Source organism: Nicotiana tomentosiformis, chromosome 8 (genome assembly GCF_000390325.3).
Source record: "Nicotiana tomentosiformis chromosome 8, ASM39032v3, whole genome shotgun sequence".
NCBI lineage: Eukaryota > Viridiplantae > Streptophyta > Magnoliopsida > Solanales > Solanaceae > Nicotiana > Nicotiana tomentosiformis.
The window spans coordinates 102,158,005-102,230,093 of NC_090819.1; the positions used below are offsets into that span (position 1 = coordinate 102,158,005).

The window sequence follows — 72,089 nt, forward strand, 5'->3', positions numbered from 1 at the left end:
AATTTTTCCCTAGCTCTCCCGAAAAGCACTTCTTCCTCTGGGGCGGCCGGCGAGTTTCGTGGCCTAAAGGTAAATTTTATGAGGAGCCTTAATTTTTTTTTAAAAAAAAATTATTTATTTATTTGAAATTTATTTTTCTAGCCTTTCTTAGATACAAAGTTATTAATAAATTTTTATAATCAATAACTCCTAATAAGTCTTTCTTAACTGATAATATAACTAATCTATTTAACCTTTCTTGAGACATTATTGATCTTATATAAGATTTTATCAATTTAATTTTGAAAATTTATTTTCTCTAAAGCGGCGGTAACAAGAGTTATTAACATTATTCCATAAGTAGTATAGGCATTGGAAAAAGAATCAAATCTTTTAGTTGACCGAGTGTATCAATTAAACTGTTATCTTCTAATTGTACTATTTTTCTTAATAATTTTAATTCCAAAAATAAATCTAAATCATCAATATCGAATTGATTATTATGCTTTAGTGATCTTAATGTTTACCGCTAAATAGAAAACCAAAATAATTTTCATATGCTTCGAATTATTCAAATCTATTTTGAAGTGAAAAAAATAGTCTTGTCTACTATGTATAAAGTAATCGACTCCAAAGGACTTTTCGAAATATTTTGAGATTTTATTATCAACACGCTCATCAAATTGTTATTTCCTATATATCATACGTTTCTTACGAAATTCGGGTTCGATATTCATTTCAAGTATAATTTTCGTGACAGAAATTATAGCAGTTACAAATCCTTCTTCTCTATACTTGTCAAAGAAAGAAATCAAAAAAAATTCACTTCACGGAACCTTTTTTAAACTTATACATAGCATGTTAGGTGTAACAAAAAATAGGACTTAGAGCATTTGCTTTACTTGCTTTATGGAAGGATCGCCCTTCCTTTGAGAAAAACGACTATTTTATTTCCTAAATGAAACAACGCATTTCTTTTTCCCCTTAAATAACTGTTGTATTTTCTGAAAGAAGAAACCAAGGGCCTTTTTTTAGTACACGCAGAACCAGTTACTCAAAAGTCGTAACAGAATATCACCAATTTCTTTAAATGGAAATAAAAACAAACTAAACCAGTAGCAAACCACTGTACAAAGATAAGAAGATAATCAGAGCGAAATAGGCAACACATACTAATAGAATTTAAAAATAAAAAAAAATACAAGATAATAAGATAACAGGAGCGAAGAAGACAACATGTAGTAATAGAAAATAAGAATAAGAAAATATAAGAATAATACTAATATTATTGGTATAGACAAGAAATGCACTCGACTACCTACTAACCCTCAACCCTAATTCTCAACCATCACAATCTCCTATCATGGGTCATGTCATTAGTAAGTTTGAGTTGCAACATGTCCTTTCTAATTACCTCTCCCCGAAACTTCTTTGGCCTACCTCTACCTTTACTTAGACCCGTATATCAAGGCCTACCTCTCACACCTCATTCTTCACATGTTAAACCCATCTTAGCCTCACTTCCCACACCTTATCATTCACGGGGGCCATTCCACCTTGTCCTGTATATCTTCGTTACTAATCTCATCTCTCTTGGTACGCCTACAAATCCATCCCAACACCCTAATTCATGCTACTTTCAGTTTTTGGACATGAAATTTCTTTACTAGCCAACACTCTATATATAACTTACCTTTGAGTTTTGGTGGACTATTCTTATCACACAAAATACCGAATGCGAGCCTCCGTTTGATCCATCATACTCCAATACAATGTGCGACATATTCATCAATATCCTTATTACATTGGATTACTCACTCAAGATACTTAAAATTTCACCTCCTGGGGATGACTTGTGAATCAAGCCACATGTCCACGTGTGCTTTATTAGTCACGTCATTTATTGCAAATCAAATATTCTATTTTGTTCCTGCTTATCGTGGGATCTTTTGACTCCAGAGTCTATATCTGAATCTGCAATCTCGCATTAATATCGTCTCGCGTCTTGTCAATCAGTACTATATCATTTATAAATAACATACACCATAGAACTTTCTTTAGATGTGTCGCATCAGAATGTCCATTGCCAAGATAAATAAAAATGAAGTACAAAAAAATAAAATAAGAAACATATATGATGAAATAGAAGAAATATAAATTAACTATTATAGGCGGCCTTTGCTTCGAGAAATTGTATAATGAGTTCTCTAAACAAACATATAGCCTGTTTGGCCAACTTTTTTCAAGTATAATTTTTTTTTTTTTGAAAAGTTGAAGTGTTTTGCTAGTTTTTAGAAGGAAAAAAATACTTTTGAGTAAGAAACAAGTTTTGGAGAAGCTGAAAAAGTAGCTTTCTCTATAAGCACTTTTTTGAAAAACATTTAGAGAATTATACAATTTGAAGCACTTTTTTATAGTTTGATCAAACATTAATTGTTGTTTATAAGTGCTTTTCAAATTAATTAGCCAAACACAAATAATTTTTTTACTAAAAGTATTTTTGTTAAAAATATTTTTAATAAAAAAATAATTCTCGAAATAAGCTGATTTTGAAAAACTTAGCCAAATAGGGTAATAATCACATAGTGGAGTATATTTTTCGGGGGAAAAACATCTTCTAATTTCATTTGAAGGAAACGTCAAATTTGAACTAGTTTTAGTGTTCTACTAGTCATCCGACAAGGCGCTCTCGTCAAACGTCACAGCTGGCTCAGTAGAGCATCTTTCGGTCCAAGAGCCGCGCCTCCCTTTACGGCCCACGATGGCAGGCTCCGTAAATTTCACCTAACTTTACGTCCCTTTTCTTAACCCCAAAACTGTCCAAATTTTGAAACTTCACCTCTCTCGTTCCCTCTGAGTCCCATTTTGTAGTGAAGTGCAGAGTTTTGCTAAATTACAAAAGAAAGACAAAAATAGGTAACGTCTACTCCTAGTTTTTTGACACGTCATCAGTTTCTTAACAAGTAAGGTTTTCATTACACTTCTCTTATTAGTTGACGTGTCACACACGAAAATATATTCCTCCACCTAATTTTTTAGCATTAATTGATGTTGAACAAATTGTTTTTATAATTATAAACTAGGAGATTAATTATTCGTTTAAAACGAAAAGGAAGACTCGTTTTCTCACAAATTTTTAAATGGGGTGTGAAGATGATTGGGAATGTCTACAAAAATGTATTTTTTTCTTCATTCCAAGTAGCAAGTGATGCTCTCTATGTGCCATTTTGACCCTTAGTGATTAACAGAAATCAAATGCAAAGACACATAACACACTGCCATTGAGAAAATGAAATTATATCAGACGTAAAAATTATAATTATTTAGTTATTCAAGCAAATAACTCTTTGACATGCTATTGTTTAATCATCTAACTCGGCAAGCACATAAATAATTAATTAGTATGGAGGATTATATATTAGCAAAGATAATTTAATTAAAACACAATAATTGAAATCGAGTTATTCGGTTTCTTAAAACTTATAATGTGTAATATATATTGCGAAAAAGGGTTGAATAAACTCTTGTACTATGAGAAAAGACTTAAATATACTCTTCGTTATACGTTAAGTCCCAATATAACCTGCTGTTATATTATTGGTTCAAATATAACATTCTTCCGTTAAGTTTGTCCAAGGTAGATATCCAATTCTACGTGTCACTTATATTTGAAGAGGTGGCATGCCACCTCAGCGCCCCTAACCTATTTTACATCTTCCTTCTATTAATTTTTTCTCATCCACCACCATTGCTACCATGAACAATATTGTATTTAAAATTTTAATCTTTTATATATATTTATTTCTCTACTCATCACTCGCATTTGATTCAATACAATTTGAAACTTCTCGAATTTCAGGTAAAGTTCTCTTTCTCGAGAAACTAGATAATCTTTTTATCTACTGCTAGTGTGCTTGATATTGGGGTGATCAATTGAAGTATTTTTTTGCAGATCCAGGTACTCAAATCATTTACAGATTGTCTAAGTTGGCTAGCTGAAAATTCAATATTGTTCATAGTGGCGGTTATAGTGGCAATGGTAGTGGAGGAAAAGAAAATTTTAGTGGTAGAAAAACAAATAGAGGGGAGGGGTAAAATGGGTTAGGGGCACTGAGGTGGCATGCCACGTGACATCCACCTCATCAAATGTCAGTGCCACATAAGATTGGATGTCTAACTTGGACAAATTTAATAAAAGAGTAATATATTTGAACTAATAATATTAAGACAAAGATATATTTAGAACCAAAGTATTACGAAAGATATGATTAAACCTTTCCCGTATAGTTCGAGAGAGATTATTACAAAGAAGAAGCATCTAATTCTAACGGTTAACTATCAATTTTGTAGTAAATGGAACAAAATTAAAACTTGGAACAATTCCATCCAAATTAAGAAAGTTTTCAAAAATTCTACCTCAATTTGTCTATCACGAGCTCTAAGTTCCCCAGTTAGTAAATATACTCTTAAGAAAACCCCAAGGCAACAGAAGGCCAAAAATTTGGACTGTGTCAGATGCTCCATTTTTGGTTTTAGGGCGGGAAGCTGATAAAATCAATATTTTCTTCTCTCTTGACATCGTCCCTTTTTTTTTTTTTTTAAACTTTCTCTCTCTAGGGTTTTTCCAATTGCTGATGCTACTTCAAATTCCAAATCCAAAAAATCCCCAAATTTTCACACAGAATAGTTGATAGTTGATATTTTATGCCGCTTTAGCTAATCCAAAATCCAAAAAATGACACTGCGAAAGGGCTCTAAAGTATGGGTCGAAGACAAAACTTCCGCTTGGGTTGCAGCCGGAGTGACTGATTTTATCGGTAAACAAGTTCAAGTAGTTACTGATTCTGGCAAGAAAGTGAGAAAACACTTCCAACTTTTAAATTTTTCTCTGTTAATTTTGGACCAATTTGTTGGTCATATGGGTTGATTGCGAAATGTTAATTAATATTTGTAGTTATTGGCTTTACCGGAGAAGTTGTACCCAAGGGATGAAGAGGCAGACCATGGAGGAGTTGATGACATGACCAAATTGACTTATTTGAATGAACCTGGTGTTTTAGACAATCTTCAGAGAAGATATGCTCTTAATGAAATTTATGTTAGTTCTCAATTTTACATTTCTTGATAATTTCTCTTTATAAATTAAGAAAAAGCTTGAATCCTTCTATTGATAGAGCTTTCATGTATAGTGTTAGTGATGCCTCTTCTAGCTTTACCTACCAGTTAAAGAAAGATGCTTTGGGCGTGGAGCAGGGTTACAAGCTGATTGTATAGTGGTTGGTTGGAGGAGGAAGGAAAACATAATGCATCATAATTTAATTTTTGGATCTTTATCTTATTTCTTGAAGTAGTGTTATTCTTACTAGTGTCTATCTGGAGTACTAAGAAAAGTAAAATAAAGCTGCTAAAATGGTTCTGCATTCGATCCACTTAGGGTTTTAGGAATAAGTCAATGAAATTCCATTATCAACCTGGGCCATATTTGCTCAATTCTTTGCTTTACTTTGGTTCTGGTAGATAAATAGTATATCTACCTTGTTCTGGATGTTACTTTGTTATTCTACTCAAATGGGTCCTCTGGCTTAATTGATACACTTTATTGAGTTTATTCACTTGTAGCAGTTGATATTTTCCCCCAGACTGCTGCAATGTGTTTGCTATATTTGCTTAAAGTATATCCTTGAAAATATTTTGGTGAGGAACGAATTGAAGCTATATCTTGTGCGCGCCTTCTAGACAGGGATAGATCTAGGATTTCAAGAAGATTGGTGCACTATTACGAATAAATAGATCCCGGATTTAAATTTCATGGGTTCAACCTTTAGGTTCTTATTGTTGAATCCATTGCACTTTAAAACTATAGGTTAAATTTTTTTCTGGTGTCTTAATAATTTTTTTTTTTGATTTGCACCGGGTGTCCGAGTCTCTTTGAGCCCCGACTAATCCCGGGGGTGCACAAGCCCTCGGCAAGGAGTTTCCCGCAAGTGCACCACGGTTAATTTAGGTTTTACCCAGTTTGATGGCCCTCAGAAATTGTTTGCACCCAGTGGGTTTCGAACTTGAGAAAATGTCTTAATAATTTTTTTCATATATATATATATATATATATCTATCTATACTCCCTGTTCAAATGTTGTGATCAGTAAAACCCATTGACTATATACTATGTCCTCCACTGCTGCTAGTTTTAATATAGAAATTTGGTTTAATTAAACAAACTTTTACAGCGACAAATGGAGAATATGGATTTCAATGTGTTGGAATTTAAACTTTTGAAAGAATAAACCAAACAAAGAAAAAAAGAAGAAAAAAGTACTTAACTAAAATGAAGAAGGGATACCAGCCTTGCCATCCCCATGGGTGGGTCCAATTCTAGAAAAAAATAGAGGAAAAAAACAAGAAGACAAACATGTGATTTTATTCCCCAAACTCACTTATAAAGGTGCACCCCGTAATTGCACCATATGACTCTTTGAGTTTGGATGCATACACTTGTATTTAAGTAATTTTCAAGATGTAACATAGTCTAGGAAGAGGAGCATGGTGAATGTGAACCCATGCCCCTCCACATAGATCCACCACTGATTATAGAATGTCTCATTGATTTTGACATATGGTGTGCTAACCAAAATTTTGAACCAAAAGCTATTGGCATATAACAATGTGCTTAAAATCAGTAGCTTTAGTTAAGAATCGTTGTTCTTGCCTGGGGGGTTTCACTAGTTGCAGTTCTTGCCTATTTTAGGTTAAATAGCCATTTTTTCATATGCTCTAACACCGTCATCCTACTTGTGCATTGTGATATAATTGATTTTCCCCCTTTTTCCCTTTAATAGACGTACACAGGAAGCATCTTAATTGCTGTCAATCCATTTACTAAACTTCCTCATCTGTACAACGTGCACATGATGGAGCAATATAAGGGAGCTCCATTCGGTGAGCTTAGCCCGCATGTGTTTGCTGTGGCTGATGCATCATACAGGTTGGGTGACTGGTCATTTGAGGATCTAGTGAGGTTTGCCAAAAGTGGACCAAATGGTGATCTATTTTTGCTCAAATTTCTTTGTTAGGGCTATGATGTCTGAGAACCAAAGCCAATCTATATTGGTTAGTGGCGAAAGTGGAGCAGGGAAAACTGAGACAACAAAATTGATAATGCAATACCTTACCTATGTTGGTGGTCGTGCTGCTGATGATGACAGAACAGTTGAACAACAGGTTCTCGAGGTAACTTGCTGGCTGTTGCTTAATGGTTTTAGAGGCAAAACATCTCATGGTGGTTCTGTCCGTAACTTTAACGAATTTCCATTATTGGGTCTAGATTGTTATATTCTCAGAAGGGTGTCTTCTCTACTTTTTGTATACTTCTTGTATGCAGGAGCTTTTTTTCTCCCTTTTGATTAATACAATTTACCTTATCAAAAAAAAAATTCTCAGAAGGGTGTCATTTGTTTTCGGCATGTCGACATAGGAATAGCATCTCCCTGGATGGGACTGATTGCTTAGTGATCTATTAGCTTCATTAGAATGTATTTTTCAATTTCTTCAACTTTTTCTTTGTTGGTGAGAGCAACTTTCTTTTAATTAGTCAGGTACGGTTATTATTTACTGCAAGCACCAAGAAAGTGCAGCTTTAGATAGGATTTGAAGTACAGATAACATGCTTCCTTATGAGCTATGATGGAAGCTAGCTACAGTTTCTTCTCCCACTTCACAAATATGACATCTATTTTATAGTAAAATTCTCCTCTTCATTAGGTTATCCTGTGTGAGTAAATTCCATTGATTGCAATCCACCCAAAGCGTGCCACCTTAGGGGATGCCGCGGTTTCACAGATTGCATTCTAAAGTCACTCCTCCATTTTTGTTGAAAATAAAGTTTTATAGCTAGATTTTGGCAGTAAAAGTACCTCTACTGTCAGTTATCCACTCTTAACATGTCTTTGCATTCACTATTCTGTCCCTTCTCCTCCAAACAAGTCTCTTCTTAGTATTATATATACCATACTTTCTCAGATCTGCATGCGCTACAGTTTCATCCAGTAGCACCACCAAGTTATTTATATTGCGGTATTTCTCTCACCTTGAATCACTCGAAAAGCTTGATTTATGCCAGTTTCCATCTGTGAATTTTGTGAAAGGCTTGAATTCTGGCTAAAGGCTTAATTTATAGTTACACAGAAACCATATTCATGGGGGGTTTGTGCCACTTTAGCACTTAAATTACCAAAAATCACATACTTTGCAAAGACCACTCCCCTCCAAAGAGCACCCATCTTCTCCATTACATCTCCAATGCCATTTATATAATAAGCTTCTACATCCCGAAAGCCACTTATATAATAAACTTCTACTGAAGAATCAGATTACTTAGTCCTAACCTCTAACTTACCATCTTTTTTAGTTCTAGACACTTCTCCCATTTCATAAGGCGGAATATCTTTTCTTGGCAGTTGTGTTCCCACAGGGAAAAATCTTCCTCAACATATGCAGCTGCTTTTCCATTTCTTTTAAAAATGTAATGAAAATTTTATTAAAGAGCACTAGAGAGTGCAATGGATAAGTAGTACAAACCCAGCAGTATGTATCTTACGACACTCGCTACGTGTGAAAAGAATTAAGGAAGTTAACCATCCTGTCTACTTACATTTGCATTTTTGCACCAAAAGGTTAAGAGAGTTAAACATCTATGCTTTAAGATACACAGATTTTCTTTTTTTCCTTTATAGTATCTTTGATTTCTCTCCGTCCACACACACAAAAAAAAACATATAGCCTCTAGTGTAGTGGTCCACAACTTTTTATCATCTTTTTGTAGTCTTCTTCTATTCCATCAAAGTAGTAGGTCTTTAGGAGATTTGCACCATTTAACTTAAGCAAATTCATAGACATGTGCCGGATCTGATTTGTGATTCAGCTGTGGATGAATAAGTGCTTTGCCTAGCCTTTTCCTTCCAAAAAAAAAATGGGGTGCTTTGTCTCTTCATAATTTTCTCCAGACATTACACATCTGTTGCAAAGAGTCATACCTCTTGCACCAGAGCCTCTCTAGCTACTAACCATGAAAAGCACTCTACTTTGTAGGCTGCTTTTCCACCTTCTTTGGAAGTGGAAACAGTGACATAGCATAAGTAGGTGAGATATCAAGTACACTATTTATTAGAGTTACCTTACCTCCAAAAGATAAATAATGCTGTTTCCAAAAATCTTATTTTTTCCTCAAACTTCTCAATAACCCCTTGCAACAGTGATAAAGCTTTGCTTCGCCCCTACGGGAAGACTCAGATAGGTCCGTGGGCAGAAGGCTAATTTGTAGCACGAAACCTCTGCTAGTTGCTGCACGCTTTCCACCTCATTCATGGGATATATGTAATTTATTTCCAGGATGATGCGCAACTCTAAAACAACTTCAAAGGCTATTAGGATTATTTTCAGAAAATTTAACTATATCACATCAGCATCACGAGAACCATTGTGTCATCTTCATACAAAATGTAAGAGATACTGCCTGGATCTGAGCTATTTGCATCCTGAAACCTTTTAGCCATCCTCTCCAGCTGTTGTATCTATCGTTCTGCTCAAGACTACCCTAACCAATATGAACAAGAAGGGAGATAGAGGTTTCCTCAATTGAGTCCTCTTTATGCTTGGAAAAATTGAGTTGGCTCCTCATATATATTAGAAATGATAATAGTGGAGATGCAATATTTTATCCATCCTTTTAAATACGTTAAGAATATGAAAATGAAGCAAGATACTATGCCTTGTAAATATGAAAAATCCCGAATCCCTATAACTGTGGAATTCAGAGATTTATGGGTTGCAATGACATGCTCTTCTTTTTCTTGGGATTACTTGTAAACTTGTAAACATTATCCGTCTTCATTGGCTTGCGGGAATAATAAGTTTCATTCTCAAAATCTTCTCTTTTCTTCTTCTTTACATCTTATCAGAGTCGAGTGTGAGTCCATCCTCTGGTTTCTCATTAAAGAAACAAAACAAAACAAAACACTGAAACAGAGCCAATATTTTGCGAAGAACAGATATTGGTTCTTCAATTCGCAACTTCCAGTCGAGGTCCACTATATCCTCTCAGTAATATCGAAAGCATGTAGACATCTACCTCAATTACAAGTGTTGACCTCAGAAGAGTCTCGTGTACCTCACATGTGGAACCAGAGCCCTTTCTTTAATTGTACATGCGCTGGCATGTGCAGCGATTTCAGTAGACCACTATCACTCCATCCAGTTTGCCCTTTCATGACGCTTGTTCCTAGCCTAACACCAGTGTCTGAATCTCACTCTATTGGGTTTAACTAACTCAGCAGTTCTTAAGGATATGATATTCACTTAAAAAACCATTCAGATGTTCAAGCTTCAGATCGAGCTGCGTGGATTAAATAGATGCACAAATTTTATAATCCATTTCTTTGTCAAGACTTCTATGCATCTTAACTGCACTGGAGGTGGCATCTCCATAAACTTATTGGATGGCTGTTCAGTCCAACAGTTTGCTAAATGCACCTAGGAAAGAAAAACTAATAAGGTCAAAACATTTCACATTGTGATGAGGGATGTCATACGAGAGGAACCTGTAAATCTGCATGCAACAATGAATGTTCCTGTCATGAAGCTAATGTGGCTCAGACTGGGAGGGATAGCATCCTTCCTTTTCCAGATGTAAAGGACTAATCATCTTATTCCATTACCTTACGAAGCATCAACATTCTTCTTGCACGTGAATTGACAGCATTCTTTCTCCATCAAATCAGCAAATGACACACTAAAGCTCAATAAATAAACTGTACTGTTCTTACTGTCATTCTCATGTCATTGGAACAGTTAGTTTCTAGCCTAGTGTTTTTTCATCATCTAAATCAAGATGTAGTGCCAATTTTGTTAAGATTGCTAATGCAATTCTAATTGCTTGGAGATCATCCTCTATGGTTCTTTATCTTTTCAGTGTTTTCTATTTACTGTAGTGAGATTCTTTTTCCCTTTTTTTTCTTCTTTTTGTTAGTCAGTGAAATTCTTTCATTGATGATTGAATTTGGTTGATTTTTTTTTTTGCAGTTAAAAAGGTTCAGATTACTAACTCTTAATCCTTTTTCATTTTTGGTCTAGTCTAACCCGTTGCTGGAGGCCTTTGGCAATGCACGCACTATTAGGAACGACAATTCAAGGTGTGTTTTTGACTACTAATGTTGGCATTGCTCACATGTATCATTTGATGCAATCAGTGATTTTCAGCGGCGAAGCTGGTTTCTTTGTCTTCTGTAAAAGCATAGTTTTCTCCTTTATATGGAATCTTTCTTTGTCTTGTCTTTCACCATTTTACAATGAAATTTGTTATTTCAAATTTGTTGGAATTGTTGAACTTGTACTTATTCATTAAAGTGATAGCAGAACATGGGGCAACCATTCTTGAGGTCAATTGAATTATGATTAATACCTCTAATCCTTGTTTCTCGCAGTCGTTTTGGCAAGTTTGTTGAGATCCAATTTGATGCAAGTGGTAGAATATCTGGTGCTGCAATTAGGACTTATCTTCTGGAGAGATCTCGCGTTGTTCAGATAACAGATCCTGAGAGGAATTATCACTGCTTTTATCAATTATGTGCATCTGGAATGGTATTTTCTTCCCTCCATGTGCTTGGTTATGACGTTTAATTCATGAAATTCTTCATGTTTTCATTTTCAAAAAAAAAATTCTTAATTTTAAGTGAAATGTGTGTTCTGATATTCTTTTCCTTATGTGTATATTAACTTCTATGTGGTGACAACATTGATGTGTATGCTGTAGTTTAGGTTGTTCTAAGTGGCTAGTTGATGCGATTTTACTATCACAGTAAAAGTTTAAGGTTATTTCTTTTTTATGTTCTTACTTCTTCAGGATGCTGAGAAGTACAAGCTGGGTCATCCGAGTGATTTTCACTACTTGAACCAGAGCAAAACCTATGAGCTAGATGGAGTTAGCAATGCTGAGGAGTATATCAAGACAAGGAGAGCTATGGATATTGTTGGAATCACTCAGGAGGAACAGGTTTTGCAGCTGTGGTTTATTATCCTAATCAATATTTCTGTGTTTAGTAGCATAATTATTCTACTTCATTAATTATTGCATTGCATTGTCCTTTCAATAACAGGAAGCAATATTTCGTACCTTGGCAGCAATTCTACACATAGGAAACATAGAATTCTCTCCGGGCAAAGAACATGACTCATCAGTTATAAAAGATGAAAAGTCCAGGTTTCATCTGCTGATGGCTGCTAAGCTTTTTACGTAAGTGTTTTTTTGAAGATCTTTCTTCTTCTTTTGTTTTTCTGATTGGTGGATGATTATCATGTCCTTTGCTCTGCATAAATCAACAAGAAAATTGAACTTTTGATCATCTACTTGTATGGCTTCTTCCTTCCACGCCCCCCTTCCCCCCCCCAAAAAAAAAGGTAGGAATACTGGTCCGTCGGCTTTTGGTTCGTACAATATGTAGTGGGGACTTCGTAGTTGTTGCTGTACACTCTATATGTCTTGCTGTAACATGTAGTTCACAATTCTTTATAATGGAATATCTCATCTACAAAAGTTATTGCAATAGTTCTTCATTTGTTTCTTGCTTTTCAATGTTCTGTCTTGGCATTTTTCCTGATTTTGGCATGAAGAAAAAAATTATTCAGGAAAGTATAGCAGTTTTCATGTCGTCATATAGGATAAGACTAATTCACGTTTGTTATTATACTTTTGCTTGACATAAAATTTTCAGTCAATTTTGGTTAAAAAAAAATGTAGCTTAAGGTTTACGTGTAAAATAAAACTCAAAACTCTCAAAAGAAGCAGAGATAACCAGTGTTTTGGGTTTAATGGTATTTGTATTGCCTTGAAGTATTGCTGACTTCTGTTTATCTTTACCTTCTTTATATTTCTTGTCTTGGGAGACTTCCCAGTATCCTTATTATTTGAAACAAAATAAAAAATTCAAGATCTGTCATATTTGCTTTATAAGGATTTAGGGTGGTAATTTACCTGTTTTATTTAGCGTCTTCACAGTCCAACTGATCCCCAATTACTCCTTTTTAAAGGTGTGATGACCAGCTGTTAGTGACCACACTTTGTACAAGATCAATTCAAACTCACGAAGGCATCATCATTAAGGCTCTTGATTGTAGTGCTGCTGTTGCAGGACGTGATACGTTAGCAAAGACTGTTTATGCCCAATTATTTGATTGGTTGGTAATCTAGAATTCGTTTACAGTATCCAATAGTCAATGTTCTATTAACATTAGTTGTTTCTGTAAGAGTATTGTACCATCGCTTTCAGGTTAGTTGAAAAGATTAATAGATCTGTTGGGCAAGATCCTGATTCCCAGATACAAATTGGAGTTTTGGATATATATGGATTTGAATGCTTTAAGCAGAACAGGTTAGTTACATGTTATCTTTTTTGCCTTTTATTTTCTTTCAAAAATCATGTAATATAAGGAAGATAATAGGTTGCTATGTTTACATAAATGTGGAAAATAAAGGTTATTGGAAGTCCTTCTAGAATCAGATTTGTAAATAATAGACACCCAGAAGCAGTTGATCAATTATTTTTGGCTCAAGTCTGAATTTTTGACATTGCATCCTCTTTACTGCAGTTGTAATGGAATTTCCAGCCTTCTGTAATTGTGCAACTTCAACTTAAAATTACTCATTTGGTAAAAAAAAAAAAAAAGAATTTAAAAACTCAAGATTGTAGGCATATGCTCCTACTGGTTTTGCTAGCTGGTAAAAGGTCATGCCCTTAATTTTGGAAAAAAATGTAATGAAATATGAAAGGCAGTCTTATGTTGAGCTTGGGTGATGTTTAGCACCTAAAAGCAATGGTCTATATTTTAGATGTGAGCTCACAAGCCTTTTATTTTTGTGCTATTCATGCTTTACTGAAAGCTTAATTGAAACTTAAGAAGTATATGCTTGCTGGCAATTATTGAAATTGTTTCACAAATAATGTTTTAGAGTGGTATGAGAGTTGGCTATGAAAAATTTGTTTAATTAGTCTAGTTTTACATAAGGAGTTTTAGCCTAAACTGGAGACAAAAGGTTGAGAAATTATTGGATGTTCATAAACGGTAAAGTCTTGGAGTTATTGTGGAAATAGCTTATTGCTTTAGCCTTTGGGTATTGTCTTCCCGTTTTGGTCCACAATATAGTGGGCTGTTTGTTAAGTTGGTTCTTTTCACGAGCTAGGAGTTTGAAACAAATATTAGCCTATCATGTGCAGGCAGTATGTGCTTAAAGTAGGAATATTTTTTGTATTTTGCCTTAAAACTCAGATGGGCAAGTCCTTCCCCTTCATCTTAGACTCTATGGACTAAATGTTTGATTGACCCAAAAAAAGAGGAGAAAAAACAAATTTCTGGTGTCCTTACTAGCTTGAAAAATTGTTGGTGAAAAATCAATGCTTTTGATTATTTATCAGTATTTTTAGAATCCACAAAATCATGGTCCTATTTGAAGAATCAAGGAACCAAAGGAGAATTTTGGCTAAATGGTGTTATGAATTTTTGAAGCTGAGGGGGGAAGCCTGGGAATAAGGAACTCAGAAATTTGAGCCATAGAGGTTGAAGCGTTGACTTACTATTTGTTCTCTCTTTCACTAAGGATGAGCTTTATCCTTGCTGAGGAGTGATGAACAAGACGAGTGGTTATGGTGGGCTTGAGTATCCCTGTCGAGCATCTTTACATACTTTATGTCATTGCTTCATGCACTGGCCAGTGCCAAAGGTAAATTTGAGAGTTATCACAGGAACTTTCTATTGGATTCAACAAACGAGGATAGGAAGTTTCACTTAGCTATGAGTTTGTTACATCTCCAAAGAGGTCAGGGTGTGAAATATCTCCAAGTTTTTGACAAGGCCTAATTAGGGAAATAGTTATGAAGATTCAAGATTAAGTAGCATGCTCTATGGAGGGAGGTGGTAGCGGAAAAGTATGGAATTGTTGAAGGGAGACCGAGGATTGACTCACTGAAATAGAATTGTTTTCTACCTTCTCATTAATAGAGCCTTCTTTATCACAGAAGAAGATATGTTTGGGCAATGCTCTATGACAGTTGTTCCAACTCCAGACACTGTTCTTACTGTTGTAAGATTTTTTTCTTTTGATAAAGTAAGTAATTTTGTTAAGAATGGGATAATCCCCCCTATACAAACAGTATACGAAGAAGTAGAGCATCTACAGCATAATATGATCCTCTACAAACGACACTCATCACCCAATCTTCTCTGCTGTAAGATATCAAGCAGCAACATCAATTCTATTTTTTGACACCTGTATCAAATATCATATGAAGTTATTATGAACACTGTATGCACTTCCTGACCCTGGTTTGCTATATGAACTTTGAAACACATTGTATCCAGCTAGACTTCATAAACTTGGACTTGGTGAAGATATTCAGTTAACCTATGGCTACGCTGACGCAAGTTTCTGCTCTGTCATCTTGCCAACCCAGTTAGCAATAATATTCTGATTTTCTTGATGTTATTAACTGCATCTCGTAGGCAATTCATGTTAATGTTTGAAACTCAATTTTTTATATTCCTATGCTTTGTTAATATCTTTTGCTTGGAATTTCTGGGATGCTTCTCTTAGCTTCATTTTCGAGAGGGATCTTGGTTTCCAAACATTGCAATAACTCGAAATTGGTACCTGAACAATCCAATAATTGATTTCTCGGTACTACCCCTTGTACAGCTTTGAGCAATTCTGCATCAATTTTGCAAATGAAAAGCTTCAGCAACATTTTAATGAGGTAAGTTGTACTGCTCTAGGATAAATTACCCTTCTAATAAAAGAATTAAAGATTTTATGATTCTTAATAGAAGATTGCTGTTATGGCCTTTTGATTTCACCTTTTCTTCTTTCACCTTTTACTTATTTATTTCGGTCCTGTTAAATCTCTAGCATGTATTCAAGATGGAGCAAGAAGAATATCAGAAAGAGGAAATCAATTGGAGTTACATTGAATTTATAGACAACCAAGATGTTTTGGATCTGATAGAGAAGGTTCCACGCTATTCTCCTCATGATCTATTTTACATAAAGTTTCTCAGATGTGGTTTCTTACCTATACAGTAGACTTGACTGTTAATTAGGTGATGCAATGAATGAAACAAAGTATGCAATGTGGTTGGGATCTTCAAATTGATTTGTGTAAGCTTAAGGAGCAACCTTACTGCAAGGACAAAAGAATATCTGTATAAAGTTGTCAGCTGATATTACACATTAAGTGTTCTATAGCACATATTTCATGTAGGAAAAGATTGCAAACTTGGATATGCTAAATTTCTTGGTTTTGTTATGAATTTGTGCTTACTTGAATGTCATGGTGTATATTTGTTTTATCATTCACTGAAAATTGTAAGCTATATAAGATTTTTGAAGAGATACAATCATGATATTTGTGTTCGGATCTCTCATAATATGTCATTGGGCATTTGGCATGCTGCCTAGTTTGGATGGTGCACTTTAGACATTGTAGCTTGCCAGAACCACATGTATCAATTTCTAACTGATGTATGGGCATAATTTACTTCCAAAAGGGCATAATTTACTTCTGAAAACGTGTCTTCTGCCACTAGTGCAACTTTCTTACTTTATGTTTGATTCCGGAGACCTTATATAAAGCTACCACCATGCTTTTGTCGTTGGCCAGAGCTGTCGGTTCTTAACTATTAGTTAATCCAGATGCATCAAGGTTGTTACTGGAGATGTAAATTGGTTCACCGTTAGAAGCTTTTATGGTTTATTTCCTTTTGATTTTTCTTCTATCCTATTAAAAGCCATCACTTCGTCACTTCCAGTGATGGCGCCAAAAAAGCAAGGGGTTAACGCTCCATGGGTAAAGCCATTCTCTTTAGCGAAGTGTGGGCTTCAAAGTTCAAATAATGATGTTCTAAGTGATCTTAATGAGAACTAGTATGTTCATTGAATCTCAACTTTGAGAAGTTGGATTAATGACGACATTATTATATTTTTTTAATTGCAATTTGATTATTATAGTACTAAACTCACGTGTTCGGTAGTTTCTAATTTTTCATAAATTGTACGTTGCACTTCAAGCTTTGAACTTCAAGTCCCCTGGATGTAGTCGCGTTTTTGCACTTCTCATGTTTTGTGTTTTTGCACTTTTCGCTTTCTACTTTGAAACTGGGGTTTTGTTTTGGCTTACTCAAATGTCAAATGTGTTTTGCAGAAGCCTATTGGGGTAATTGCTCTTCTGGATGAAGCTTGGTATAAAATATGTGATGTGATTTGTTCAATTTATTCTCTTTTAGGAATTTTGGGTGTAACATCTCCTTATCTTGATGTATTCACCATTGCAGCATGTTCCCAAAGTCAACGCATCAAACTTTCTCAAATAAGTTGTTCCAGAATTTTCGGGTGCATCCACGATTAGAGAAGGAGAAATTTTATGAAACAGATTTTACCATCTCCCATTATGCTGGCAAGGCATGTCAGACTAATAGGAATTTGAAAGCTCAGTTTATGTTCATGAAGAGAATGATTGCTATTTTTACTCATGTTTTAGTGCTTATTTTGTAGGTCACATATAAGACAGAAACATTCTTAGATAAAAATCGTGATTATGTCGTGGTAGAACACCGTAATCTGTTATCTTCTTCGAAGTGTCCTTTTATTGCTGGTCTCTTTCCATCCCTTGGAGAAGAATCGTCTAGGTCATCATACAAGTTCTCTTCAGTAGCTTCTCGGTTTAAGGTATGAAGCTTACTCTAATGCGGCACTGTTTACTGCCACAGCATTTAACATCACAAGCTAAGTTTACAAATTTTCTTGTCATCATTTGGTGGAAATAACACGAATCAATTGCTTGCATAGATGCATGCGTTGGATATGTTATTAGCCTAAATATTCACAATTTCTACCCCAACATGGTTGATACACTCTGGTGTCAAGTATCTCTCTTTATTTAAAATTGAGAGTAAAATTATAGTGATAGGTCGGATGGTCAATGGTGTTTCTGTAAATTTCTGGTCAGTCAAATGCTTCAGGGAAGTTATATTTAAACCTTTTAGGATTAAGGAGAGCTGAAAAAAATTGAGCATGTGTTGCTAAAGCAGAGAAATATGAACATTGTGTTGACTCCTAGTAATATTTGATAAGAATGCCTATGTTAGTGCACGTGTCTGGGGGTATACATCTTGTATATGCTTGTATTGTTGTAAACATCTACAGAAAGTGGTATTTATTTCAGTTTTGTATTATTTATGAGAAGTTGAGAACACATGCATTTACTTGTAATGTTCAATGCATACTCTGCTTTATTTAAAAAAAATTAGGGTTTGAACTTTGTTTTCCACAATTCTTTTGGTTTTGGCCTTGCGATGTGCATTACTTTCTGGTGCATTGATATGTATTAATCTCCTGCTTAAAGTCAAAGACTAAATGATTGTGTGTCAAGGTTTCTCCTAAGTTGTGCGTAAGTACCATCCTAAAGAGCAGTTGCTGCAAAAGTTTGATTAGGTATATATTATATATTTATTAGATAATGTTGTTTTATGTTGTCCTTCACATCTTCTTTCTGTAGCAACAACTTCAAGCTCTCATGGAGACACTCAGCTCAACGGAACCGCACTATATTCGTTGTGTGAAGCCAAATTCTCTGAATCGGCCTCAAAAATTTGAGAATCTCAGCATCCTGCACCAACTGCGTTGTGGGGTCAGTTGATATATAATTTATTTATTGCCATATGTCAAGTGTTTTGGCTCTTCAGTCATATTACTGATAGATGTGACTTTTGATTTTTTAATGTAGTTGCTTCATGCTTGTTAACCTTGGTTTCTTGCATATGGTATACAGTGGAATGTATAGCATCCAAGGCTAGTCTTGTTTATGCCTGCTATATTTACCTCACATGCATAATTTTCTTTCATTGTTCTTCAAGATTCGCCTATTATTCTCTTGTCCTATTTTGGAATGATATCTCCCAGGTGGGTTGTTTTTTGTCACTTCGCTGCCTGTTTTCTTTTTACAAGGGTTCTTCTTTTAGTATTTTCTTGATCTTTTTCCGGTTTGGTTATCTTTTGTCATTTGACTCATTTCAATTCTTAAACTGTTGATTATAAGTGCAATTTGCTTTTGTTTTCTCTTTACACCTTACTAATTACACCTTCATTTGCTTTGCTCTAGAGTGTGATAGAGTGAATCAGGGATCTCTTTGTGTTATTGAATTCTCAAATCGGTTTTGCTTCTTCCATTGGGTTGCACAGTGATGTGTTGAACTTTGTGATACTGATGCTTTTTCCTGCAGCCTTTTGGCTCCAAATTCCTTTTTTCCTTTACCATTTGATAATAAAAAGGATATTCATGTGCATTCTCTTGGTGCAGTGTTCTCATTTAGCATTAATTTGATACATGGCAGGGTGTTCTGGAGGCTGTGCGCATAAGTTTGGCAGGTTATCCCACACGCAGAACTTACCATGAATTTATAGATCGATTTGGACTGATTGTTTTAGACATGTTGGATGGAAGGTGGGTTTGCTTCTAGTCCTGACTATTATAACTCTTTTTGGTGAAATTATTTGACCCTTCTTTTGTTTTTTTATTTTCTGTTCTCTTGCATTGGATTTGTAATGGGATGCTTGGAAGCATCCGATATGACCAGCAAACATTTCCATGCATATAATCCATAGGTTGGTTCAGCAGAGCTACCAACATAGTGTTTTTGCTAGTTAGATCTGTGAAAATGTTAAAATTCTGATTAAAATGACAGTTGTTCATCCAAAGTGTGATTTGCGATGACCAGCTTATGCAGGAAGGAATTTCTGTGCGGCTTGCTGTTAAAAGTTTAGGATTAAGAAGTTTCATGGGTTGAAATCATTTGAATATACCTGAAAGTGCTTAATACCAAAATTCTCTTACACTTTGTTTAACAGCAGAATTAAAGTAAACACTAAGTAATTATAGCTTTAAGATTGGTAACATTGCTGTTATGAATCATCTGAAAAATGAAAGGGAAGCTGAACTTTTTTGAGTTTGGTTTATCTGGCGTATCCCAACCAAAAATGAAGAGAAGGCATACTTGCCCTTGTACAAAGTGGAAGTAGGTAGCTGATGATGCTTGGATTAATATGTCAGCGAGTGACTCTGCATTTTGTGTAGAGCTTGTGTTAGCTGAGTGCGTGCATTTCTATCCTTTTTGCTGCTGTTTAGGATGACTATATAGGTGATGAACTTATCTAGGTGTAGGCCTATAGGGTACTGGCTTTGTCCCCTGCTCTACTGAACCCTAGTTGCTTCTGTTATGAAGTTGTGTCCCACAATCCTTGTCCAGTCAACAACAACAACAAACAACAACAAACCCAGTGTAATCTCACAAGTGGGGTCTGGGGAGGGTAGCGTGTAAGCAGACTTTACCCCTACCCTGGGAAGGTAGACAATCCTTGTCCAGTCAAACAATTGAAATTCTCTGCTTTGGCAGGTTAACTTTTTTATGATTAGTATTCCCTTAGTGCCAAATCATGTCTGCCTCTTTTTTATTTTTGTACGTCACTAATAGTGTTATTCTTTACATGTATCTGAAGGATTCAAACTCATTTAACTAGTAAAATACACTTTGATGTTATGATTTACCTATTATATTATCTTTTGAAGTTTCATTTAACCAAAATAAAAAATATTTGCTACTTTCTGTTAACAGGTAAGTTGCGCGGACACTAGTGCGGTTCTAGAGGTCGGATCCTTCGAAATGTTAATTCTAAGATTCGGGATACGGATCCTAGTACGGGATCTGGCTAAAAATAATTCAAAAATAAAATAAAATATAAAAATATCTCTAAATTTGGAAAAAATTTGTGGGCTACTTACGTATAATTTGTAAAGTGTGGATTTCTTTCCCAAGTTGTAGATAAGTAAAAGATTGATTTTCTAGATAGGGTATGCTATTTTCTTTAAATTTACCCTAGTTTTTTGATTTCGGGAATCACATTGTATTTCGTCTCGAATTTTTCCTTCCGTCGTGGTCGAAGTATCCAAAATTGTTTGACCAGATCCCTCACAGATCTTATACCCACACCCATACTAGTGTCATGTCGACACGGATGCGGCACCTAAACTGCCGTATCGGAGCAACTTAGGTTAACAAAATGGACCCTGCTTGGATTCTTTTATAGACTGGTATAAGGCATGAACGTGATTTGATTAATAGTAACCAGGATAATATTCTATGTTGCGCGGGGTCTTTAAATCAGCTGCCGCACCCGTCTCGGATTCTCCAAAAATGAACTACTTTTGGAAGATCCGACATGTACCCATCGACATTTTCGGAGAGTCCGACAACATAGGTAATATTAGAGTTTGTAAAAATAAAGTTGTATGATGAGATTAGTTCTGTATCTGCAGCATATGGCTACCCAAAACATTGTTGTGTGTCTATATGTGATCAATGTATAACTGATTATAAGGAAACCACCCATCCCCTTCATTGTCGATGTGGGACTCAACACCCCCTCTCACTCTCAGGACTAAACATCTGGAGCGCGGATAGTTATGAAGGCCAACATCGGAAAAATTGGGATGAGTCCTGCTCTGATACCATGATAAATGGACCTTGGGCTTAACTCAACCCCAAAAGCTAGCTCAAGAGGTGAGGGTTGCCCAAGGAGACCACCCATCCCCTATATTGTCGATGTGGGACTCAACATTTATATAGAGAACTACTCTTTTTTCCGTATTCAGCCCTTTCCGACAAGATGTTTCGGTGTGATAGCCTCGATTTTTGAAGATCTTTAGAGGTAGTGAGAAGGCACGGGAGAAAATATGTTATTGATATTGGATGATAAATACAATACAAGAGGTCCCTATACATATCTGTAAACTAACACTCCCCCTCAAGCCGGTGCATACACATCATATGTACCGAGCTTGTTACACTTACACATGTAACTAATACAAGAACCAGTAAGAGACTTAGTGAAAATATCTGCTAGTTGATCATTCGACTTTACAAACTTTGTAACAATATCTCCTGGAAGTATTTTTTCTCTGACAAAGTGACAGTCGATCTCAATGTGTTTAGTCCTCTCATGGAACACCGGATTTGACGCAATATGAAGAGCAACTTGGTTATCACACACTAGTTCCATCTTGCTGATTTCTCCGAACTTTAACTCCTTGACCCAAACTAACTCACACGTCGCCATAGCCATGGCCCGATATTCGGCTTCGGCGCTAGATCGTTCAACTACATTCTGTTTCTTGCTCTTCCACGAGACCAAATTACCTCCTACTTGAACACAATATCCAGACGTAGAACGTCTATCAAAAGGTAATCCTGCCCAATCAGCATTTGTGTACCCAACAATCTGCTCGTGGCCTCGATCCTCGAATAGTAATCCTTTGCCTGGAGCTGACTTTATATACCGAAGAATGCGAACAACTGCATCCCAGTGACTATCACAGGGAGAATCCATAAACTGATTTACAACACTCACCGGAAAAGAAATGTCAGGTCTAGTCATTGTGAGGTAATTCAATTTGCCAACCAACCTCCTATATCTCGTAGGGTCTCGAAGAGGCTCCCCCTGTCCAGGCAGAAGCTTAGCATTCAGATCCATATGAGAGTCAATATGTCTGCAACCCATCATTCCAGTCTACTCAAGAATGTCTAAGGCATACTTCCGCTGTGAAATAACAATACCTGAGCTAGACTGAGCGACCTCAATACGTAGAAAATACTTCAATCTGCCCAGATCCTTAGTCTGGAAGTGCTGAAAGAGATGTTGCTTCAGATTAGTAATACCAACCTGATCATTACCAGTAATAACAATATCATCAACATAAACCACTAGATAAATACACAGATTAGGAGTAGAATGCCGATAAAACACAGAGTGATCATCCTCACTACGAGTCATGCCGAACTCCTGAATAATTGTGCTGAACTTACCAAACCAAGCTCGAGGAGACTGTTTCAAACCATATAGTGACCTGCGCAATTTGCACACACAACCATTAAACTCCCCCTGAGCAACAAAACCAGGTGGTTGTTCCATATAAACTTCTTTCTCAAGATCATCGTAGAGAAAAGCATTCTTAATGTCTAACTGATAAAGAGGCCGATGACGTAGAACGGCCATGGACAAAAAGAGACGAACAAATGCTACTTTAGCCACGGGAGAGAAAGTATCACTATAATCAAGCCCAAAAATCTGAGTATATCCTTTTGCAACAAGACGAGTCTTAAGCCGATCAACCTGGCCATCCGGGCCGACTTTGACTGCATAAACCCAACGACAACCAACAATAGACTTATCTGCAGGAAGAGGAACAAGCTCCCAAGTGCCACTCGCATGTAAAGCAGACATCTCGTCAATCATAGCATGTCGCCATCCTGGATGAGATAGTGCCTCACCTGTAGACTTAGGGATAGAAACAATGGACAAAGAAGATATAAAAACATAATGAGGTGACGACAGACGATGATAACTTAAACCGACATAGTGGGGATTAGGATTAAGTGTGGATCGTACACCTTTGCGGAGTGCAATTGGTTGACTAAGAAGGAGACAAGTCCGCAGTAGGTGCAGAATCTGATGCGGGGCGTGAATCACCTGGGCCTGATGCTGGATGTGGACACAACGATGATAAGTCAAGAGTGGTGGAGATGCAGAAGGTTGAACTGGATTATGCGGAGGAACTGGAGCTATAGGTGGTGGAGCTACAACCGGAGCTGTAGGTGGTGGAACTGGAGCTATAGGTGGTGGAGCTACAACTGGAGCTGTAGGTGGTGGAGCTGGAGTGACTGAATCTCCAAAAGATGAAACTGGTAGTACCTCAGAAATATCTAAGTGATGACCTGGACCTGTGAAGTATGATTGGGTTTCAAAGAAGGTAACATCATCGGACATAAGGTACTGCTGGAGGTCAGGAGAGTAGCATCGATGCCCCTTTTGTGTTCTCGAGAAACCCAGAAATACGCACTTAAGAGCACGAGAAGCTAACTTATTTGTTTCTGGAGTAAGGTTATGGACAAAACAAGTGCTTCCAAAGATACGGGGTGGAAGAGAGAACAAAGGTAAGTGGGGAAACATGACAGAGAATGGGACTTGGTTCTGGATAGCTGGAGATGGCATACGATTAATAAGATAGCAAGATGTAAGAACTGCATCCCCCAAAAACGCAACGGAGCATGAGATTGTGTGAGTATGGTACGAGCAGTTTCAATAAGATGTCTATTCTTTCTTTCAGCTACCCCATTTTGTTGAGATGTGTACGGACAAGATGTTTGATGAATAATCCTATGAGATTTCATAAACTGCTGAAATGGGGAAGACAAATACTCTCGGACATTATCACTATGAAATGTGCGAATAGAAACCCCAAATTGATTTTGAATTTCAGCGTGGAAGGTCTGGAAAATAGAAAACAACTCAGATCGATTTTTATCAAAAATATCCAAGTGCACCTGGAATAATCATCAATGAAACTGACAAAGTAGCGGAATCCCAAGGTGGAACTGTCCCGACTAGGACCCCAAACATCTGAATGGACTAAAGTAAAAGGTGACTCTGCTCGATTATCAAGACGCCGAGGGAAATGGGAGCGGGTATGCTTACCGAGCTGACATGACTCACACTCTAGAGCTGACAAGTGAGATAAATCAGATACCATTTTTTGAAGTTTTGACAAATTGGGATGTCCCAACCGTTTATGTAATAAATCTGGTGAATCGGTAGCAGGACAAGTTGTAGAAGGAAGACAAGATGTGAGTTCATGTGATTTAGCAAGGATAAGGTAATAAAGCCCGTTTGATTCACGCCCGGTACCAATGATCCGCCCCGTACTGCGTTCCTGTATAAAAACATGGTCATCAAGAAATAAAACAGCGCATTTAAGTGATTTGGCTAAGCGACTAACAGCTATGAGATTAAAAGGACTATTGGGAACATAAAGGACTGAATCTAAAGGTAAGGAAGGAAGTGGGCTTGCTTGGCCTATTGCAGTTGCCATGGTTTGAGATCCATTGGCCATTGTGACTTTTGGAAGAGATTGAGAATATGAAATAGTAGTGAAAAGAGATTTGTTACCAGAAATATGATCTGATGCACCTGAATCAATGACCCAAGACTCAGAGGATGAAGATTGGGAGAAACAAGTCACGCTATTACCTGTTTGAACAACAGAAGCTATCTCAGAAGATCTCTGCTTACATGCTTTGTACTGAAGGAATTCAATATAATCTGCTAAAGAAACCATCCGACTATTCAAAGCATCGGTTCCCATGTCGCTACAATTTGTATTAGTAGGGTTAACTTGAAATAGTGGAAATAAGTAACTCCTGTGAGAAAACTAAAGAGATGGCTTGAAAAACACTGTTTACAACAGGAAAACAGAACACCGTTCTGCGCCAGAAACACTGTTCACGCCGGAAACATTGTAGCTCGCCGGAAAATTCCAAAGTTGTCGGAATTTGTCGTAACCAGGATGAATAGACTCGGAATTCCTTTGCGAGCAAGCTGTCCTTAAGAAGCTTTGCGAAAAAATGGCCGGAACCCTCGCCGGAAAAGTTGCTGTTGCCGGCGCGTGGAGGAGCGTGACGGCTTTTCTGCCGGATAAAATTTCAGGGGTTGGTCATCGGAGGGTGATCTACCTCGTGGTGGTGTTGGTTTTAGCACAACACCGACAAAAAGTGACTTTCACTTAGACATGCCTTAGGTCACCGGAAAAATTGCACGATGACTAAGTTCTTTCTTCCCGGTTAATGCTGGAATGACGCACAGCGATCTTTTCTCACTAATGCTCTGATACCATGTGAGAAGGCACGGGTGATATTAGATGATAAATACAATATAAGAGGTCCCTATTTATAGCTATACACTACAAGGAGATATTACTCCTCTTCCAATGTGGGACAAGACTACACTATACATGTCTGTAAACTAACAGAGGTGACATTATATATTTGTCTTAATCGCCGCTGTTAAAAGAAGGAAATATTTCATTGTTGTGATTATGCTGGATTATGTTGTTTTTTTAAAGTAAAACTAAAGTTAAAGCATGCAGGAGAATGTTAGCTGAATGTTTTAGTTACAATATCCTTCATTATTAAACAACAATGTTGTTTTGGTCCCTTCCTGTTCCTGCACTGTATGTAAATTTTGAATCTTAGTCCACTTTGTTTGATCTTTAATTTGCTTTTTTCCTATGCGTCCAGTAATGATGAAAAAACCATCACAGAGAAAATACTGCAGAAAGTCAAGCTCGGGAATTATCAGGTTGCTGTAATAAGCTTTTGCACTAACTTTTTGAAGTTTGATGCTCTAGCAATTGCAAATTTTAAGTTTGTTAATTCGTGCTGTGAGTTTCTTGAAGTAATGTTGTCGTTCTCATTTCTGCAGTTGGGAAAGACAAAAGTGTTCCTTAGGGCTGGCCAGATTGGTGTTTTAGACTCACGTCGTGCTGAGATTTTGGACTCTTCTGCGAAGCAAATACAAAGTCGGCTACGTACATTTCTTGCACGCAAGGACTTCATCTCAAACCGATTGGCTGCAATTCATCTACAGTCTTTCTGCAGAGGTCCTTTCTCTTAGTATAATGTCTTGCTGCTAAACTATACTTCGTCCAGAATAGTGCATGACTGTCTGATCTCCACAAAATGATATTCATGTGCTTATTACTACCGCAAAAGTTTGCTTTGGTTATCCCTTTCTGCGCGAATCTTTAGATGAGAAGGGAATGATGTTACCTTCTGCCTATTCCTAGTTTAAATTTATTATTTTTGGTGAAATACGATGCAATATACTGTTTGTTTCTAGCCTAGTAGAAATAAGTTGTGGTTTTGGTTCCCCTTATCCACTACTTTTTGGTTCTTGTTTTGTTGGGGAACAAAACTTTGTTTAGAAGGAATCTTTGATGTTTTTATGATGAGTTTGATATTCATCTAGTTTGATTTGTGGTTAGGCTTTGCCACCTCTTAGGATTCTCCTAACGTTTCTGGTTTAACTGCTTTTCATTAATGGGACCAATAAATAATAAAATGCGGTGTAAATCATAAAGATTTTGCTTGATGCCAGTATATCTGAAAAATTAGAAGCAGGAAATTCAAATATTCATTTTGTTCTCACAGAAATTTAATTAGGCTGTTAAACCAGTCAATTTCATTTTGTTCAGGTCTCTCTGCCTTTTTAAAGGCAGGGGTAAGGTCTGCGTACACTCTACCCTCCCCATACCCCACTTGTGGGACTACACTGGGTTTGTTGTTGTTGTAAACAAGAGTCAATTTCCTAGGTGATATAATTAGGCTGCAGAGGTCTTTTCTCTCAGGCAGATTTCTAGGATTGAACAGTTTGTTAAGTTGGAAACTGACGGTATCCTTATGATCATAGAGTAAAACAAAGCCACATATGCAACAATTAATGGCATATTTCCTCCTGGATAAAGATTAAGTGATGTGCTCTCATATATTTAATTGAAGCAGCTTTATTTACAAAATAATAGATGTCATGTTTTTGCTTTGCATCGTGAGTTTTTGTAGTTGTTGGTCTAATATACAACTCTTGCTAGTAATTATTTCTGAAAAAACAATATATCCAACTTATCATATCTAGAAAAAAGATGAAGTCTCCAGTCTGGCTGTAACAGTATGTGATCTGACTTGTGTGCATTTCCTTACTTGCTTGTATTTGTCCGTTTTATGTGTTTTAATTAATTAATGCTAATGTCAGGTTGCTTTTCCTGCATCAGCATTTTTTTTTGGGTCTTAGCAGTAAATGAGGCTTGAAAGCATTGTCGACTTTTGCAGGTTATCTTGCTCGTAATTTATATGCTGCACTGCAGGAAGCATCAGCTGCGATCATAATCCAGAAATATGTGCGGAAGTGGATCTTGAGGAATGCTTATGTGCAATTTTATGCTTCTTCTCTGCTGATACAGTCTTGCGTTCGTGGTTTTGCTGCTCGACAGAAGTTCTTATACAGGAAGGAGAATAAGGCTGCTACTATCATTCAGGTGAATAGATATTCCCTTTCCCACCATGTACGGCTTTTACATTTTATAAAATTGAGTTTTTAAATTAAACAAGAACTATTTAGGTGAGATGAAAAGTTGTGGTTGTTGTGTGTTTGGACACCCCCCCAACCCCAACCCCAACAAGAAAAAGAAGAAAGGAAAATGGGAATTGTTCTAAGCTAATGTTCGATATTCTTTCTGCTACTGCATAGGCACATTGGAGAATGTGCAAGTTTCGATCAGCGTTTCGTCATCGGCAGTCCAATATTATTTCTATACAATGTCTTTGGAGGCGAAAAATGGCAAGAAGAGAGTTCAGAAGGCTCAAACAGGTAAGAAGGATGGTACTTCTGTTTTCAATGTCTAGTTTGGTATTTGCCGACAAGCTCTACTTGAAATTTCTTCATGTGATGGAGATATCCTCATTTTTATGAGGGACAAAAATTGTGATAAAAGTAGTTAGGAAGGATGAGAAATGTTGTAGCTGGATGGTACAATATTTTTACGGAATAAATTATTGCTCTAGCTGACTGTGTGCTGCTTTTAGTCAAAAGAAGCTTATGATTGCATCTGCTGAAAATGCTATGCTGTAATACGAAGACTTGACAAAGATTAGCCTGCCTTTATTAGTAACCATGTCATTTAGTCTGTTCATGAAATTTTGAAGCCCAGAGTATGTTACCCAACTTTGTGCTTGCATAAGGCATAAGAAAAATACCAGAATATGTGTAGCCATAGCCTTTTAGGACGCACATTTCCAGTGCTTTAGAAATTAGATGTGAGTTACAAAGTTCTTAGAGTCAGGGGTAAGTGATAAACATTATGCTTTAGCAGCCAAGTTAGAAACACTGCCATTTGTTCCCTTTTTATGCTTGGCTGGGGTCTATGACTGTTCGCATTTATATCAGTACTGTAGTTCTCATTTTCAGATCTGCTTTATTTTGTTGCGTAATTTTATTTAATATCATAAATTACATTTATGCTAAATCTAGGCTCCGCATGAAAATAAATGTACATTTTTGCGTAAATATATTACAATTTGTATCTTGTTCTTGTTTACTGTAAATTTGCGAAATTGATGCTCTTGCTTTTGCTGGTTGTGCTTGAAATTCTATATATTTGTCTTGCCCCCATCAAAAAAGAGTTGATAGATTTTACAGAGAACTCATAGGCTACTCTGTCGCCTAGTGGACAATGAAGTGGGTGGAGAACCTGAGGTCTCAGGTTCATTAGTTATTTCTTCCCATCCGTCTACGCTTAAGTGGACATAGTTACCCGGTACCTGTGCAGGTGGGAGGTAGCAGGTACCCAGTAAAATTAGTCGAGGTGTATGCAAGCTGGCCCCAACACCACCAATATTAAAAAGAAAAAAAGAACAATGTTACAGAATGGAATGTTAGTCAGAAATTCAAGATAATTCTTTTTATATGCTTTAGTTGGCTGTTGCCGCTATAGAATCTTTTCAATTTTGATATAATCTTGTGGATTGCTGCCATACCTCACAGATATTATGAAAGTTGGTGTGCCAGGTTTTCCGTGGATGAAATTCTATTCCCCTAATTTTCCAAAAGTTCAGCTATTATTTCTCTTTAAAGAGTTGACACTTAGTTTTTCTCTTGTACAGGAAGCTAATGAAGCTGGTGCCCTTCGTATAGCAAAAACCAAGCTTGAAAAGCAGTTGGAGGATCTCACTTGGAGGTTGCAATTAGAAAAAAAATTGCGGGTACTAGTCCATTTGTTAACTTACATGTGAATGATTTATTGATGCGGTACCATATTTTGCTCTCTAATTGAACAAAATGTCCTTTAAACATTGTGATGCAGCTATCTAATGATGAGGCTAAATTAGTGGAAATTTCAAAACTTCACAAGACTGTAGAATCTTTAAGCCTTGAGTTAGATGCAGCAAAGTTGGCTGCAGTCAATGAGGTCAACAAGAATGCTGTGCTCCAAAGACAACTGGATTTATCCATGAAGGAGAAAGCTGCTTTGGAAAGAGAAGTTTTTTCAGTGACTGAGCTGAGAAATGAAAATACATTTCTGAAGGTCATATAACTGATTTTCTGTTTGCATTCAACTCTGATTGCACTCATATTGAAATTGGATGATTGATTCCCTTTGTGGAAATTTAGTTCTAGATGTTGTGAGCATCTTTTAAGCATCTCTCGTTGTTGGAATTTATAATGCATCTTGGCCTGGTAGTGTCACTCTCTAGAATGGAAAGACTTTTGTTATACCCAATGGATCTTGATCAGCCAGAAAGTTTATAAGCTTAAGAGGATGAGCAGCAACAACTACTTCTCAATCCCAAGCTGGTTTGGGTTGGCTATATAAATCCTCACAATCTATGTCGGTCCATTTAGACCCGTCTCAATTTAATATTTAACTATTTAGACTCTCTAGCACTAGAAGTTCTCTACATTTTCTACTAGGATACAATCTTTAACAAGACTAAAAGATTTCTAGCAAACACTAAACCTAAAATAAACATACCAGCAAGCCCCTGGGCTTTGGTCTACTTTTAAGAGTACATCTTGTGATGTGTGGGTTAGGTGCACATCATGGGTTTGTACCCGGCCGTAGACAGAAGCTTGGTATTTAAGTGGAGGGTAGTGGAGCGGGCCCATTTTCCACCGAGTTTCTAACCGTGCGCCACTGGCCCTAAAGGGATTTGTCGGTTATCAAAAAAAAAAAAACTTACATGATTGAACCTTAATCTCAACTAATTGGCATCACCTATGTGTTTATTTAATCCATTGTGCTAGATTTTCACTAAATCTGCATAGATTCCAAGAGATTAAGAGCTTAGAACAATATGATGTAGAATTTATCTGATGATGGTAAGAATGTTTGTTTGCTAACATGTTGCTTATAAGAGCTCTGAAGGTTATGCATTTTTTTCTAAATGTCAATGAAGGACTTGTATATGCCTTTCTTCTGGCCCCTAGGGCTTCGATCTAGTGGTAAGAGCTTAGCGTGTGATGTGTGAGTTAGGCGCACGGCATAGGTTCAAACTATGTTGCAAGCAAAAGCCTGGTATTTTAACTGGAGACGGGTAGAGGGGTGGCCCCTAATCCATGAGTTTCGAGCCGTGCGCCATTTGCCCTCGGGATTTCTTGGTTATCCGTTATCAAAAGAAAATCTATTGTTGTCTTCTTTCTTCTTCTTCTTCTTCTTCTTACTGTACAGTTAGTTTCTTTTGTGGTGTGTTGGGGGGGGAGGGGGTTGCTGGATGTCTTTAAGGCTTCTATAACCACAAGAAATTAAGCTGTAACTACTGGATGAAATATTTATATTTATCATGATTAACTGACATTGGAATTATTTGCATTTAATCACTGATTAATATATAAGTTGCAAGATACTACTTCTAGATGACTTGCTTGTTCTTGTAGACAATGACTTTAAAGAGAGTCCTCCTAGTTGCTTTTGCTTTAGAGCAGAAAGGGCCTGATGTGCATGCCTTACTGCAACTCGGATAGCCAGTTCACATGCTCTATAACAACTCTAACCCTATAAGAATAGCCGAAGACTTGACACTGTGGATACTTATTATTTGGTGTCTTTGCAGAGTTCATTAAACGCCTTGGAGGAAAAGAACTCAGCATTGGAGCATGAGCTACTAAAGGCTAAAGAAGAGTCTACTGACACAATTTCCAAGTTGACAGCAGTTGAAGAAACATGTTCACAACTCCAACAAAACTTAAAAAGGTAATTTTAATAAACCAAAGAGAAGTTGTTTGGGACAATCTCACAGCATAGTTAGTCTTCTGCTTCTTGTTAATGGTAAAACGTATACATATATAAGGAAATGGAATGATATCTGCTCAAGTTTGTTAAAAATGTTGAATTTTGTCTCTATCTACACACATTTTTGGTGCTGCAACCATATAGTTTTTCATAACTGGTTGATTTCCAGATGTTTTAAAACTTATGTATCTTTTCTATATCAGTATGCAAGAGAAGCTCTCAAATTTAGAGGATGAAAATCATATCCTCCGACAGAAAGCACTGGGTGCAACTCCAAGGAGCAATCGTGCTGGTTTTGCCAAGCCTTTTATCGATGTAAGCTGTAATATGTTAACTTATAATGTATAAACCATGGTGGAGAATTCTTCCTTGCATGCTATAGCTCTAGATCCAATAAACTTTTGTCCCCTTTGTGCAGAAATTTTCTGGTGCACTCGCTTTGCCCTCTGCTGATCGTAAATCTTCATTTGTATGTATCCTTTTTTGCAGTCTCAGTTTAAGTACGTAGTTCTGTTTCTTTATTTCTTGATCTCTAACGGTTGTGTTATGTTCGTTAGGAATCTCCCACACCAACAAAAATGATACCACCTCTTGCTCAAGGATTTTCTGATTCGCGTAGAGCTAAGTTGACCAGTGAAAAGCAGCAGGTTTCTTTCTGTTTCAAAACTAGTGATGATTTATGTTTTTCTTTGCCATGATGGCCTGGTTATCACTGTTTGGGAGGGTGGGTGCGAAGTTTAAGAAAACCAAGGGACAGGAGTGATGAAGGGTACTAGGCATTCAGGTAGTAGAAGAGGATTATAGAGGATTGAATCTCATTTACTTCCCTTGTTGTAAAACAACGCGTGAAAGAACTAATTTCCCTTGTGAGAGAAAAGTGATGAGTCTCCGCTACTCTAGTTACCCTCTGTCCCAATTGTAATTTTAGTAGATAACTAGTGTAAAAGGTCTAAGTAAAGGTGGCTTTGTTGATGTATGCTTCTTTAAAGTGAAGTCTCTGTTGCAGGAGAACTCTGAAATTCTTTCACGGTGTATCAAAGAGAATTTGGGCTTTAAGGATGGAAAGCCAGTTGCTGCTTGTGTCATCTACAGGTGCCTCCTTCACTGGCATGCCTTTGAGTCAGAGAGGACTGCTATTTTTGACTTTATCATTGCGGGTATCAATGAAGTTTTGAAGGTAATCTCTTTGATGTCCTTGGTTGTAAATGATTTCTTAATTTTTAAATTCTGTTTGGCTTTGTCAAACTACTTGATGCTTCATTATGTAGTTCTTAACCAGGTTATGCGTAAGTGCATCTTTTCAGATTGTAGCCGATTCAAGGTTACATTTATATTAATTGTTTGTTTTTGTGCTTTTGGTTACCATGTTATGAGTAAATCCCTCGACCAACTTTTCTCTTTCTGTGGACATTATCTTTGATATTCTCCAAATTAACACGCTGTGGTGCAATCTTGAGCAAGTCAAAATGCTAATGGCTTCTTTGGATTGATGTGTTTGTCAGATGTGACTACTGTGAGATTAAGCAACATATATGGAACATTTTGAAGGGACTACCAAGAAGTTGGAGTTGTGGTCCTAGTCCTAAATCCATTGAGTTGCAGATCTAAAAACAATAGAAGTGTTCCTTAACATTATAAGCTTTTAGATGAGGTGGTTCATACACTTTAAAGGTCCTGGATTCGGTTCATAACCTTTAAAAGATCCTGGATTCAACTCTGTCGGCTGCTTATCAACAAATATTTCATATGCTTGACCTGTGAAAAAGAATTGGCCTGCAAATAAATGTGCTTTATCTTAAATATTTGGATGTAGTGGTCTATGCATTTTTTTTTTTGATGTGATAAACCCACCCATCTTTACCCCACCCAAGAGCCCAACAATGGCTCTTTTCCTAGTCCCTACTTCATTACCTGTGTGACCCCGGACCTTAACCTTATGTTTGGAGGTGGCAGGTCCTTACCGCTAGGCTATACCTTCCTTGTCAGAGGCGGCTATACAATTCAATACAAAGTTTCAAATCTTTTTGCAGACAAGCCTATAATTACTTGCTTACCATGATATGCAGCTGCATATCTGGGTTGGCTTGCTAACCTAGTTGTGAACCACCTTGCTAAGTATTGAACCGAACTCATTGTATAGACAGAGCCTCTAATAAGTTGGTTACCATGATATGTAGCTGTACATCCAGGTGGCTTCCTAACCTAGTGTGTGATCACCTTGCTAGCTATTATACCAAATGTGATCGTTGAACAAATGACAGTTTTATTCTAAATGAAAGGACACCTTTTCCTTTTTGAATAAATGCAATTTTCAAAAAGATTCTGGTAGTTTTAAACTAGCTAATGTCTTTAGTTTCATTCATCTTTAACCAGGTTTTCTTCTTTCTTCTATTTTCTTGGGGTGTCAGGTCGGAGATGAGGCTGTTACATTGCCTTATTGGTTATCGAATGCATCTGCACTTCTCTGTCTGCTGCAAAGAAATTTGAGGGCGAATGGATTCTTTAGTACTTCTCAGCGTTCTGGAGGCGGTTCTGCACTAAATGGGAGGGTCGCACAAGTAAGTTGTGTATCTCTTGATAAGTAAAAATTCTGGTGTTTGTAATAGTGTAATCATGTTCCGTTGTTACTAATATCCAATAGTATTTGATCATGATTGTAATTGGAAATTTTTTGATAAAGTAGCAAGTGACAAAATTAACACAAACCCCTCTATTTTTAGCTGTAAAATATTATTTGTATTTCTATGTAGTTAATACAAAATTGTGTCTGCATACTCATAAATTGGATGAGTTGACTGTATCGCGAACCTTGCCATTCTTTTTGGGTGGTTAAAATTTCTTTTATGCATAACCGAAAATCCTCGAGGGCCAGTGATTCATGATTCAAAATTCGGTAGATATGAGCTCGCCCATCTACCCTTCTCCACTTAAATACCAAGTTGTTTGTCTTCGACAGGGTTCAAACTCATGAGTCATGACGGCTAATTCACACATCACGCACTGCGCTCTAACCACTGAGCAAATCACCGGAACGCGGTATCAACCTAGTGTTATCCTATCCTGTATAGATCTCATCGTCTTCACGTCTTCTTTCCCACAACTTTATGCTAGAAATCCTTTGATGCCTTTTTCTTCTTCTCTTGTTGGGAAAGCTATATCTATGTGGCCAACGAGGTAAGTTGCTCGGACTCTTCACTTTTGGTTCCGCACCCGTGTCGACACGACGGTGGTGTGGGTGTGGGATCCGTACCGTATATGGTCAACCGATTTTGGGTACTTTGACTAAAATCGAGAGAAAATTTCGGGATATATATAATAATTATTGAAATCAAAACAAAAGCTAGGGTGAATTTGAAGTCCATCAGCCATCTTCTACTACACTGCCCAGTTGCAGTCGAACTTTGGAACTTCTTCCTCTTTGTTTTTGGCCCGAGTTGGGTACAACCTCAGTCAATAAAAGATGCTTATGAATGTTGGAGTTTTTGCGGAGTTGATAAAGCCATCAAATAAGTCTGGAGGATGATCCCAGCTACTATCTTTTGGTGTTTATGGAATGAAAAGAACCACAGATGTTTTGATGGAATCTCAACCCCAACACACACTTTGAAGGCTATCTGTTTAACCAACCTATACAGCTGGTGTACTCTTACCCCTGTAAACTGTCCAATTAATTTTTTGGATTTTGTTAGCTCCTTAAACTTAGCTTAGCAGCCATTGTACTGGAGCTAACACAACTTTTGCTTTTGTAATTCTGCATCTACTTGATGCCTATCAATGATATCTCTCTTACTTCATCAAAAAAAAAAAAAAAGCTAGGGTGAAATTGAAGAAAATGGAATACCTTGTATTTTGAAATTTCTATGTCAGTCCTTTTCCTTTTTTCTCCTTCTCGGATTCTCCTCTTGATCAATATTTTCTCCTCCTCGGAATACCTTGTAAGTTTTCCACATAATATCTCTTAATTACACATATTTTTATGACTCTATTTTAGATATTTGAATTATTTTTAGCCTATCCTGGCACATTTACCATACCTGGATCCGTACCCCGAATCTTAAGATTTAGATCATGAAGGATCCGACATCTAGATCGGCAACTGTATCGGACATTTGCACCCGAGTCCGAGCAACTTAGTCAACGAGTCATGTTACTGTCGTCTATGGCCTCGGTGCCTGATTTGTGTGTCCTCTTCGATAAGTCTTCTTTAAATCCTCCGGGCTCTATCTCTTTCATTTCCCCTTTACCCTTGGATCCCCGAGGAAGGGGAAAGGCTATCTATGTGTGTGTGTATTTATTGTTCAATGCGTTGTGCTTTATCCTTATCAAATCTGCTATGATTGTCGTTAGCTTTTTTGCATTTATCATCATTCAAATTGCTGGATTACGTTAAGAGACCTAACAGGTTTTTGTGTTTTCACCTTCTTCAGAGTTTAAAGTCGCCCTTGAAATTTATTGGATCAGAGGATGGAATGTCACATATGGAAGCAAGATATCCAGCTTTACTGTTTAAACAACAATTAACCGCATGTGTAGAGAAGATATTTGGTCTGATTCGTGATAATTTGAAGAAGGAAATATCCCCATTGCTGGGTCTGTGCATTCAGGTGCGCTATTCCTGCCTCCCAAATAATTTTCCTGTGCATGAGCATGTCATCAGATTCAGCTGTTGAACACCGTCTTTCAGTACTTAATGCCTTTTATTGAACTGATTTTCCAAGTCAGCATTATTTTCTTGTCGAATCTACTGATTCTGCAACCACTAGTTAGGTCATGACAAGCCCTACCTACTGCTTTACGTCCTTTCCCTTCTTTTTTTTTTTTGTGCGTGTGTGTGGAGGTGTTTATGAAGAACTGAGTAATGATAATTGAGTGAGAGGTTGGAAGAAGAATTCGTGATGCTTTTGTCTTTTGGCGTCATATGCTCGACCTGTTTCAGACACTTTTGTTGTAACTCGGGGCTGAACTTACTCAAAAGCATTATTTCAAAATAAGGAATGTGTACGATAAGATAACTAAGTACAATATCAGTTTTCTGTCTCGCTTTTTGAAAACTACGCTAGCCTTCCAAGCAAGCTGTAGTACCCTCGAGAAGCTTTTCAACATAGTCAGGAATACTTGAAAATCCCTTTCTTTCTTTGTGTTTATTGACTCTATGGAGTCAAGATGTTAAAAGTTCAATGCATCATACGGAGATAGCATTTTGTTAAAATTAGGTTATTTAAAAAAAAGATATTAATAAGTTTAATATAATACTCCGTCCATTTACAAATTGCTTGACCCCATTTGACTTACTCAAACAAGCACTACAACTAATAAGCATTAATTTAAAATAATATAAAAAATATAAAAAATTGGGAATTTGACCAAAGAGACAAACCGTGGTCGAAAATGTGAAATATCTTTAACTATAATCATTAGAGAATAGAGATGGATACGCATGTTATTTTGGACACATTAACGCGACACATTCAAGGGGAGGTGCGATGGTGTATGTTATTTGCAGATGATGTAGTTCTGATTGACGAGACGCGAGGTGGTGTTAACGAGAGACTGGAGGTTTGGAGACAAACTCTTGAGTCTAAAGGTTTCAAGCTAAGCAAGACCAAGATGGAGGACTTGGAGTGCAAGTTAAGCGACGTTACTCAGGAAGCAGACATAGATGTGAGGAAGTTTCAAGTACCTTGGGTCAATAATACAAGGTGATGGAGAGATTGATGAGGATATCACGCATCGCATAGGGTGGATGAAGTTGAGGCTCGCTTCCGGTGTTTTGTGTGATAAGAATGTGCCGTTGAAATTTAAAGGTAAGTGGTTAGACCAACTATGTTGTATGGGGCAGAGTGTTGGCTGGTCAAGAACTCTCGTGTCCAGAAGATGAAAGTAGCTGGGATGGATGTGTGGACATACTAGGTTAGATAAGATTAGGAATGAAGTTATTCGGGATAAGGTGGGCGTGACCCCCGTGGAGGATAAGATGCGAGAGGCGAGGTTGAGATGGTTCGAGTATGTTAAGAGGAGAAGCATAGAAGCCCCAATTAGAAGGTGTGAGAGGTTAACCTTGGTGGGTACGAGCAGGATAGAGGTAGGCCAAAGAAGTTTTGGGGAGAGGTGATTAGGCGGGGCATGGCCCTTGATAGGAGGGTGTGGAGGTTGAGGATTAGGGTAGAAGGTTAGTACGTAGTCGAGCGTTTTCCCTTTGTCTTCCTCAGTTTGATAGCATTAGGTTAGTATGTATCTTTTTATTCTTAGATTGGTATTACTACCTAGCGTGTAATTGCTATCTTGCCTTCGGTTTTCTCTTTTTATCTTCTTGTTGTTACTAATTAGTGCCGTTACTTCTCTTCATCCTTTCTTTAGCCGAGAGTCTATCGGAAACAACCTTTCTGCCCTTCCAAGGCAGGGGTAAGGCTGCGTACATCTTACCCTCCCAGGACCCCACTTGTAAGAATTCATCAGGTTTTTTATTGTTGTTTGTTGTTATGTATATATTACCATTAAGAAAATAATAAACTAAAAGGAAATTAATTGGAAATTGAAAATGGAAGTAGCTGAAGTGAAAGGTTAGACATAAAAGTTGGTATTCCCTTTGTTACATTTTGTATATCACTCTTTCCTTTTTTGTCTATTCCAAAAAGAATAACACCTGTCTGCATTTGAGAACTCTTAACTTTAAACTTCTCGTTTTACCTGTAGTGACATGCTGTTATAGTCATAGAAATGTCATGGCGTGTTTCAAACCATAAGTTCTAAGGGTACTTATAAAATGTGCCAACAATCTTCCTTCTTTCTTTCTTAAACATCGTGTCCAGTCAAATATCACCATATAAAATGGAAGTAAAGGAGTAAAAGGGCTTCTCGGAGGATGAGCATTTGGGTTGCTTGGTGTTATTATGAGGTAAACATCCCATTTTAGTGGAAAAAATCATTTTCTTTAGGACGGAATACAAAGGAAGTTGGTGAATGCTGATGGAGGGAGACTGAGTCCTTTATGCGATTTAGTTATTATCTTTATCTTTTTTCCTTTTTTGGATTATCATTATGATTGAAAGTCCTGCAAGGGGGTGGGTAGGTGTAACATGATATAAAGGGATTTTGTCTCAAAAACTAAATCTCTTGGGATCAATACACATTCAATTAAGAGCAGGAAACAATAGAAGCAAAGGATCCATATAGGTGGTACCAACTACCTCTTGTTACATTTGGTTTCACGCTTATGGTGGCTTGTTCTGGATTGGTTCGAGGTGTGGTGGGTGATGCTGGATGAGCTACATAGAAGGAGAACTAGAAACAGAAGAAAAGACACAGGGCATCAGAATTTGCCCCGCTAGCCATCTTGTGGGTCTTATGGAAAGAGAAATATAAGAGCTTTTAAGGGATTAAAAAATGAATTTGTACATTTGGGGAAGGATCTCTTATTCTTAATTAGTATTTGTTGCACCCATGATATTCCTGTATAGAAGATTGAGTGACATCGGTAGAGAACCATATTATTGTGTAGGTTCTCTACTTTTTGTTATACAACTTGTATGCGAGAGTATTTTCCCACATTAATAAATTAATTTGCTTATAAAAAAAGGTGATACCAACTAAATTGGCATTAAGGCTTAGTTGTTACACTTATATTAGATGGATGCTTATCAACAATATCATTGATTTATCTAAATACTTGTATATTAGTATGGATAAGTATGGAATTTGGAGAACTTCTAGTTATAAAAACAGTGTAGGGATAAGTATGGAATTCGGAGAACTTCGAGTTATAAAAACGCCGAATATGTATTCAAAAGTTTTACTCCCTTTGACCCAATTTATGTGATGCACTTTGCTTTTTAGTCTGTCTAAAAAAGAATGATACCTTTTTATGTTTGAAAACAATTTAACTTTAAACTTGTTTTACCCTGAGATGATTTATAGCCACACAAATATCTATACCTCATTTTAGACCACTAGTTTCAAAATTCTTTCAGTCTTTATTTCTTAAATTGCGTGCCATTCAAAGTGCGTCACATAAATTGGGATGGAGGGAGTATTATTACTATTAGAATGTAAATGGACCCGAAAAATGTGAAACTGATATAGAGTCGTCTAGTCAATCCCAACTTGTTTGGGATTGAGGTGGTGTTGGCTGATATTTGATTGCCATATGATAACTCCGTTGAATTTTAAATAAGTAACTACTACTAAATTGGGGGATTTTTTTGAAACTCTAAATTGGGGGATTTTTAACAACAAAAAAACTAAATTGGGGAATTTTGTTGATTGTTTCATGCTCTTCCTGTAGTTAAGCATGATATATACATCACCTGATAGGCTACCTTTTTTTCCTAAGACTGTAATTTTAATTTTCTGTATCACGTGTTCATGTGTGAAGGCACCAAAAATCCAACGGGTGCATGGAGGCAAATCAACTAGATCACCTGGTGGTATCCCTCAACAGGCACCAAGCAGTCAGTGGGATAGCATCATCAAATTTCTGGATTCTTTCTTGAGCCGCTTACGCGGAAATCATGTATGCATATTGTTCTCATCCTCTCATTTAGCTGTATTTTTTCTCACTCTTCATTTGAGGTTGCAGTATTGCGTTGATGAAGAATTTCTTTGATGCAATTTTCATATGTCATGTTTGTAGTTGCATTTTAATGTTGCAAAGTCCTTACAATTGCTATTCCATTTATGTTTACCGTTACTAGACTTAGAATAAACAGCTTATCCTTATTTCTATTGCAACAACTGTTTTTTATTCCCTCTATTTCAAGTTGAACGTGTTGTTTGACTCTTGCTTTTAAAACAACAATTTTGGTTATGAATAGTGATAAAGGAGGGATAGCGTAATGAAAAGAGTTCTCAACCTCAACCATGAAGTTGGTGATTCGAGTTACTGAGGAAGCAAAGTGGGTATAGCTACTTTTTGAGGGGCTTTGGGCTTTGCCATTTCTCGAGGAAAAAAAAATCTTGTCCTGAATAGTCTGGTTAGTTGGAGTTTAAAGTATGTGATTTACATTATTGTGGTGGTCCGAAGTGTAGGATAGTGGTTAATTTTTGGGATTTAAGATTATGGGATGTCTAAGACCATTAAACCTTTTATGTGTACTTTTCAGTTGCAATGCGTTAGTTCTCTTTTGTGTGGACACAGAAGTTAAGATGAGAGTTGAGTTTCATTCTTAATAGAAGTCATTCCAGAACCTAGTTTTTTTTGTTTTTTTTGTTTTGGTTGGGACAATTAGAACTTTTTCTAGCACAGCCTGGTCTTTCTGAATGATAGTTAAAATATTGAAGAGTGCAAGGGAAAGTTGCCCTGTAAATAATTTAAAACTAGAACAGTCTATTTGTAGGTCAAATAGAGTATATATTTTTGGGAAATGCTATTTTGGCACTGCCAGATGGATAACATGCCATTCAATTTAAAAATGGGTTAGTAGGGATTCTGCGACGCAGTGCAATTTAAAAATATATATTATGCCTTACAAATCACGTGCTACACAATTGGACCTTTGTAAAGAGGAGAAGATGACGCAAGGCTGGGCATGAGATGTAGCCTTATTAGCTCTCATGTGGGTTCTTTGGGAGATGAATATGAGAGCTTTGGAATATAATTTTGTATATATGTGGAATAACCTCCAAAATTTTATTAGTTTTGGTGCATCCATGAGTGTTCCTGTTTATATGGATCGTTGGTGTTTCCCATAGAGAACCACATTTTTGTGTAGGTTCTATACTCGTTTTATACTGCTTGTATATGAGACTTTGTCCCAAATCAATAAATTTGTTACTTCATCCCAAAAAAAAATTATGCTGCACAAAATGTAAATGGTGAGATTTCAGAGTTTTCGCCAAGGCCGGATAAAGTCGCTAGAAAATCTGTTCACAGCCAACAATGAGGGTATGCATAAGTTCCTTTTTGTTTGTTTTTTCCCTTGGATATGATAAATCTATCCCCAAACCCTCTACCCAAAGGAGGCCATTTTCCACTATGCTTTCTTGGTGTTTGGGGGGGGGGGGGTCTTCCCCCCCCCAAAAAAAAAAATAAAAAAAAAGCCACCATCCCAAGTTTAAGCTTTGCATTTGACCAGGATTTTGAGATGTTTTAGAATATAAATATTTTCTTTGGAGAACATTAAGAGGATAGTTGAAGTCTCATATAAAATAGATACAAAAGCCACCTCAAGTCCCCAAGTTTGTGTCGGGATATCTGTGGTCAGGTTATTTAGTTCGCAATGTGCACATGCCTTAGTTCAGCTTGCTTCTACGTCTATTTCAGTGCTCCCCGAGGATTCCTGATCACCTTAATGATATATTACACCTTGATGATTTATCAATTACTCCTTAATTTTCCTTTTCTTCTATTTTGTATAGCTCAATAACCTCCAAAGCATCCAAATGATATTTTTTTTGGGTATTGCTTCAAAAAAGCTTGTATTCTGTTTTTGTGCACTGCAAAAGATTAGTCTGGGGTGATAGGAGGGTGTCTGCTTTTTCTAACTCGTTACTTCAAAACTTGCAATTTCGTTCTCGATGTCAATTTACTGCCTACAAATGGATGTATTTCCAGGTGCCTTCGTTTTTCATCCGCAAGCTGACAACCCAGGTTTTCTCGTTCATCAACATATCACTTTTTAACAGGTATTATTAACTTACAAGTATCTTCTTTTAATCCTTATCCTTTTTCTTTTGTGAAAATAAAGCTTATGATTGTCTTTGCTTTTATGCAAGTCTTTTACTCCGACGAGAGTGTTGCACATTTTCAAATGGAGAATATGTGAAGTCCGGTTTGGCAGAACTAGAAAAATGGATAGTCAATGCAAAAGAAGAGGTATTAAGAAAGACATTCTTTTTCTCCTGTGCATTCTCCAATGTAGATGTTGAACTGACAAAGAAGTACGTGGATGCTGAATGTAGTTTGCAGGTACATCTTGGCATGAACTTAATTATATCAGACAAGCTGTTGGATTTCTGGTAAATGCCATACCTTGCTAAATAGCTCTTTAATATCTGAACGTTTCATTCTGAACTTTAAATTTTATTCGCCGTGACTATCTAGGTAATTCATCAGAAGAGGAAGAAATCACTGGAAGAGATAAGACAGGACCTTTGCCCGGTAAGAGATAATAGCACAACATGTCATTGTGATCTCAATCTTGTTTGCAGACTGAATATCCGAAGTATTTCATCTTGAACAGGCATTGACAATCAGACAAATATATCGAATTAGTACCATGTATTGGGATGACAAGTATGGAACTCAAAGTGTGTCAAATGAGGTAAGTGTTTCAATGCATTTCTCCTAAGTCTTTTTGCCGGGAATGTTTTGGCTCATAGGCTTATGACTTTGTGTACTCTGTAGGTTGTCGCACAGATGAGGGAGATTTTAAACAAGGATTCTCAGAATCTAACATCTAACTCATTTTTGTTGGATGATGATCTGAGGTACGGTTTACTGATATATACTGCTATTCCAGCATTTTTTTCCTTTTGAGGTATGCCTATCCTAAAACTACTTGTTAATTGTTCTCTGTCAAAGTTGGATATAAATTAGTTTACTGTTCAGTTCTGATGGATATCGTTGATGATTAACAATATCTTAATCATTAGAAGTGATTTTCTAACTAGCAGCTTGTCCAGGTTACACAAATGCTCAATAACATTTAGTTTAGCACACCAAATATTTAAGGATAGCATAAAGAACCAGTTCATAGATCACATCAATATTGCAAATGCCATTCGGTTTGACGTTAATCAAGCCTTTTGCTTAATGAAATATGAGCCCATAAGGTGCAAGCTTCATATCAGTTGCTTGGTGTATGGAGAATTCATTTGATCATTTCCCCGTTGCCTTCGTTAATTATTTGTTGCTGCTTGCAGTATTCCGTTCTTAACAGAAGACATTTATATGGCACTTCCTGAGTTAGATCCTTCACTTATGGAGCTGCCAAAATTCCTATCTGAATATCCATCGGCGTTGCTTATGATACAGCATGCAAAGTAAATTTTCTTTTGGCACGTTCGGAGCTTTTCTTTCTTGTACAACTCCCAGCATTGTCCATTCGCGACATTGCACATAGTGCAACGTCACCAATTCTTGCCTGGGGAAAACTGCATCTGAGGTTGGGAACTGATTCCTGGAGATGCTGGACAAGTTGTCATCCAAAAAGAAAACGCCATCAGATTGTTTACACGGCAGTCTAGGTCTAGAGTAGGATCTGTACAGGCATTAGGTGCAATTACTCAAAAGGCTTCCTATTTTTTCGGAATGCCTCATCTTTTGAGCTCTGTATATCTGTCATGTTGGTTACTTCATTGTTGTATCTTCCTGCCTTTGAAGTTTTCAAGACACTTGCCCATTTTAGAGATGTAGCCATATTTCCTTTACCTCACTAACCATCTCCGTTCCCTGTACAAATGATAGGCTTGTATTTGTTGATGTACATTTAATGTGAATACCCTTTTGTTTTTGTTTTTTTAATGTTATGGAAAATATCGAAATCGGTCATGTAACAAATGCAACCATTCAAGTTCTCCTACATTTGTTCCACTCCTCAAGTGTAAATAGCGAGCCAAAGTCTCATACTTCGGCAAGTGTGCTCTTTCTTGCACCTGGTTCCAAGGATTGATGAGTTGCATACTTCATTATGTGATTTGTATAATTGTGCTTCAGTTATTTTTGCCCTAACAGTAGCTTTCTGTATTTATTAACATATTTCATTTGTATACTTATCCATAGGGTCTATTTTAGCTGAAAGATTTCGATAGTCTTAGTACCCATTTAGAAAATGGTTTGTCAATTTAAGATAAAAAATATTGTTTGAAAGGTGGGGTATTTACTTACTATTTGGTTCTCTTTTAATTTTCCTTCCCTTTCATGCGTTGGATTGGACTCAAAGTTACTTTAATGAAGGATCTGTACCAGTATTCCCTTTACTGCAAAATCCTGTTTAGGCATTCTTCTTTCAACACAGCTTCAAATAAATGATGTAACGATTTCTACTTATCTAAGAACAGGCGTAAGGGGCAAACGGTCAACTTTTTGAAAGATTTATTGTCAACCTCTTCGCTACACTGATTCTTAAGATAATCTTACCTCTCATTTTATGTGCTGATGTAACTTAGCGATTAAATAATGATTTTCTTCAATTTCTTGTTTGTGGTAAAAATGTATGTTTTAATCTTTTATTTAGTTTCTTATTATGTTAAATTCATAAAAGTTTAAGAATCGTTTGAACTTTGAAGTCACACTGAAAATCAGAATACTCAACTTTTTATACTTCCTATTTTGGTGGGACAAATAATGTCCTTTAATAGTGACATTTAGTCTTTTGCTTCACGCGAAAAAAATGGTTTTTCCTATCTCCACATCAGGAAAAACAGTGGGGATAAGTTATCTGTTGGCTTTGAGGATTGTCACTTTTAATGTGGGGGTCATTTGTCCAATAAGAAAACTATAAAGCAATATGGGCTCTACATGAGATAAAAAGAAGCAAAGTTAAATCAACTATATCCATTAAGGCATTGTTTTTTTTTTTGCTAATGCATTGTTGTTGCTATAGGCATGATAGATGTTAGACAGGCTACCAGTAATTTCACCTCATAAAATGTTAATTTAAGGGAACATTCATACCCTCATTTCTCATGTTACTCCCCAAATTTCTCATTCATTCGTTCGTTCATTCATTCTTTTTCACATCTCCCAACATGAAGTGATCAATGAGTTGCAGCGTTAAGTGCGCATATCTACTAAAATATGTAGATGGTTAACTAATTGACATGCTGCGGGAGTGAACAATACCTATGTTATCCAAAGGATGTTAGATGCTTCTATTAACGATGGGCCTTGAGACTTGCTAGCTAAAAGGACAAGAATTCTTGAATCCTCTTGCTAAATAAACCGAACAAGAAATTCTGTTTATACTAGTACGGAAATTCTTGGACAAGAAATTATTCTATATGCTCAAGTTGGCTCATTTTCCACTTTGGTATTACAACCAGCAGCAGCAGCAGCAGCAGCAACAGCAACAGTAGTTTCTAATGTAGGACTTGTTGTAACAGAAACAAACTCGCAGTGCTGCAAATCAGCCAAGGAGAATGATCTCCAACCCGAGAAATTCCCACGAGCTAATGGCGATAAACAAAGAGGAGGATTCGATCCATTACAATGGTTGTGGTTGTGGTTGTGGTTGAGGTTGAGGTTGTACTCTTTGAAATGAGGATTAAAGCGCGACACGAAAGGAGCAGATGATCTTGAGGACATTGTGTTAGAATTTGTTGTGTTTTCACTAATGCTGCTAAGTCCTGAACCTGATGATGAACAACAATTCATAGCTGCTGCTAATGCTAGTGTCGTTCTACTTGAATTTGTTACTCTTTTTGAGATTCCACCTCTGTTTTTGTTAGTATCCCAAGCTAAACCACAAGCCAATAAGTTTCTTCTTTTCCTAATATATGCATTTTCTGCCTTTGCCAAGTCTTTTGTTGAGGATGTAGTTGAAGCTTCTCTTAAACTTGTGAATGATTTTGACTTTCCATTATAGAACCTTGAGATACCCTTTCTGCAAAAATCACACATATGTTAATTGGAAATCTAGAGGTAATATTGTTTTCCTTATAACAACCTACTAAAAGAGATGAAAATTACTCCACAAATAATAGCTCATTGAAATCCAGATCTATACAAAATTAGAGCACATAAAGAAAAATTAATTTTCTAGGCATGGATTCCTACTAGAAAGGGTAAATCATGAGAATCATTTTCATAGAGCCTTGAAAACATATTTTTTTGGAAAAAAATAATACTGATTCTTGATTTCTCTCATTCAAGTGTTGGAAGATTCTCACTTTCTCAGGACAAAAATTAGGAGACTATAATATTGGTGAATATGCTAAAGAATCTGGATTTCCTAAATAGTATCGTTGAATTCCAGCTAATTAGCAACCCCACTATGTTCTTAATCTAATAAAATGATTAATAAACTAAGCTAATTAGCAACGCCACTATGTTCTTAATCTAAAAAGATGATTAATAAACTAAGGAAAAAGGTGGCTTTGTCAAACAAATCAAAAGCTTTGATTTCTCCTAAAACAACACAGGCAATCTAGAAGAGATCATTTAAAAAAAAAAGGCAGAACATGAAAATTTTGAAAAAAAAGCCACAATAAATTTAAAAGAAAAACTTCATCAGCAGCTTAGAAAAACAGAAACATACCATTGCAATTTTGTTTTTTCTTTGAGTGAAAAAGAATGCAAATTTTTCATCTAAAATATAAGGGAAAATAGGAACAAAATAAAAATAAACAAATGGAAGAAAAAGCTGTAAAAAAATACCTCATTGGTAGAACTTCTTCTAGAGTTTCCATAGAATTCAGAGGACCTTTATAAGAACTCTGAACTTCCTCAGAATCATCTGTTTTTTCCATTGATCCTTCTGAAATATCACTATTTTTTCCAATAGAAGATGAAGAACTACATGAATTCAATGACTTTTCTTCATTAATTTTCCCTTCATAAAAAACCATCTTTTTATTATTACCACAAAAAAATCTCTGATCTTCTTTAAATTTCTCTTTTTGATCAACACAAACAGATGATAATGCATGCATATATCCAGAAGAACCTTCAACTTCCCTTTTCTTCATTATCATACTCACAGACATTTCTATTTAATTTTCCTCAGCTTAGATCACATAAAAAAAAGAATATTATAAGCCAAAACTAAGAAATATTGGAAACTATAAAAATGGGATTTTAAAGAAAAGGTTGGTGATGGTATTTGTAAATAGAGAAAGAGAAATTTTTAACATTGAAAAAGCTTAGATCTTTGAGACAAGAAGGAGAAGAAGAGCAGAACAGATGAGACATATCTTGTTTATATAATATTGAGATGATAAGTTATCATTGGAAAAAATGAAAAAGAAAAAACTTTGTGTAGAAAATAATTAAGAAACCTTAAAGATAAGTAAATAGAATAATGGGGCTGGGGTATATATATAAAAAAATATGAGTCTAAGTCTAAGTCTACGTGTAAGAGATATTCATATGATCAGATCACTTATTTTATAATTTCATATAATTGTTAGTTATTAATTTATAATCTCACAAAAATAATAACTGACCTAATATTATAAATTAAAATTTATTAATAAGTATAAAAGAAAATTACATTGTCAGTGTTTATGAAATTCAGAAATAAATAGATAGTAAATGAAGAAAAAAGAAGGGGTAGGTCTATCCTGAATCCTAATCCTCTGGTTGTCCTTGTTAGAATTTTTTTTTAAAAAGAAGAAGGTACAAATTGAATAAATATTCAAATCAAGAATAAAAGATAAGCCAGTGGCAATGTCATTATGAGATGTAAATCCATTGGTTTACGTTAAATAGTATAAATCCAAGAAAGGATATGGTTTACTATGTATCTAGTCAGCTTTACAGCTATTATTGTTAAGGATAAACCTAATCTCTATCAATCTTGTGGAGATGCTATATTTCAATAAATAATTTCATTACCATATTAAATAGAGTTTGACTTCGGGTGCAAGAAATATTTATGTAATAATGTTTCTTAAAAAGTAATTACTACAAGGGAATTTTTATTTAATAAATATTAATTAATATTACAGAATAAATAGTAAGTAATTATGTTATAACACATTAAATATTCTAGCGGTGCAAAATTCTTTGACGTTGTTGATGTATTATTAGTTTGATCTTTTTTAACTATTGACCTTTTTCCCTAATTTAAAATACTAATGGCATTTCACCAAAAAAAAAATTGTAATTGTGTCATCAGTAACTTTCTATTCGTGCCTATTGGATTGTAGTCCTACTATTGTTTCAAACTTGTGTTGGTATTATGATTAGTTGTCAAATTTAGATGGGAGTGTAGCTTCCGTGGTGGACAAGACGAGGGAACCGAGTCTTGAGATGGTTCAGGCATGTGAAAGATAAGATGTGCAGATGTTTTAATGAGGAGGTGCGGGAGATTGGCAATGGCAAGTCTAAGGAGAGGTAGAGGTAGAGGTAGACCGAAAAAGTATTTGGGAGAAGTGATTATACAGTAATACACACTTTCAGCTTATAAAGGACATGACCCTAAATAGAAAGATGTGAATGTTCATAATTAATATAAAATGTTAGAAGGTAATAAAGTGTTTTCTCTCTTTTATGTGGGATAGCATGGCTTACTTTGGAGTACCTTTTTCTGCTCCCTTTGCGCCTTATCTGTAGTATTACTATTATGCTCGTATTGTTTTATTCTCCATTTCTATAACTATCTGATGATGTTGTTTCTTAGGCTTATCTTTGCTGTTGATATTTTTTTTCGACAGTATTTTCGACATACTCCTTTACTATTGTATTTCTTTTACTAGTACTGTCATATTATTTTTTTGCTATTCTTTTACTTGTACTATCGTATTATTTTTGCTAGTATTTTTGGCGTAGTTTTTTTTCTTCTTTCTTCAAATCTGTTTTAGAATTGCTTTCGTTAACTCGAGGGCTATCAGGAAAAAACTTCTCTACCTCCACAAGATAGGAAAAGGTCTGCGTACACTCTATCCTCCCAGATTTTACTTGTGAGATTTTTCCGAATATATTATTATTATTGTTATTAGTATCAAATTTATTAATTTGTATTTTGATAAAAATGATGCTCATTGAACAAAGTGAGGATTTGAGGGGTTTTAGTTGAATATGACTGTTTCTCTTTTGACTTGTAGTTGCACAAACTAGTTTAAAATGGAGAGAACACCCAGAGAAGAAAATGGTTATCTATTTACTTTAGTTTTAGTACTACTCAAAAGTTGTAACTTTTCGCTCTTCAAAAATCAAAATTGAGTGATTATTAGAAGCCGTTTGGCCATGAATTTTATTCACTTTTTTTCTTCAGAATAATTTTTCACTTTATTTCAAAATTAGTGTTTGGTTATAAAATTTTCAAATTCATTTCCATTGTAATATGGCCAAATTTTCATGACATTTGCCATGACATAATATCCATTATAACAAATTTGTGGTTCATGACATTTGCCATGACATAATATCCATTATAACAAATTTGTGGTTCATGACATTTGCCATGACATAATATCCATTATTAGGCCAAGGATTTCTTGCTATGAATAGAGGAGTTTCTCCTCATTTGTAAACACACTAACAAGACTTGTCTTCAATTCTTGTTTCTTCCTTTCTTCCTTTATTAAGAGTGTTTTGTATGAGAGTTAAGTATTGGGAAGCACTTGTGTGAACCTTTTCTTTGGAGTGATCTTGTAAGGTTATTCTTTTAGGGTATTTGGGATTAATTAGAGTGTTTACTCTAATTTTTTACTCTTATTGTTATAGTAAATTAATCCTCTCCGCTTGTGGACGTAGGTCACTTTGACCGAACCACGTTAAATTTGTGTCTTCTTTATCTACTTTAATTGTCGTTGTTATCAACTTCCATTGTCTTTGTTATTGTCATTATACCGTTGTTTGGCTATATTCCGCACTACCCGGGTTCCCGATCCTAACAAATTGGTATCAGAGCCGGATCAAATCGGGTTTATTTCAGTAGCCAATATGATTCTAACAAAGACCTATGTTGAGAAATTTGACCGAAGTGCAAACTTCGGAATGTGCCAATTAAAGATGGAAGCTATCCTAATTCAGGATGGCTTAGACTTGGCATTGCAAGGAAAAGAGAAGAAGCCGGATAAAATGACGGATGAGGAGTTTGCCATCATAGACAAAAAGGCAAAAGCAGGTATTATTTTAAATCTCTCAAATGAGGTTTTACGTGAAGTTTCTATAGAAACCACAGCTAAAGGCATGTGGGAAAAATTGAAAACCTTATATATGAAGAGGACGGTGGAAAATAGACTTTACCTGAAGCAGAAGCTTTATACAATTCGTATGGGTGAAGGTGCCTCTATTCTCTCTCATCTTGACATATTTGATTCCATTCTTATGGATTTGAGTAATATAGATGCTGAAATTAAAGATGAGGATCAAGCCGTGTTACTGCTTTGTTCTCTACCCCATCTTTTAAGCATATAAGAGATACTATGCTTTATGCAAAGAATAATATCTCTTATAAGGATATTAAATCTATCTTAAAATCAAAGGAACAGATAGATAGTGATATTACTGGGGAAGCTAGTGGATCTCAAGCGGAAGTTGGCTTGTTTGTTAGGGGCAAATCCGACTCCATATCCAGATACAATAATTTACAGTATTGCTATTGTCATAAAAAAGGTCACATTATCTCCGAATGCTATAAGCTGAAAAATAAAGAAAAGCATAAGGAAATAAAAACTGAGCACAAAAATACTGACACCGCCGAAGCTAGTGTAGCAACTGATGAGATTGAGGGAACTATATTTTTAGCAACTAAAACTAGTTTCAGATTAGACAATGAGTGGATTTTAGATTCCGGTTGTTCATATCATATGTGTCCTAGAAGGGACTTGTTTTCTACATATGATTCAGTTGCAGGTGGAGTTGTCCAATTGGGTAACAATGTTACTTGTAACGTTATTGGCAAAGGTACAATTCGGGTCAGAATGCACGATGATGTGGTGAGAACTCTCACCGATATTAGATATGTTCCTGAGTTGAAGAGAAATCTCATATCTTTGGGCACTTTAGAATCTCTTGGGTGCAAATTCACTGGTGAAGGTGGAGTTCTGAAAATTTTTCAAGATGCTCGTGTGATCATGAAAGCACACAGATCTGGTTCGTTGTATACTTTATTGGGCTCCACTGTTATAGGCCCTACTACAGTTTCGGTATCAGACAATTTGTCTGATTTTGATGGCATTAAATTTTGACATATGCCCATTGGGACTTTTGCGGTGAAGGTGGAGCAAATTTACTATATCATCCAAAATTAGGCGAAGGTGGAGATTTGTAATATGGCCAAATTTTCATGACATTTGTCATGACATAATATCCATTATAACAAATTTGTGGTTCATGACATTTGCCATGACATATTATCCATTATAACAAATTTGTGGATCATGCCATTTGCCATGACATAATATCCATTATTAGGCCAAGGATTTCTTGCTATAAATAGAGGAGTTTCTCCTCATTTGCAAACACACTAACAAGACTTGTCTTCAATTCTTGTTTCTTCCTTTCTTCCTTTATTAAGAGTGTTTTGTATGAGAGTTAAGTATTGGGAAGCATTTGTGTGAACCCTTTCTTTGGAGTGATCTTGTGAGGTTATTCTCTTAGGGTATTTGGGATTAATTAGAGTGTTTACTCTAATTTTGTACTCTCTTTTGTACTCTTATTGTTATAGTAAATTAATTCTCTCCGCTTGTAGACGTAGGTCACTTTGACCGAACCACGTTAAATTTGTGTCTTCTTTATCTATTTTAGTTGCCGTTGTTATCAACTTTCATTGTCTTTGTTATTGTCATTATACCGTTGTTTGGCTATATTCTGCACTACCCGGATTCCCGATCCTAACAACTATGGTAAGCAATGACATAATTAATGATAAGAAAATTAAAATCGTGTAGGAAGAAAACCGACTGGTTATATCATAGGAAACATTAGATTGGATGGATAGTGATTGAATAATACATGTACGGGCCTTAAGAAATGTTGATAAAATTGCATTATTATGACTTATGAGAGATTGAAGAAGAATTGTGAGGGATTGCCCCTAAAGGAGACATCATAAATACCAATTGGACAAAATAATAAAAATGTGGCTACTTTTGGTTGGTTCTTATCCAACCAATTCTTTATCCTCCTAATTTCCTTATTGTACTAACAAACAATTGAATTTTTTATTGGACTTCTCCAATTAAGAGAAGAGCTAGTGATATCTTTATCCTCCTTATATATAGAGTAATAACCGGGGGGTGGGGGTGTTGGGGGGGGGGGGCGAGAGCAACTTTGCCATCTGTTAATCATTGATTAAATTTTTGGTCTAATCTATTAACTAATGAGAAATTTTTTTATTTTTTCCCTTAACACTTGATGATATTTTAACATGAGAGTAATTTTTAAATCATATTCAAAAATTGGAGGGCAAAAAAAAGGTATAATTACTTTTAGCTCACGTCAGAAATTATTTATATTTGGTAATCGAAAAAATATATAAAAATTATATAATTTTTGTATATAACATACATAATATATATATATGTATTAAAAATATATATTTTTCGACTATTATTTTAAAAGTAACTATAAATATCATTATCCTGCATAAAAATTATAGTACTATTTTTTGAACACACGATAGTGTTTCGCTAATGACAAGTACATATGCAAGACGATTTGTGAACTACAAAGGCATCAAAAGTGTAATGGATGACAAAATTAAATAATTATATATAGTTAGATAAATTTGGACCTGTTAAAAAAAACATAATTTTTAGTTAATATTGTTATTAGAAAATGATTTAGTTTTTTTTTGTATTATTTCTCATTAAATAATTCATCTTTTCCTGGAACAATATGTGAGTAATTTTCTCGCTTATAGTTTATATTAATAGATAATTCAAATGTTTACCTCCTTTGCTTTAAAAAAGGAAACAGGAAAACGCAGTACAAATATTGATGTGATGGTGACTAAGGACCAGCTAGCCACAGTAGGCTTGTCCAAATCTTCCTAACAATGTAATAAAAAGTCTAAAGCTTCAATTTTGGCCGTTGTGGGTCCCAATACTCATTAGTATCTTCTTAAGATAAGATTTGATTAGATCTTTGTCCTAACTTCCCTCTCTCCTCCATAATTTACTCTTAACCATCTTCTTGTGTTTCTAAATGTCACCTCAACCTCGTACGTTTTGCATTTATTAGGGGAAACTCATTATCTAGAAACTAGTGAAAATCATTTTCTTCTACATTAATTTGTATATAATTATTAAATAAATACAAGAAACAATTTGTTTACAATATAAGAACAAAATAATTTAAAGAAAGTTTTTTTTTTTTTTTAATAAGAGAGAAAACCTCCCATCACTATAATCTCTGTCACAACTTCTGCCCTTCGGATGAATATTTTGTGGTGAACACTTTGTGCTCAATATGTAAAGGAAGTTTCTCGGTGTATAATAATTTGTCTTTTTCAATAGTAAGAAAACATCCTGCATAAAGCTCCAATGATGGAATTTATAAATAGTTACATAAAAAGGCTTAATTAAGAGACGAAAAGTATACATCACACTATATATTACTTTCCAGTATCATTTTATATGATATGTTTTTGTTTTAAGTTTGTTTCAAAAATAATGTCATAATTATTATATTTATAACTATTTAATCTTATCATTTCATATAGAGATCAGCATGTAGCACTAGCATATTCTCGTATTTTCATTTGTTAGATTTATAATATTACTTGTTGTTTCTTTTGTTTCAATCATCTTTTTTTTTTAAAACCGTTTTGAGGGTGAAATTCAAAAATAGTCAGATTTACAAGTGTTAATTAAAAAATAGCCACAATTTAAAAAGTAATCAAAATTTAGCTACATTTCATGTAAAAATAAATGTGAACGAAAATACTGTTCAAAATCCGAAAAATATTCCAGCATAATATACTGGAGTTCAAATTTTTTATATGTGAACTTCCAACATAATATACTGGAGTTCCAGCATAATATGCTGTAAGTTCATACACATGTGCTCCAATCTCCAGTATATTATACTGGAACTTTCCGTGTTGCAGCAAAATATTAGCTATTTTTCAATGACTTTACAAACGCTGGCTATTTTTCAATTACCAGTCCAAAAACAGGCTAGCCCATACTATTTTCACCTGATTTGAGGGTCTATCAGAATCAGTCTCTCCACCTTCTCAAAATAGAGTAAAGTCTTTATATACGGAATCCTTCTCAAATCCTACTTATAAAAATATACGGGGTATGCTATTATTATTGTTGTACTTCATATAAAAATCTAATCTATTTATGAAAAGAGAAAAATACGAACAGACTTGTGAAACTCTTAAAAATGCTCATCTAATTAATAATAGTAGCGGTAATTTTTGGTAGTACTATTTTATGAGACAGCAGGAATAGTTTTTAAGGTCAACCCGAGAAGATTGAGAGTTTTGAAAGTTGAATTGTCCAACAGAAACTTGGGAAAGCATCAAACGGCCACGTATTCCCTATAAAAAGAGGTTAAGGATTTGGTTTACCTTTCAATCACGTGGATATGACTCACCATTTCTTGGGATAATCCATTTCTAATCTCTTCTTTGCTTTCTTCTTTCTTTTTTCCTTTATAAAAATATTTTTCTTGGATCAACCTAATCATTGAAACTTCAAGCCCCACAAATTCATTTTCAATCCGCACAAACTTTTAATTATTGTATTAGTGCTATTGTTATTAACTCCGTCTATGCGCTTCGACTAATGTGAAAAAATTTGTAAGGGTGTGAATTCAAAATTTACACATTTGTTATGAAATATAGTTCAGAGTAACAATATAGAACAATAAAAAACAAGTTAAGAGATATAGATAGATATATATGAGAGATTCTTATTTGTTCTTTAATTGTGTTGATCTTTCAATCTATTACAAGACTTTTATATAGACATAAAAAGTGAAGAAATATGTCATTAAGCATTTGAGATCATGGAGGAAGATCATGGGGAGGTTATGGAGTTACAGTCATAACTCCATAAGTATTTTAGTAGTGAAAGTTATGGAGATAATTGAGAAGAGTAATGAGCAATACTCCTTTGGTGGTTATGGACATCCACCATAATTCAAGATTTTATAACACTCCCCCTTGGATGTCCATAGATAATGTGCCTCGTTAAAACCTTGGTAGGATAAAACCTTATGGAAAAAAAATCTTAGTGAAGAAAAAATAGTACACATATCATGTAATACGCATTGCTTGCTGACTCATTAAAAATCTTGCAAGAAAAACCCAGTGAGATAAAATCGTAGCTAAGGAAAAAAGAGTACAACGCGTATTTGCCTCCCCCTGATAAAAATATCAATTTATTTCACCGATATGATGTGTTCCGATCCTGTATACCAACTTCTCAAATGTTGAGGTTGATCATGCTTCGTTGAATAGAATCACCAAATTATCAAGCGAACAAATTTATTGAACATCTATTTCACCGTTCGATGAAGATTGTGTCTGATAAAGAATTTTGATGAAATATATGATTTATTTTGTCTCCATCAATATATCATTCTTTCAATTGAGATAAGCAAACATCATCGTCTTCACTGTTATTGGAGTCTTCTCTTCAAAGAAAAGTCACACATCGCTTCTGTGTTGAGTGACTTGATTTATCAGTTGCTAGTATATTGACATGACTTGAATAAATATCAACAATTGATTGCCGTGTGCAATAATAATATGGCAGTACCCTCATATACAAATAGATTATTTGAAGAACGAACTTCGGAAAATGCCTGCATTTGCGTAACCAACAAAACTTTGGCAATATTTGTTAGAATAAATAAATCTATATCAAGGATTCCTTTTGCAATATAATCCCAATAGTTTTCCAATATCTTCATATAGGAATAAAACTATATCTTGCTAGTATATTGTTATACTCATAGTTCTAGCAAGATACATTAGTGCACCAATTGCACTACACACAAAATAAATCATGTACGCCATGATCGTTCTAATTCACATAAGAATTTGCTGAAGCTTTATTTAATAAATTTCTTGGGAACCTTAATATGCTTCAGAACAATTTAAATCCTTTAATGATTTCCATTATACGCATATTAAGTTTTTCTTGTATCGCCAGATTAAAACCTGAAATGACTACATCCACCACAAGAGAACATGTCTCTATATAATTAATGCCAGGATACTTACAAACCTTTTTGTGTCACAAGTCATCTTTATGCCTATCAACTTGACCTTTTTCGCACAAGAACACATTTATACCACTGCTAGCTTTATACTTTCAGGTGTTGGGACTATCTGTCCAACTTTATATTTTTTAGGTGAAGTCAATTTTTATTGCGTATTTTTCATTTGGTCAATCATTTATCTGTCCAAATTTCACGACAGATTTGAGTTCAAGATCCTCATCAGTATTAATAATATTGAGTGCTACATTATATTAACAATATTGTCGATCATCATTTTATATCGGTTCCATCGTTACCCAAATAAGACATAATTTATTGAGCTATGTTTATCTCATTACTTTCAGGTATCTAAGTGTAATGACCCGGCCGGTCGTTTTGAATATTATAACCCAATTTCCCCATTTACTGCTTAATTTATGCCTTGCTATTGATTTATGACTTATCGAGTTAGTTGGTTCGGGTCCGGAAGGAATTCGGAGTGAAATGAGACACTTAGTCTCATAATTAAAAAGAATTAAGTTAGAAAAGTGGACAGGATATGGACCTATATATAAACGACCTCAGATTCGAATTCTGATAATTTCAATAGCTCTGTATGATGATTTCAGACTTGGGAGCGTGTCCGGAAGAATTTTTGGAGGTCCGTAGAGGAATTAGACTTGAAATGCCGAAAGTTGAATTTTTGGGAAGTTTGACCGAGGGGTTGACTTTTTGATATCGGGGTCGAAATCCGATTCTGAAAATTTTAATAGGTATGTTATGTCATTTATGACTTGTGTGCAAAATTTGAGGTCAATCAGACGTGATTTGATAGGTTTCGGCGTTATTTGTAGAAATTAGAAATTTCAAAGTTCAATAGGCTTGAATTGGGGCGTAATTCATGGTTTTAGCGTTGTTTGAGGTGATTTGAGGATTCGACTAAGTTCGTATGATGTTTTAGGACTTATTGGTATATTTAGTTGAGGTCCCGAGGGTCTCGGGTGAGCTTTGGATGGTTAACGGATCAAAAATTGAACTACAACAGCTGCTGCAATTTCCTTATGTTGGAAATTTCTTCTGCCAGATTCGAGCCCAGAAATCTCTCAGAATCGAGCCCAGATGTGAGCCCAGATCGAGCCCAGGGTCGAGGTCCACGATCGAAGCTATGATCGAGCCCAGGTTCGAGGGTCACGGTCGAAGGCAGGGTCGAAGACATGATCGAAGGCCAGGGTCGAGGGCCATGATCGAGGATCAGGATCAAAGCCACGATGCCAAGATCGAAGGCCAAGATCGAGGCAAAACCGAGATTGTCTGGGCAGAATTATAAAAATAGGGACTTCGTCCCATTCACCATTTTTGACAAATTGGAGCTTGAGGAGAGGCGATTTTTGATATATTTTCAAGGAAAACTTGAGGTAAGTCCCTTGTGATCATTTTTACTCCATAATATTTAATTATCATCGAATAATCCGACTAGATTACATGATTTTGAGGTGTAAATTAGAGATTGGAACTTAGAAATTTGAAAATAAGATTTATAGATTTGAGGGTCGAGTTGAGGTCGGATTTTGGTCAAATTGGTATTGGTAGACTCATGGTTGAATGAGCTTTCGGATTTTATAACTTTTGTCGGGTTCCGAGACGTGGGCCCCACAGGCGATTTTTGAGCTAAATTTTAGATTTTTATGAAAAATTAGTATTTTCTTATGGAATTAATTCCAATAAATTTTATTGACTGAAACAAATTATTTGTGACTAGATTCGGGTCATTCGGAGGCCGATTTGCGAGGCAAAGGCATAGCAGAGTAAAGAGTTTCACGTTTTAAGGTAAGTAACAGTTTTAAATATGATCTTGAGGGTATTAAACCCCCGAATTTTGGTATCATGTGATTATTTTGGAGGTGATGCACATGCTAGGTGACGGGCGTGTGGGCGTGCACCGAGGGGATTGTTACTTGGTCCGTCCCGGGAAACTGTAAAGTTGAATAATTTGTTGTTAGCTATATGCTCTCTATGTGTTGATAAAATTTGACTGTAAATCATGTTAGAAATCATGCTTAGGATATGTGATAGTACTGTTGGGACCCACAGAGGTCGCGTACTTGTTGAATTGCCATATGTACTCAGTCTCAGCCTTTACTTGCACATTTTATCTCAGTCTTTGTTATTATTATTGATACATCATATCATTGTTGTTTGGACTGATTTCATGATTATTAAGAGCCCGAGAGACTGGAGAGATTTATGACTGAGTGAGGCTGAGGGCCTGATTGTGAGATATTGATGCTATAGCATGTGAGTTATCCGTGCAGCACGTGAGTTGGCCGTGCAGATCCTTATATTATACTATAGCATGTGAGTTGACCGTGCAGTACGTGAGTTGGCCGTGCGGATCCTTATATTATACTATAGCATGTGAGTTGGCCGTACGGATTCAGATATTTATATTATGGCACGTGAGTTGTCCGTGCAGCACGTGAGTTATCCGTGCAGTTTATAGCGCTTGGGCTGTAGGAGCCCCTCCGTAGTCTGTACACCCCCAGTGAGCGCGGGTACCCATTGAGAGTGAGTGATGAGGGCTGGGATCCCAGGGAATGATGAGGGCTGGGAGCCTAGTGAGTGATTGTTGTCCTAAGATGTTGTACTTGATTTTCATTTGTTGTTGCACTTAGTTGCTATCTGTCATTGTTGTGAAATCTCTAAAAGATTGTTGATATACGGATTATATGAACAAGAACTATATAAAAATTAATTTGACATTAAACTGCCAGATTTGATAGCATGTCTATTCTTTGCTGGAATTACTGAAAATGAACCATAACTGTGTAGCTCGATACTATCTTCAGTTCCTTATTTATTATTGTTACTTGCTGAGTTGGTTGTACTCATACTATACCCTGCACTACGTGTGCAGATCCAGGTATTTCCGGACATAGCGGGTGTTGATCCTTTCGCGCGATTGATTTTCAGGAGATTTTGAGGTAGCTGCCGTGTTCCGCAGACCTTGTCTCTCTTTCTCTATCTCTTTGTTTACTGTATTTGGTCTCAGACTATTATAGACTATATTTTTCAGACTTGTTTTCATATTAGATGCTCATGTACTCAGTGACATCAGGTTTTGGAGAGTGTTTGTATTGTATTTAAATATTATATTTTCAACCTTAAAGAGAAGTTTTGGTTTATTGAGATTATCTTCTTGCCTAGTATCGAGATAGGTACCATCACGACAGGTTGGAATTTTAGGTCGTGACACTGAGCCTCTCCCATGAGGTCTTATAAAGTGTTATGCCGTGGTGCTCTTATAGAGCACTTGCCTCCTTAGTATGACCATCTTTATCATTTGCTCCTCTCCTTCTTCAAGGAAGTTTATCTTTGGAACCGATTGGTTTGTTACGCTTCTTGCGTGCCATAGACTCTGTCCCTCATAAATTTTATTCTATTTATAGCATTAGCAGCTGAAATATGACATTTAGCTTTGGGTCAACAGTAATTTGAAAATGAATTATCACTTGAACTTCAAGTTCAGATTTTCTTGTACGGGGATCTATATGTATTCATAATAATTCATTTTACGTATCACTTCCCAGCTGCCCATTTTCTCCCCCTAATGTTATGATTACTAACACATTTCCCAACCTTCTTTGGGAACCCATCTTTGTGCATTGTGGTGGCATAATTAAATTATATAGCACATCCATATTTCTAGATGAAAATTATTTGGTTCCTGATCCTGAATCGATTATGATAGGGAGAAATTTTCGTAACTTGGCTAGATGCGTACAAGCGCTGCTGTATATTAAATAATACATCTCATACCAAATTTAGTTTTGAGAGTTTTATTCTCATAACCATTGGTTTAACTATAATTGGAGACATACAATTTATACTAAACTAACATTATCACCATAATTTATATTCTGGAACTGCGCTCTAATAGTTTGAGCAAGCAACCTTGCGAAAGTCAAACTGCAAGTTGATAACAAATGCACATATGACCATACAATAGATGCATCTATTAAAATCATATAATAGTAAACGGTCCACATGGCAGGTGACTGGGACCATATATTTATCATTTTTTATTCGTTCTAAAAATCAAGGGATTTAATCCCAACCTTAACTGGTATATCATGAGAATAAGCAACACAAGAGAATTCTTGAAGAATCTTCTATTTTTTCAATATACGTGAATTCTCAATTAATTTTCACATCATAATTGAACCAGGATGGCCAACCGGTTATGCCAACTAATATTTATTTCAGTAAACATCTAGTTTACTTGTGGCATATGATTCCATCATCATGCTTATACTTGTGTAGTACAAATAAAAAAAAAATCGGGTGACCTTTTATATTTACCCGATATGATTATAGTAATTTGGAGATATTCAATCTTTCTTTTATTTATAGTCTCAATATGTCAACCACTTTGACTAATATATTTGAAACTCAAAAAGTTTCTTTTGAGACTTACTACAATATCAATATCATGAACAATTTCACGCATATGGGTAGTAACAAATTAGCACTTTCAGAGCTTTTAATTGATTTTGTACTGCAAGATCTTTTGTCACACCATCCATATGTTGAATGTCTCCTTCACGGATAAAATCATATCATAATGATTGTCATGGTCAAAATCATCATAAGCGAAATCATTTCTTGCTTTAATTTTGCCTTTAATAACCTTTTATAAGACATGGAAAAATATTTTCGGCATACCACATGTACGCGACCAATAACATATTCATGTAACTACACAGTAATGTTCATTATCTGTCTTTCTCTCAAACCTCCCGTAGAGGTGAGTTGTAGTATTTATTCAACCATGCATAAATACATTCTTATGCATAATTTGTATCACATATATATATTTTCACATTCACTTTCAGGAATGGATCTGCATTTACAATGCTTATCACATGTCACATTTTCAAAGAATGGACCATAATCATCTGAATGTGCCTCATATTTACATACCACATTAATGAAAAATATTTCCTTCACCTTATGAAGGATTATTTTATGACCACTTTTATTGTTCTCCATTTTATAATTACCAGAATGATGACTATTATTATTTTGGTCTTTGGCACGCCGTTCATTGGTCAACTACTTGTCTTTATTTAGACTTATTATGCACTGCTATCACATTCATTTCAAGAATGGAGCAAATCAAGTGGGACAATCTTCATGCCTTTTCATGAAAAATATATTATTTTGCTTTAGTCATCATTATATCATCAATATGATATATTGGGACTCAAACCCAATATCTTACCAATATAAAGGCATGTTAGGCCATAATAAGTTGGGACTCAAATCCAACTCTTATAATCAAGGTGCACAGGGACTCGAACCCGATGTCTTATCATTGTGGTGCGTTGGGACTTGAACCCACCGACCCACCGTCTTATCCTCAATTAATGGCATAATAAGCCAAAGTGCATGTACTAGGACTTGCCTTCGATCATTTAAAAATATTACATCACTTTGGCAACCATATATGTCGTGTAACTAAGTTATAGTTCAATGATATTTTCTAATGTAAGGCATTCAACTTAAATAACTATTACATGATAAATCCTTCAAGATAGATGATAAATCACAGATATTTTATTATTTCATAAAATAATTTAGTACTGTAAGTAATAATAAACCATCTAGATAGATATGCATGACTATGAACCATCCAATATGAATGAAATAAATATTTGAGTTGTTGCTATATGGAAAACGTTGCTCAAGTATGATACGTATATGACCAGAAGATATTTATATTCCCATATATTAACCCTTCCAATTGGTATTTAAGTAAACAGAAAAATTATTTACTTAGGAGCATACCTTGGAATGATGAACCACTTACCAAAAAAAATATAATCCATAGAACATTTGTCTCACTGTCTATACAAAATCGATAGGTTTATGCATTGGAAGCTACAGTGTTACTTCGCTATGGTAATACAAAAGCAGATCAACTTTGTTGCGACACATTTCCTAAAAGTTGAGAAGGACGCAGAGAACAATCGTGTTGATAACGTGTTATGAAATATAGCTCAAAGTAACAATATAGAATAAGAAAAAACAAGCTAAGAGATATAGAGAGAAAGAGAGGAGAGATTCATATTTCTTCTTCAATTATGTTGATCTTTCAATCTATTACAAGGTCTTTATATAGACATGAAAAGTGAAAAAATATGTCATTGAATATGTCATTAAGCATTTGAGATCATGGAGGAAGATCATGGGGAGGTTATGGAGTTACAATCATAACTCCATATGTATTTTAGTAGTGAAAGTTATGGAGATAATGGAGAAGAGTAGTGAACATTACTCCTTTGGTGGTTATGAAAATCCACCATACTTCAAGATTTTATAACAACATTCAATTTTTCGGTTAGTTTGTTGTTCATAACAAATTACACTTTTTCTATAAAATAAAAGGTAGCTACTCTATCTTAAATATGCACTAAATATTTGAATTACCAATCACTTATTTTTTGATTATTGGTAACGATAACAATCGATCTCTCGCGACCCTAATATTATATTGAACTATGATACTTAGGGTGTGTTTGGTAAAATATTTTCTAGAAAAATGAATAATTTTATCATTTATTTTTTCTTGTTTGGTTGATATGTGAAAGAATTTTCTGATTTTTTTAGTGTTTGGTTAGAGAGTAAAAAATATTTTTTAGGAAAATACTTTTGTATGCTACTTCCCTCACCCCCCCTTCCCCAAATGCCCATGTTTCCTATGCTCTTCTCCCCTCCTTCCTCCAAAATACTCAATATTTTCGGGATTCTATTTTTTTAAAAAATTTAATTATTCTTTTAAAAATTTACACAATCCCAAAGAAATTAATGTGTTGCTTTATTTTTTCACGAAAAAATAATTTTAAAATTTGTGCTCCATAACTAATAAGAAAATACTATTTTTTGGTTGAAAAAGAAAGTACTCTTTCTACAACATGAAAAGAAAGTACTTATTTTGTTAAAATAAAAACAAAATACTTTTTCTACATCATGAAAAGAAAATACTCATTTTGTTGAAATGAAAGAAAAACTCTCTATAAAAAAAAATACTTTTTTTACATCATAAAAAAAAAACTCATTTTATTGAAATGAAATTAAAACTTTCTTTACATCGTGAAAAAAGTACTTTTTATATTGTAATGAAAAAAAATACTTTTTTTACATCATGAAAAATAAAATTCATTTTGTTGAAATAAAAAATAAAGTACTCTATCTACGACATGAAAAGAAAGTAATATTTCTATTTAGGGTAGAGGGTGGGACAGGGTGGAGATGGGGTGTGGTTGGGTGTGGAGGGTGGGGGTAGGGGTGGGGTGGGGTGGGTGGGGTGTGGGATTGGTGGGAATGGCAAATAAGGTGGGGAAAGTAGATAAAGAGTTTTGGAAAATATTTTCCTCCAATTGAGGTAAATGAGTTCATGAGGAAAATATTTAAGTTAACCAACCATGAGAAAATTGAAAAATATTTTCCTTCATACCAAACACACCCTTAAAATGGTAAAATTTACTTCCTCCGGTCCATTTGCTATGTTTTAGGGGGCGATGTGCACAGATAGCCAGTAATAACACATGTATTTACTTTTAAGCCACTGTTTTAAATGTCTTTAGTCTTTAGCTACTGTTTTAATAAACTTTTGCCAGCCCAGACAAAAATACCCTTCTGCTATAAGGATTTTGCTGATACCTATGTTCCTTATTTACGATCAGCAACAGCTCAAACTTACGTGCAGAGAATTGCTGTGATCGTCCAAAATTGCAGAAGCTTCTCTTCCGATTTCAAACTAGAGAATTCAACTTTCTCGTCCAAAATTCACCATAAAATTACAGTAAGTTCTAAAGTTTCAGATATCTCTATATGCTTTTGTGTGTTTGTGTGGATTTTTATTTCGTTACTGAAGAATAAGATGCTAGGAATTTGATTTTTTTTCTTTTCTGTATTGATAACGTTAAGGACATCGCGTCCTTAACTCTGTGATTGTTTTGTAAATATTGAGGACATAATGTTAAGGATTTGATGTCCTTAACATGACTGTTGTTCTAAAAAATATTAAGGACAAAGTGTCCTGTGTTTTGCAACTTGTATTAATAACGTTAAGGACACGATGTCCTTAACTTCATGACTGTTGTTCTAAATATTAAGGACATAGTGTCTTGTATTTAAAAATTGTATTGATAAAGTTAAGGACACGATGTCCTTAACTTTATGACTGTTGTTCTAAATATTAAGGACATAATGTCCTGTATTTGCAAATTATATTGATAAAGTTTAGGACATGATGTCCTTAACTTCATAACTACTGTGTAAATATTAAGGATATAACATCTTGTATTTGCAACTTGTATTGATAAAGTTTAGGACATGATGTCCTTAACTTCATGACTACTGTGTAAAAATTAACAACATAGTATCCTATTTTTGCAATTTGTACTGATAAAGTTTAGGACATGATGTCCTTAACTTCATGACTACTGTGTAAATATTAAGGACATAGTATCCTATATTTACAACTTGTATTGATAAAGTTTAGGACATAATGTCCTTAACTTCATGACTATTTTTCTAAATATTAAGGACATAGTTTCCTGTGTTTTGCAACTTGTATTGATAATGTTTAGGACATCGTGTCCTTAACTTCACGATTGCTGTATAAATATGTCCTGAATTTCCCATTTTCTTGACTTGCAGGATGGATACAATATGTATTATAGTTGCTTTTAATGGTAGATGGACTGTAAACTATAAGTATCTTGATCATCAAACAAAGCTTGTTCTAGTACCTGAGGCAATTCGATTTGAAGATTTCATTAACCAGGTCTTTGAAGTTATTGAATTGGATAGAGAAAAGTTTGAAGCAATGATATGGTTTGATATCAAGCAAGGGAATGCTTGTATCCAAAGATTTAGATCTTCACACATATATAGAGTTACTAAAAAGTCATTCACTCTTCAAGGGCTGTCGTTTCATTGTTGATGTTTCGGAAAGAGTTTTTGGTTCTACAAGCACCTTTGAACATGTCAATACAGAAGCTCAACAAGACAATCAAGACAAATGCCAACAGATGATGGAAATAGATGTGGTTGAAGCTCAACCAATAACTGAAGAGGTGCTTCAAACATTTGATTCTATTCAAGTGGAAGGACAAAGCATTATAGAGATTGACAACGAACAAGCTTTGGGTATTCAAGTCTTAGAGAGTGCAGCGGTAATAGAAGAAGTTGCTGAAAAAACCTCTACTCAACTAACTAGACGAAGCTTAAATTCGAAGCAAAAAGAATCCTCAACTACAATATTAAGAGAAAATGCTTCGTTAGATGAAATAAAAGTGGGATCAATATTTGACAAAAAAAAGAGTATAATTAACTGTTTTTTGAATATAGTAATTAAAGGACATTTTGAATTTAAGGCTGTTAGATCAAGCTCAACAAGATATTCGTTGAAATGCAATGATGATAGGTGTGGGTGGTGTGTGAGCGCTTTCAGAATTAAAGATTCAACACTATTCAAGATAGTAAAGATTGAAAAAAATCATGACTGCTCAGTTAACACTATGAAAGCTGATCAAAGGCATGCAACTTCAAAGTTGATTAGTGTTTACATTATTGAAAATCTTCGAGACCCAAGGTTTGAAGTTACACCAGCCTTTGTCATGGCAGAAATGCAAAAATTGCATGGACTAGACATTGGTTATCACAAGGCGTGGCGTGCTATTCAACGTGCTTCAGGTTTAATAAGAGGAACTCCAGAAGAGAATTATGAATTATTGTCTTCATACTTGTATATGATGAAAAGTAAAAACCCGGGCACATACACTAACATAAAGATAGACGACAACAACAGGTAAATAATCAAAAAGAGTTTATTAGTCTATTTTATAAACTTTAGGACATGGTGTCCTTAACTTCGATGTCTGCAGTGAAAATATTAAGGACATGGTGTCCTTAACTTTGATGTGTGCAGTGAAAAAGCTAAGGACATGGTGTCCTTTACTTTGATATGTGCATTGTAAAAGTTAAGGACATGGTGTCCTTAACTTTGATGTATGCAGTGAAAATGTTAAGGACATAGTATCCTTAACTTTGATGTGTGCAGTGAAAATGTTAAGGACTTTGATGTGTGCAGTAAAAATGTTAAGGACATGGTGTCCTTAACTTGGATGTGTGCAGTGAAAAAGTTAAGGACATGGTGTCCTTAACTTTGATGTGTGCATTGTAAAAGTTAAGGACATGGTATCCTTAACTTTGATGTGTGCATTGTAAAAGTTAAGGACAAGTTGTCCTTAACTTTGATGTGTGCAGTGAAAATATTAAGGATAAGCTGTCCTTAACTTTGATGTGTGCAGTGTAAATGTTAAGGATTTGGTGTCCTGTATTTTTAACCTTATGTTAAACTGTATTTTCAGGTTTCTTTATATGTTTTATGCATATGGATCATCAATAGATGGTTGGAATCATTGTAGACCAGTGATTGTTGTTGATGCAACGTTTTTGAAGTCAAATATCGTGGTGTTTTAATGATTTCAGTTTCAAAGGATGCAAATAACCAAATATTTTCACTAGCCTTTGGAATTGCAGAATCTGAAAATAACAATTCCTATGAGTGGTACTTTAGTGAGCTTCGCAATGCAATTGGGAATCGTGACAATTTAATTTTTTTATCGGACAGGCATCAATCTATTGCACATGGCATCGCAAAGGTATATCCTGAAAGCCACCATGGGATTTGTATCTATCATTTGGAGCATAACCTAAAGCGAAGGAAAGTGAAAAGTGAGGTCATAAAACTTTTCCAAAGTGCTTCAAGAGTATACATGCGCAAAGAATTTGATCTATACATGTTAGATATAGGAAAAGTTGATAAGAAGACTTTTGACTAATTGAAGAACCACCGGAAAGGTGGGCACGTTCTTGTAGTCCATGGTGAAGATATGACATGCTCACAACAAACATAGTTGAGTCAATGAATTCTGTGCTATTAGAAGCAAGGGAGCTTCCTATATTAAGAATGATGGATTTCATTCAAGTGAAGCTACAACGTTGATTTTATGAAAGAAGAAATGAAACAGAAGGAACTTTTTATGACGTTTCTTGTTGGGTAGAAGAGGAATTGAAGAAAAAGATAGATTTAGCTTTTACTTTAAATGTAAGTATTATATTCTTACTTTAGCTTATTATTTTAATGATAATTTAATATAATGTACTAACTTACAGTTTTTCAACTTTGAAGGTCTTCCCTGTTGATTCATGGCGTTCTAGAGTTGAGGAAGAAGGAATTACTTTCTTGGTGGACTTAAACAAAAGAACATGTAATTATTTTCAGTTTCAATTTGATGAATTACCATGTATATATGCAATTGCAGCTATCGAGAAGAGAAACATCAAGAAGTCCAATTTCTACTCGGACTGGTACTTAAAGGAATCTTGGCTGAAAACATATGAAAGACAAATACATCGTGCGGGACATACGGATTCTTGGATTGTACCAGAGAGTGTTAAGTCATAAATTATTAAACCTCCAGATTTTAAAGTCCCGCCAGGTAGAAGGTAGAAGAAAAGGCATATTCCAGCTACCGATTCATCAAAAATAACATTCAAATGTGGTCGTTGCAGAAGAATTGGTCATAATAGAACATCTTGTATATATTCTTTGGCAGTCCATCCATTTTCAAGGAAGCATAGAGAATAATAGGTATATCCACTTATGTTTATCTACTCTTTTAAGTTTTTGCTATAAATTGAATTCATTTAGATTATTTTTATTTGAGCAAGTAAACATTAGCAAATGGTTATATAAAAGATGTCATTAATTTTCAAAGTTTCTTTGCGCTTACGTGCTCTTTGTTTCTTTTTCTTTTTCTGGGAGTTCAATTTACCTTTGTCGGACCAATTATTATTTATGGGATTTTACTCTTGCCGTAAGTAAACAAGAAAGTCCTTTTCTTTATATAATTTGACGCCTACAGCTTGCTACATCTTTATTTTTAAAATCAGATTGATACAAGTAAAACTTAAGGACATAATTTTTTAAAAGTCCTGAAAATTTCAAGTATGAATCTAATATTAAGGACATAAATTTCTAAAATGTCCTTAACTTCTGAAAATCTCAGATTATTGTCTAGATTTACAAAAGTTCAGGATATTTTAGAAAAATATGTCCTGAATATTATTTTCATCCTTCAACAAATCAGGATGTTTATGAACATTATGTCCTGAAGTTCTACAACAATCAATGTATCTTTTGCTATATCTCTATAGATTTAATAAAAGTCTGACAATTTAAAATGGACAAATCAATAGTTATAAAACTTGACATCTGCAACTTGCTAAACACAGCTTGCTACATCTTATTTTTAAAATGAGATTGGTACAAGTAGACTTCAGGACATAATTTTTTGAAACGTCCTGAACATTTGAAGTATGAATCTAATATATAGGACATAAATTTCTAAAATGTCCTTAACTTCTAGAAATATCAGTTTATTATCTATATTTCCAGAAGTTTAGGACATTTAAAAAAATATGTCCTGAATATTATTTTCATCCTTCAACAAATCAGGATGTAGTTAATAGATCCTGAAATTCTACAACAATCAATGTGTGTTGCTTTGAATTTCTAAAAACTTCAAGACAATTTAATCAAAGATTGGCCCTTTAAAACTATGAAAAAATGGACAAATCAATAGTTAACAGAAAGAAAGAAATTAATAACACGATGCCTTCATATTACTGCTGAAACTGTAATTTGGCATAACTGTGACAAAAAAATTATGATATGCAAACAAAATAAAGTGCCTTGTGAACAATTTACAGGATATTTTAGAATTCATATGGATTCTTTATAGAAATTTTATACCAATTCCACTACAACTGACTTTCTTTACAACTACACTACAACTCCTTTGGGCAAGAAGTTTCATTTTCACTATCATAGTCGTCGCCGGCATTTTCTGGTGGTGTATCATAACCAGAATTTCTTTTCCACTCTCCATGTGCCCAAAGATTTGCTGCAAGATCTTTTCTAAAGTTTGATATGTCCTCAGGTTGGAATTTCTCCACATCCTTTCCCATCATCAACAACTCCACATACTTGATTAGGAATGCACCACAATCAGTCCTCAGAAAAATGTAAGATATGGAGTCAATTAAATAATATCTTTAATAAAATAAATATAAAGTACATATAAATTATATAGCAAATGACAATACGTACGATCCAGTTTGGTGTAGTGATCTTTGCCACTGAATATCAAATTTGTTGAATGCATTTCCAAAAGACTTATGATTTTTCTCAAACTGTGAGAACTTTAGCAAGTGGGGGATCATGCGTGCATATATTTCAATGTGTTTCATTCCTTTCTCATATGGATCACTATATATGGAATGGTACACATCAATCTTTCTCTCATTCAAGTCCAATACCCCCAAAAGAAAATGTGTCACAACATCATTATCTTCTGAATGAAGCCGACATGGAAAAAAGATTTTGTCAACATCTGTCCAAGCAATTCCACATCTACGATTATCACCCCATACATATGGTGTGAGAACCAATTGATTATCACCACACCAAAACTCATCTGAAGCATCTTCATTGAAATCCTTATAAACAAGTAGTATATAGTTATCAAAAAGTATATCTGTAGTTGTGCAACGAAAATGATGGGCGCAAGAGTGGTAGCATTCCTTCTTTCTCAAATAATACAGGGCAATGTCAATATGCTTCATAAAAAGGAAAAAAAAGAAAAAAAATCTATCAGTCATAAATAATTAAAAAACAATAAATTAATAAGAAAGAAAACAAATGACTTGTGAATTATCAAACCTTATCATCAAGTACAAAGCTACTATCTGAAAGCTCAAGGAAGAACATTTTGCTACTGATTTTTTGATGGTACAATTTATATGGATTCTTTCTCACACCATTATCCTCAGCATATATATTAGTTTGCCCCTGAAAATTTTAAAAATATCAAAGTTAGTCCTCAATTCCTTATTAAGGATACTTGGTCCTGAACTTACAGTAACAAGGTCATAAGTTTAGGACACTTGGTCCTGAAGTTAGAGTTGCAAATTCAAAAATTAAGGACAGGTAGTCCTTAACTTACAGTTACAAGTTCAAAAGTTAAGGACACTTGGTTCTGAACTTAGACTTACAAGCTCATAAATTAAAAGACAATTAGTCCTGAACTTAGAGTAACAAGCTCATAAGTTAAGGACAATTGGTCCTGAACTTAGAGTGGAAGTTCAAAAATTAACGACACTTGGTCCTAAAGTTAGAGTTGCAAATTCAAAAATTAAGGACAGGTAGTCCTTAACTTACAGTTACAAGTTCAAAAGTTAAGGATACTTGGTCCTGAACTTAGAGTGAAAGTTCAAAAATTAAGGACACTTGGTCCTGAAGTTAGAGTTGCAAATTCAAAAATTAAGGTCAGGTAGTCCTTAACTTACAGTTACAAGTTCAAAAATTAAGGACACTTGGTCCTGAACTTAGACTTACAAGCTCATAAATTAAAGGACAATTAGTCCTGAACTTAGAGTAACAAGATCATAAGTTAAGGACAATTGGTCCTGAACTTAGAGTGGAAGTTCAAAAATTAAGGATACTTGGTCCTAAAGTTAGAGTTGCAAATTCAAAAATTAAGGACAGGTAGTCCTTAACTTACAGTTACAAGTTCAAAAGTTAAGAACACTTAGTCCTGAACTTAGACTTACAATCTCAAAAGTTAAGGACACTTAATTCTTAACTTAGAGTTATAAGCTAAAAAATTTAGGACATTTAGTCATGAAGTTAGAGTTGGAAGCTCAATACACTTAGTCCTGAATTTAAAATTACAAGTTCAAGACACAAATGTAAGCAATTAAGAAATAATGAATACATTTAGGGACTTACACTTTTTTGCGACCTTTCCTTTTCTCCTTGCCCAACCACCCAATGAATTTCTTCAATAAGTTTTCATCATCTTTGGCATAATGAAAAATACATGTACGAGTATATTTTGATTTTATGCAGCCCGTATACTCGGGAGTATTTTCATTGTGTGCCATCGGTGTTCCTCTTTTGCTTTTCTGTTTAAAAGGAGATTTCAATTGCCAACTAAGCTTCTTATTCGTTTTCCCTCGACCAAGCTCTTCTTCAACATTTCCTTCAACCTCCATAGACAAACCCTCATTAATGCTCATTTCTATAGTCGGAGGAGTAGCAGTAAGAATAGCAAATGATGGACCATCAAAACCAATACTATTTCTCTTCCTTTTCCTAGTATATTGGTTAATGGCTTCATCTTTGTTTTGCTCTGCGAACAAAACTACATATACATTAGTTTGCTGCAAGTCAACAATTCTAGGACAAATTGTCAAATGAAAAGACAAAAACTAAGGACTTAGTTTTTGAAATGTCCTGACAATTTGAATTATGAATACAATATTAAGGACACAATCAATAACTGTGTTGGCCACGCTGCCTTCTTGTATTTCTTTAACAGACAATAAAGCTGACATATTGCTTGCATTTTCTTTATCTTGCAACTGTTCTGTCACGACCCAAT

At 35.3% G+C, this 72,089-nt stretch overlaps 3 protein-coding genes across 3 annotated transcripts; 2 read left to right on the plus strand and 1 right to left on the minus strand.

The window, feature by feature from the left end:
- The first annotated feature begins 4,409 nt into the window (after nt 1–4,409).
- LOC104099971 (myosin-15) lies at nt 4,410–44,199 on the plus strand. The gene is made up of 38 exons (XM_009607110.4): nt 4,410–4,834; nt 4,934–5,077; nt 6,816–6,961; nt 7,050–7,206; nt 11,104–11,162; nt 11,454–11,610; nt 11,873–12,022; nt 12,126–12,262; nt 13,057–13,203; nt 13,296–13,397; nt 15,716–15,773; nt 15,926–16,027; nt 17,217–17,254; nt 17,347–17,473; nt 17,567–17,740; nt 18,570–18,701; nt 19,405–19,514; nt 26,197–26,257; nt 26,381–26,558; nt 27,784–27,989; nt 28,202–28,321; nt 29,614–29,712; nt 29,814–30,035; nt 31,561–31,700; nt 31,943–32,054; nt 32,158–32,208; nt 32,297–32,386; nt 32,746–32,916; nt 34,148–34,297; nt 36,167–36,343; nt 40,111–40,248; nt 42,289–42,359; nt 42,450–42,549; nt 42,636–42,692; nt 42,778–42,834; nt 42,917–42,997; nt 43,081–43,163; nt 43,599–44,199. The coding sequence occupies exons 1-38, from the start codon at nt 4,715–4,717 to the stop codon at nt 43,720–43,722; spliced, it is 4,548 nt and encodes a 1,515-aa protein (XP_009605405.1). The 5' UTR covers nt 4,410–4,714; the 3' UTR covers nt 43,723–44,199.
- A 1,325-nt stretch (nt 44,200–45,524) lies between these two features.
- Nucleotides 45,525–47,661, minus strand: LOC104099965 (protein OXIDATIVE STRESS 3 LIKE 1). The gene is made up of 2 exons (XM_009607101.4): nt 47,053–47,661; nt 45,525–46,279 (listed from the first exon to the last, which is right to left on the minus strand). The coding sequence occupies exons 1-2, from the start codon at nt 47,379–47,381 to the stop codon at nt 45,682–45,684; spliced, it is 927 nt and encodes a 308-aa protein (XP_009605396.1). The 5' UTR covers nt 47,382–47,661; the 3' UTR covers nt 45,525–45,681.
- Nucleotides 47,662–65,429: 17,768 nt separating this feature from the next.
- Nucleotides 65,430–67,421, plus strand: LOC138897912 (protein FAR1-RELATED SEQUENCE 4-like). Its single transcript, XM_070183936.1, has 3 exons — nt 65,430–66,385; nt 66,948–67,000; nt 67,069–67,421. Exons 1-3 carry the CDS (start codon nt 65,430–65,432, stop codon nt 67,419–67,421), a joined length of 1,362 nt encoding a protein of 453 aa, XP_070040037.1.
- Nucleotides 67,422–72,089: the final 4,668 nt, after the last annotated feature.

Coding starts and splice junctions, on each gene's coding strand:
- LOC104099971 (XM_009607110.4), top strand. CDS start 4,715: ATGACACTGCGAAAGGGCTCTAAAGTATGGGTCGAAGACAAAACTTCC. Junction 26,258..26,380: donor TCAAGCTCGGGAATTATCAG/GTTGCTGTAATA, acceptor TCATTTCTGCAG/TTGGGAAAGACAAAAGTGTT. Junction 42,835..42,916: donor TAAGACAGGACCTTTGCCCG/GTAAGAGATAAT, acceptor CATCTTGAACAG/GCATTGACAATCAGACAAAT.
- LOC138897912 (XM_070183936.1), top strand. CDS start 65,430: ATGCTTGTATCCAAAGATTTAGATCTTCACACATATATAGAGTTACTA. Junction 66,386..66,947: donor AAGATAGACGACAACAACAG/GTAAATAATCAA, acceptor CTGTATTTTCAG/GTTTCTTTATATGTTTTATG. Junction 67,001..67,068: donor AATAGATGGTTGGAATCATT/GTAGACCAGTGA, acceptor TAATGATTTCAG/TTTCAAAGGATGCAAATAAC.
- LOC104099965 (XM_009607101.4), bottom strand. CDS start 47,381: ATGTCTGTGAGTATGATAATGAAGAAAAGGGAAGTTGAAGGTTCTTCT. Junction 46,280..47,052: donor GAAGAAGTTCTACCAATGAG/GTATTTTTTTAC, acceptor TGATTTTTGCAG/AAAGGGTATCTCAAGGTTCT.